This window comes from Barbatula barbatula (assembly GCF_947034865.1).
Source record: "Barbatula barbatula genome assembly, chromosome: 18".
NCBI lineage: Eukaryota > Metazoa > Chordata > Actinopteri > Cypriniformes > Nemacheilidae > Barbatula > Barbatula barbatula.
In genome coordinates this window covers 16594041-16666129 of record NC_136781.1, presented here as the reverse complement: position 1 = coordinate 16666129, position 72089 = coordinate 16594041, and the positions used below count along the sequence as shown (strand labels likewise).

Genomic DNA, 72089 nt, shown 5'->3' with positions numbered 1-72089 from the left:
ATGAAAGAAAAAGGAAATATGTGTGTGCAACTAAAGGGTACTAATAAAATGAAAATGGTGATTTTTGGAACTGCGTTAATGACAGTATTGCGCAGTCGAGCTGCCGCGCGCACCTAATTCCTTCACACGACGTGCTGGTTTGCTCAGCCGCTCTGCTCATTATGGAATACCTCCTGGTGCTTCAAACCCGCTCGACATACACATACAGCGAAACTACTCGGTTTTACACAATAGATTAGATCCTTTCAGCACTGTTTTCAGTTTCCTCTGTATAGTCAGGTCTTTTTGACAGTGAAAAATGAATGAGTCTTGTCTCTAAACGCCCATGTTTAGTTGGACTGAATGCAACATCCTTTTTGTATTTCGGTTGACTCAGAGACTTACTTTTCTGCCTATACTCATCACAAACTTTCCTTTCATAAGGACATTGTTCAGTGAAGGCCAGTGCACGGTTTGAATAACTAGAAAAAGAATTGTTTTCAAAGAGGATTCACTTTGCTGACAGTCTCTCATTGCCAGATCATTATTAGATTAACTAGTGGCAAAACTAACGGATCTGTCATGACCACTGTCGTCAAATATTTAAACAATAGCAATAGTTAAGGTTGGCGGAATGAACAGTTCTGGGCAAACTCTCCGCCTGTCCATGCAGCCTTGGAGCGCAGCAATGCATGCCCCCCACCGGGGGAGATAGCACAGTTCATGATGCGTAACAGGATTAAATAAAAATGATCCGACAGGTAATGTCAGATATGGTGGAGATGGGGATGGAGGTGGGTTTTTAGTGTGGCGCGATTAAGCAGCTGATGAGGAGCGGAGAAAGGCAACTTAAATAGGACGCAGTATAGTATGTGTTGTATGACTATTGGTTACGTTGAATAGCTCCATCTGATGTGATCTGCTGATGCAAGCTAGACTCACATGACCTGCCAGAACTGACGCTATATGCTTGATTCGGGTATACTATGCTACTTATTGTGGTCGAAAACTAGCTAAACAAGAAAGGTCAATAGGATTGAAGCGAGCGACCAAACAGCTGGTTTTTTGTGTAGGTGCTGTTTGGTAGCGAAATGTAAGTGGGACTTCAGATTTTACAGTTTTACCATTAAACGTCTTTGATCTGAAGACTGAATTTATGCCTCTTAAAAAAAAGTAATTTGCAGCTGTAACTCAAAACGAAGATTTATTGCAAATCAAAAGGCAATAGCTTACACAAGATTAAGTAAAACTACAGTAGTCGGCCTTAAGATGACTAAATCGACGATGTGAATTGAACTTCAAAACAAGAAAAAATATGAATTGCCACTATCTTCCTCAAATGTTTTCCATGTGATTACATTTTTTCACCATTAATCCTTATTTTTAGTCACCCTTTATGTTTGTCATATGTTTATGTGAGTTTGGCAAATATCGAACCAATTATACATGTTAAAAATGAGCTTGGACAACACACTGCTTAATCATTTAAAAAATACAGTGTTTTTCCATTTCTTGAAAAACTGAGGTTTTGGAATAAAATGGGACCAGAGAAATGGAAAATCTTTACACAGTGTCTACACTGGACGTGACCGGCGCGACGTGATACAACATTAGAAACGCATTAGAACCCTTTATCATTTTAAATGTTGTCCACATTGGATGCGGCGCGGTGCGACAAACCCATTAAGAACAAGTAGGTTATCATGTCGCGCGTATCGCATCCGGAGTAGACACAGTGTAAGTCTCAAGAAATGACCAATAAAGAACATCTAAACTTCACAGATGTTCAACTGTCCACTGAAACTTTGTGGCGTACAGTGATGACACTGACTGACTGTAAGATGTGCGCATTCAACACGTTCTCGCCATTTCTGCCACAATGCCATCGTACTTTGTCAGAGTCTTCGCTATTGTTCTGACATCCCTCTATATTTAGGGTAGACTGATCAGTTTAGACAACAACATGTTGAAATGAGTCACTGCAAAATGTATCTTCATTTTATATTTATTTTTTTGATCCACCCCCTGCTGTCCTCATTATTTCTGCAGACTTTGCACTATCAAAGTAGAACAAAAGAAGTGTACGCTTCAGTAATCACTTGTCATCCTTTCATTTCCTATCATTCTGTGTCAAGAGTGAGATTTGTAACAAATAAAGAACTTGGTTTAATCTTTGGGGAGTAAAGAAAACTTTCATTATAGATACGAGCGCATACGCTCCTTTTCATTTCTCTTTCTTTCCCAACATTAAAGCAGACAGACATTATAATCCAATTAACCAAAAGGGTGGAAGAAAAAAGACGATATTAGATTCATTAAAGAAAAGAAAATCAAGTATAATCACCACAGAGCCGAAGGAACGTGGTGCCGTAATTCTGGCACAGAACTTGCATTTGTCATAATTAATTTGGAGGCTTTCTGATAAGTGCCATTGACAAGGAGATTATTGGTTGAAATGAGAGCAATTTCTGCGTGTCGTCTCGACGCCGGTCCGAAGTTAATGAAGAGGCAGGGGAAATACACCCTTATGTTCAATCTCCCTTGGGAAATGAAATATTGTTTTTATCCAACAATGAAGATCATCATATGAGAGCATGAAGTAATTACTGCAGTTTTAATTCTCCTTTAAATTAAACGGCATATTCATAACAGACAGCCTCAAAGGAGATTATTTTATGTGCACCGCAGGAACAGGAAATGAATCATAATTACAGTTAAGGTGTTTATTTTGCATGAACAAAACTTTGCATTTCTAATTTACCTGCTATTTATTTAGTTAGAAAGGCGAGCTTTCATCCGTTTGAACTGTGTGAACCCATCTAAACGCGAATAAAATATTGACCTTCATATCAAAATTTGTCTTCGCTTAGCAGTGAAACTTTCCTGAATTTGATCTAATGTTACGAAATGAAAGCCATTTTGCGGCTGTTATGGTGAAGTGTGCACTGCTCAGGGTCTGTTTGAGCACTAAATGACTATGATTCTTTGCAACATTACTGCCATTATTTGTAATAGTCTTAAACAACTTTGGGCATTGGTGATTTTTTTCATAGTGCCGTAATTTGATTATTTTAATGATCTCACTCCACGCTGGGGACACTTGGTGCCCTGAGGGAAAGTCGTGCTCCACCGAGTCGCTCTGATCTGTAGATGAAGATGGTTGTCTGCTGTTACAGTGATGTGCGACTCTCTCTCTGGACATTGCTTTATCGTACCTCTTTCTAACGCGCCTTAAAAGTATGTTAATGCAATATACCGGCATGACAACACGGTGTACAGCTGTGTAATGTTGTTCTGTAAAGTACGGAATGGCAACTTGTTGTGTTGTAGTTTAAGTTGCAAGTAATTTGTCAATATTTTATGATGCTGGTGTGTAAAATAAATATCTACATAGTATTATAGATCATAGTTATGAGTTTAACAAAAGTGATGAAGTTGTGAGGGGAAGTATTATAAACAAATGACTATCCTTACTTTACACAAATGTACTCAATGAGGGGTATGTTTCTCTTGATATTACCGTTCGCCTCTCTCGCTCTCTTTTTTCTGTTTGTCTCGTCTACAGCTCTGAGACTAAGCAATGAGAATGTGCTTGTACTCACCTATTTCAACTCAACCGCTAGAGACAAAAATAAAGGTGCTTCATGATGCCGTAGAAGACGCGACGCTGCACGTTCGGCGTCCGACCACCTTTAGGACCTATTGTGTACCTTTAAAGGCACTATTAATTGGGTTGCACTATATTTTACATTACATTTATCTAAAGTGTACTTACAGTGACGAAAGAACTGGGTAGTATAAGGTACCTACATGGTATAAGTTTAGGTTCAGAGTTAGTACCTTGTTATTACCCAGTTATTATATTTGTAATAAGTACACAGTATGTACATGGTAAACATGACTGCAAAATAAAGTGCTACCATTAAATGTTTTGCCCCCCTAACATGTACTGTAACTTTACCTTTAAATTGACACAATTGTGTAGGTCATTAGGCTGTTTAATGTTTCCAAAAGATTGTTTTGTTCTTTTTCTGACTGCAGTGCACACAATAACAGTTCACCGTGACCACATCCTTCAAACTGTCAATAATCTAAACCCCTACTTGAGAAGGCAATACTGTAATGGGTAACAAGACAGGGATGCAACACTCCTAGATGTGTCCAAACACCACTTTTAATATTTCAGTGAATCGAGACCACCTCATGACTCACTGCTTTCAGACCTATTGTGTCTTTGAGTCATTTACGAAAACAACATTTTCAGTATTGCGAGACGAAAAGATCTCATACAACGCTGCAAGGTCAAACACCAAAAATCATTTTCATGCCCCTTTGGAGAGAGAGGTGATAACCAAATATTTCCCCTCCAGACCTTTACCATCCTAATCTCATCCATTTTCGATGTAATTTACGGCCGGATCTAGTCTATGAAACAGTAATTGTTTTGTATTGGATTTTAATGAGTGCGTTTGGAACTCAGTCACCTCTGCTCGCTGTTACTGTCTCTTATGACAGATGACTAAAAGTGAGTTGTCAGTGCACGTTTCCATTTAACCACCGATTCAAAGAGCACCACGAAGGCCACTATACCGTGTTCGTGTCGCTGTGTTATTAACTAGTTATTAAAGGCTTTTGGCTCACCTTTCCCGCGGATCAATGATGGTGCAATTAAAACCTACTTTTCACCAAACGCTCTTAATTATAAGTACTGCAGCTGAAGTCATAAACTCGCTCTTTTTTAACGTTACCTCCTTTTCTGCTGTCACTCCGGGGTGAGCTCTCCTTAAATTATTCGTGAGTGCTAGCATGTTAGGATTATACTCGTTAAAAAGTAATAAGGTACGGCGATAATAAAAGGTTGTCTTGTATTGTTTTACTAAGTGTCTCTCACCAACCGAGGTAGTTGCTCACCCCGTGGCTACTATGAAAGGGATTTTGACTCTTGGCAATGAAAGAAAGGAAACTAAACGTGCATCCCAACAGATGCAGCAGCAAGGCAGGCACACACAGCTGTTGAAGACGAGAGGCTAAAAGCTGTCTCGAGCGACCCCCCCCCCCCCCTTTTCCTCTTTGAACTGAGAGATGATCAGAGGAGCTTTAACAAAGGCATGAGAAACTGATGGAAGTCTTTGCTCGGCGATGAAGCGATTTGAGCTTTAGTCACAGTGTTGATGGTGTTTGTAACAGAGCGCACTTTGGACAGGACGGGGACAATGCAACAACAACAAGAAAAAGGTTGCCAGATCAAAAATGAAAAGTTGTATAATAAATAAGTCACGGTGCAGGCTTGTCACGGCATTCCAAGGTCTGTTGTTCTTTTAGCGCACTGCTTTCTGAAAATAAATGGAAATATTTACTTAAACACACACGCCTATAAATAGTAAATTCTGAAAAAATAAATTTCCTGTGAAATGTTGTTTTGTTTATTCCTACTTATGCAAGGATTCTACTTATTTCTACTTCTATGTCTATTTTAAACTTTCCAATCACCAGCAACAAGTGAAATTGTACATTTCTACTTGCAGAACAAAGCTTGTAAAGTCTAAATCAGAGACACTTTAATATGGGCTATTTTTAGATGGATGGCTGATTGGGTTACGTCTTGATATATCCCATAAAAATATCTTTTAATGTTGAATTATTGAACATTTTCCAAATATTGCATGACTCACCTATGATGACTCAGGTCTGTTTTGCGCATACCAACATTTCCTGTTTAATCAGGTGGTTAAATTATTTTTCCATTCCACTAAATTCTGAATTATTTCTGAAGAAAATGTGAATGATCAGAACCAAGCCCACTACCACGCAGATATTCTAGGTTGCCAAGGTGTTGCCAAGGTTGTTCTGCATGAGTTCAGTGGTTACAACGGCCCAAAGTTTCCATTATTGCACATTGTGAAAAGCGCTATATAAATAAAATTGAATTGAATTATTTCCTTGCACTGTGCAAAAAGTGTCAGACATTTGTGTCACAATTCTGCCTCTTTTGATCAGGTTTTCTTAGTCTTGCGGCAGGATCATGACAGACCCACGTGTTAAGTGTGAGAGAGACATGGCATCGTTTGTATTGGCATGCCATTAGCTTTCTCTTTGTCCCCGCCCTCTCGTTTCCTCATTATTGATTGTTAATTATTTCATGAACCGCACCTATTCCCATTCTTGATTTGGTTCCCTATTTAATGCCCTTTGTTGGCTGTCCTGTGTTGGCTGTCCTGTGCTGGTTGGTTTAGCCTTTATTGTCAAAGTTTGAGATTTCGCCTTGTACATTGGATTACCTTCTTCTTGTCAATGGTCTAGTCTAGTCTAGTCTAGTCTAGTCTAGTCTAGTCTAGTCTAGTCTAGTCTAGTCTAGTCTAGTCTAGTCTAGTCTAGTCTAGTCTAGTCTAGTCTAATCTAGTCATTATTAGTATTCCATGTTCCTCAGTGTTTAAACTTTATTGAACCACATCGCCGTCTGCATTTGGGTTCTTCATGACACATTTGACTTGGCACACTGAATTGAATCTAATTTCATTAATTTGTATAATTCATTTTGCAGACATTTTTCTACCAATAATTGTTGAAATGTGGTTTACTGAATTACAGACACGGACAGCAAATTGACATGAAAAACATGTAGATTTCATTATACATTCATTATGTTTTTAGCACCCCAACTGCTGGAATGTTTTTTCTGTGCATTTATCCGGTGTACTCTTTGTTTCCTGTGTTTAAATGTCAGCTATGGGCTTCTTGTATATAGTCAGGTTTTTGCTGTATGCAGAATATATTTAGGAGATGCTCCCAAATGTCCCCCTAACAACACCTCACACGCTAATGAAGTATTAATTACTCCCAGATGGTACACTTAACCTGACTCTATTTCTGGGTCTCCGTGGATGACTGGGGAATACTGTGACGTAGGGGAATTTTCTCGTAATGCTAAACCCTTACTGTGAAGGGATAACTATAGCAATCTAAAATAGATCGCTACATTATCTCGCCTGATTAAATCCTGTGGATGATCACACGTGTGCGTATAAATGTTTATTGTTGTGATATCAGAAGCCACATCATAAATGGGCATACGACTTTGATGATATTGAAAATATTGCTATGACAATATGATGCAATTTTTGTATAATTGCATACTCGTATTGCTATTATCGTTTTATGAAGCTGAAAATTACATTATAATAGTCGCGCTAGTTGTTTGATTCCTAACGTTTTAAAGAAAAGCACACAGAAAATCATTGCTTGTGTTGTGTAGTGTACATTGAAAGAGCTTACATTGAAGCTGACTGCCTGTTAATGAGAAAAAAGGAAAGCAAACAAAACAAAAGGCTCATAAAATCTGCATTAAGTATAAAACATCTTAAAGTCTCCAAAACAAGCCTCGAGTCTAGCTTGAAATGCTAATAATGTTAAGAGGCTAAATAAAAATGCAAAAAGAATTGTAAATATTGTGTAAAACCATTATGTAGTTACTATGGCATTGTAGTTGCTAGGGTGTTTTGGGGGGTTGCTAGGGGATTGCTTGCTACCCAAAGAGTGACTTTGATAAGACTCTGCTCATTAAGTCTAATTTTAATGTAAGTACACGTATGTGTAAAGTAAATTAGATCCATGATTATCCAAAAAACACATTTAATTCAGTGATCAGGTGCTATACAAACATGTATAAATTACAAAGTCCATAAAAATACAGAATAAAAACAAACTTTTAAAAACAAAGTATAACAATGCTGGCACTGTGCATATAGAATTAAGAGGACAACTTCGTAAACTACAAATTTACAAACTCCGGAGCCTAAAATAATAACATATAATCATCCTTTATGTCTGAACAACACGCTTGTCCTTTTGTTTCGAGTGTCTGATCAGTCTTTCAGCTGAAAATAGATTCATCAAACCCGCTCATAATGAAGATCTTGCAAGCGATGCTAGTTCTTACTCAGTGCCTCTCACTGTTTGTGCTTATTCAAATTTGTAATTAAAATTATATTGTGAGGCTAATTTCCAGGGGATGAATTTATAGCGCACACAGTTAAAGTGCTGAGGTTCACGCTTCTGAAGTATACGTGTCTCTCAACGTTCTTGAACTTGATGGAGGACAAGGCCATGTGGAGATTGAAGCTGAGATGAAAGTTTAATGCATATAAGCGTCCATTCGCTTTACTTTATCCATAAATTAAATAATTTCTACCCAAGTGATTCTTAAACTGAGGAAATAGGTAATCCAGCACCATATATTTTATCTCTGAATGTATGTCTGAATGTTTTCTGTCATCTGAGCAACAACGTCAAACTCTGGGAATCAATGGTGTAAATCGCGTCTCATATGTTCTATAAGAAGATATATGTAAACCGTTTGGCATTTTAGTGACAAATATATATTTAAGTACTGTATGTAATTCATGTATAATATATAATTAATTATATAATTCAATGACAAATCATGATTTCATAAAAGAAGAACAAGATAATAAGGATTCTAAGTGTGTATTTCGGTTTTCTGCAAGGAGACCCATAATGTGCTGAATATTTCCAAGTCACCGTAAACTGGAGAAAATGAAACGGATATTTACTTTAAAAAAATACTCTTTTAGTACTTTAAAGCGCTATCCCATGAATAAATCGAGTAAAATTACCTAAATTATTTAAGCAGTGAAAAGATACGCATCATGATCTCTCCCATAACCCAAGCACAAGCATCACTCTTCTGAACGGTGGTTACCACGAAACTAGAAAATACAAACAGAATCTCTTCTTTATCTTAAAGACAACTTTCATTTTATTGTGAAGCACATGAAATAGCACGCTGTCGCATGCAAGGCATGCTGGGGACTCTAAATTCCCTGCTCAGTGAAATTAACTAAATTAATGAATGCAGTCCCACCACAAAATAATGATGTTAGTAAAGATCCTTTACACAAGTTTTCCTGTAATTTAACTTACATTTACATTTAGTCATTTAGCAGACGCTTTTATCCAAAGCGACTTACAAAGAGTTCGGGGAGCAATAAGCGATATGTCATAAAAGAGCAATAGTACAATAGGTGCTAATACAAAGTTACTAGTTGTAAACTTACATTTTAGTTAAAAAACAAGAACACAATTGTATTAAGTAAAGTTTACTCAATTAATTTCATGATACTACGACACAGAATCCTATTTTACTGTTTTGGGATATTTGTAAGTAACATTCAGAATTCTCATTCTTAAGCACTTGATTTATCATTCTGCTGTCTGTTTTTCTCTACCAATTCTCCAAAGCAGCCCATCACATCACCCATCCACACAACCACATTTTTGGCCTGAAAACAACTTACACAAAGGCTAATAGAAGAACCAAACAGGTTGATATTGAAAGAGAGAGAGAGAGAGAGAGAGAGAGAGAGAGAGAGAGAGAGCTCCTGGAACAGCACAGGAGAGAGTGAGTGTCACTAATAGTTTGTATCAGGTTTAGCTCTAAGTGCAGGGGAAATGGCTGATGAAGACAAATAATGTTTGATAGTGTGAAGACGCCATAAAAATGGCTTGAATTAATATAGGGCTATTAATATTAACATAATGATTACACATTAACAATTAAACACAGCAATTACTTCTTAAAATAACAAAGATCTCTAACATTGTATTTTGAGTCATTGCTAATGTTAATGACTTTTTAGTCAGGCCTTCTGTAAAGTGTTTTGTTGTTTCTTCCTCTCATTGGTTTTCTCTCTCTCTCTCTCTTCCACACCTCTCTGCTCCAGGAATGAACTCTCCCAGTGAGCAGAAGCAGGAGGTTAAGCTGTAGGCTTGCCTTGGGAAAGGGAAAGTATCCTTTCTTTGATGTAAAATTTCCACCTTGTCTCAGTCCCTTTTTTCTCCTTTTGTCTGTTTCCTACATTCCGCTGTGATTTACCGTAATGTTATGTTTTCGAGAGATTGCTGGTCTGAAGTAATATGGTACATACTTTTACTCACCACTTCCTGTGTTGTAGTGAAGGCAAACGTAATTGTAGGATATTCCAATCTTGGCAGACACATCGTCCATTAGTAAGCATCTTGAGCACCAGAAGAAATCCCGAGTGGGTGACGCACCTGCAGCCTGTCATTCTGATAATAATAAAAATATATGTCATCGAAATATTTGCTTATTTATCTCAGCCCAGACAATTTGACTTGGTCAGGAAAATGGTTCAATTCATTATGGTGGGTATGAAGCGAAATGGGCATTTTCCTCTGTCCAATCCTGATGAACTTTAAAGGAATAGTTCACCTAAAAATGAATATTCTGTCTTCATTACTAATGTTGGACAAACTCGTGTCATTTTTTCTTTCTTAAACACCTAAACTCTTCTGACCTAAAACCGAAAAAAAGAATTGGACTGCCATGCGGTATTAGTATCATACAAGTAGTCCAATAAAACACAAAAAGTTTGCTGTTTTGGATAAAATAAATCTTAATAAATAAATGCCATTGACCCTTAACCATATCTGCTGTTTAATGTGTAGCACCTTTCCTTCATATTTGGAGCAGTAGCAGTAGCAGTAGCAGTAGCTTGAAAATAGATAGATTGCATGAACATGAGCTAACACCAATAAAAGCAAATATAAAATATGAGATCAAGATAATCTTTGCCCTTTTGTTTAAACATTATTTAACATTGGTTATAGAGTATGCCACACAACGCTTCCATTTATCATTATCATATCATGACTTGAAATGAACAGCTGGATTATTAGCTCTCTGTTAATGTTGGAAAATCTTGCATATCTTGTTCTGACTGTCTGTGGCCACTCAACACTTTCACAGACTGAAGACAGCCAGCTGCTCAGAAGCTTTGCCATGTCTGTTTTTTCAAGGCTTCTGATGATATGATTTGGATGAGGCTGTTGAATTGTGGCCACGAAGGGTTTTATGTCTTGATGAGTATTGAATAACTCCATCACTGTAGTTTAGAACGTTGTTGAAGATCTGGGTGTTCTGGCTACAACATTATTAAACATTATGCAGCTGTAGCTGTAGTTTGTGGAAATGTGGACATCTGTATTTTTAGAACAGCCTTGGGGCAGCGGGAGTAGGCAAATCGGGTCTTATCTTATGGTGAATGACATCTTGTGACATCATGGCTTCAATCTAGCTGTATTTGATTGCCCTGTTCTCTATTTCATCTTCATCATCTGACCACTGTGATCACCATCATTATCATCCCCATCACTGTAGTTATGTCATTTCCATTATCTTCATCACCACTACTTTATTTTTATTATTCTCAATATCAATACTGTTATCACTCTGTCTCTTTCATCATCATCACCACAATCACTGTTATAACGTCATCGACATCACAATGGTTACTTCAGTCATCATTACCACCTCCACTGGTATCATGTTATTTCCATTACCATCATCAAGCCCACCACTAATGTCATCACCACCACCAAAAATAAAGATAATTATGTCATATTCATCATCATCGCCACAACTCTTATTATGTTTTATTCATCACCATCGCTGTTATTGGGTTCTTACATCATCACCATCGTCATCGTCACTACAACTGTTATTGTTATCTTTACCAATGTAAAAACTTTTATTATTACTCTATATCATTAAAATCATCATTTCCATGGGCTCTCCAGTCTTAGCCCCGCCCCCTTGTTTCCATATCACACATCATTATCCTGTTATCAGTTGACGCCCTTCACCTGTTGCCCTCGATTTGCATCTTTTGTTCCTCTCCAATTGAATGCCTGTGTGTTTGTATGTGTTGGTATCGTTTGTCTTCATACCCGTCTTGTCCTGCTTAAGTTAAGTTTAAGTCAAGTTTTCTTTTGTTAAAGTATTTTTTTCATGTTTTCCCCCTCAAGGGATCTGAGTTAACTTCTGTCTTCATGTGTAATAAAGTGTTTTTGTTGCGAACCGTCTGCATTTAAGTTCTGTTTCATGTCAGTTTCATGATACACCATCACAAAGGTTATCACAATCATCATTACTGCCTCCACTACTTCACTATCATTATCACCACCATCACTATTTTAGATTTTTTTAAATCTTCATCATCATTACCAAATCTCCCCATCATAATGTTATCTTAAATTCCATCAAAACCGTTATGCTTTCGCCGTCATTCCTCACCACAACGCTTAGGCTTTTTTCATCATTGTTACCATGTTATATCTATCATCATCATCATCATCACCACTACAGTTATAACGCCATCAAAATGGTTATCACTATCATCACAATCTTCATTACAACCACTGTTATTATCATCATCACCACTATCATCCACCGTTATATCGCCACCTTCATCTTCATTATCATCCTCGCACCACTGTCATCACCATCATCATTGCCATGGCACACAGAAGCACAATTCACAAACTTATGCAAAAGCAATTGTCAAAAACAGAGAGACAAAAAACATTTCCCCCCAGCAGGCTTTAGCAATGCAATGGATGGTGAAGACATCTCGGCCTCGCTGCCTCTCTCTCCACTCTCATTTGGATAAACATCTCCGCAGGGTAGAGGACAGCAGCGTCCCCATCCCTCACGCTCCTCCTGCCGCAATCAGGTTGCATGAGTATCAAACCCCCTTCAGCTCACAGCCATGTTAATGTAATTCCTTCCACCAATCCTCTCCACGGACAGCTCTGTGTGTTTATATGTGTGAGTGATGGAGTGCGGGCAAGACTGTGTGTTTGCTATTGAATAATGTGTCTTGTGCTATTAGAACCTTCTCTCTCTTTTTCTCTCTATCGCAAATAATTAAATTATAAACCCCGGGGTCTCACCATCTCCCATGACTGCAGTGACTGGAGGCCCATGGGACACTGACTGGGCCGTGGCACAGAAATGTGTGTGCGGGAGAGGGATATATTTGCGCTCACTTGCCGCCGTGCTGGGCTGTCACCTCAGATCACTCACTGGCTTCTCCCGTGAGTCTATGTGCAACCAGTAACCTGACAACAAGCGCAAAATGTGCAGCTCAAGAGGTAAAGCTTGCTGAAACAGAAACAAGACCAAAGACTTTCTGCTGGGGAAAATGAGAGAAAAGAGATGGAACGCTGTCTCCGGAAATGTTTTTCTCAACACAGGGAGGAAGTGATGAGATACGGATTAAAAAGCATGATGTGCTCCTTGGTCCTGAAGAAACTCACTAGTGTTTAAAAAACCCAATACACATATGTGAAGAACATATTATATAATATCAAGGACTGTTTACACTGCACATATGAAGAACACATACAGTTAAAAGTGGTGATGCAAAGAGTCATTTATTGGGTTGGCCTATGAGTCAAGGATCTTTGTTAAAACTTGATTATTTCTACTAGACATCAATGGTATGCTAGGTCTCCTCTATCTCTGATATTTCCCCTGAGCAAAAGATCCAGAAATCAGATTTGCAAGGTCTGCCATCAAGAGCTTTCAATATGAACTCAAACATCAGATTTACCTAATTTTCTCATTTGTTTCTGCTTTCATCTGTTCTAAGCAATTTTAGGAGAAAGTAGTTCACTTTCAAAATACATTTTCATGATAATTTACTCACCCCCAAGTCATCGAAGATGTTGATGTATTTATTTCTTTAGTCGAAAATAAATGAGGGTTTTTGATCTCCATATAGTGGACTTCAATGGACTCCAAAATGTAGAAGGACAAAGTTATAGTTTCAGTGTCCCAGTCAAGGGGCTTTAAACAATACCAGATGATGAATAATGATCTTATCTACACAAACACACTGTCTTTTTTTAAATAAAATAAAAAAGATGCACGTTCATGAATTCAGAAAATACGTAATTACGTTGAAAAGGTCACGCTTGACATAAGCTGAAGTACAGAGTCAGTGTTTACAAGTTATCTTTAGAAAATTACAGATCGTTTCGCTAAATAAGACCCTTATTCATCGTCTGGTATCGTTAAAAGCCCTTTGAAGCTGCACTGAAACAGTAATTTGACCTTCAACCGCTTGGAGTCCATTGAAGTCCACTATATGGAGAAAAAACCTGTAATATTTTCATCAAAAACCTTAATTTCTTTTTGACTAAAGAAAAAAATACATAATCATCTTGGATGGCATGGGATAAATTATCATGAAAATGTATTTTGAAAGTGAAATTTCTCATGTGGTTAAACTTGCATGCCTTAAAAACTAAAAAAGAAAACTACCTGAGTAAAACTACCTGAGTAAATAAAAGACTAAATATGAAAAACTGTGGTTATGTTTGGATTGCCGAGAGCAACTTTAAAATCAACAAGATAGGAAATATCTTCCAAAATACTTCCAAATATTATAGTGTGTTTTCAGATTGTCGAATGAGGTCTATTTCCTTTTACCTTATTTCTAAAATTCAAAGCATGCAGACATAAACAAATCGCAAACAGATGCGAGACTAAAGGCATGATGCAAGATGCCATAATTAATACAAATCACCCATACATGCATATTTTATACCTTAAAGCAGACAAAATACTCTCCACAACAAATGAGCAACATGAAACATAATGAGAATCAAACCGGTCTGTATCACTAAACTCAACAGCTTCTCCAGCAGGTGAAAATAAATTATACTCTTGTCCATGCAAACCAGACACGAGCCGTAGAACAAAAGTATGGAAAATAAGAGCGCGCTCTGTAATTTCTCCTGACATTGTTCCCTCACAAACATGAATAAGGCAATTGAACTCGAGCCTCTAATCTCATACATATTGAGTAACAAGCTCTCTCCGCAGATGCATGTAATTGATGCAGCGATTACCGTAGTTCAGATGCCCTCGTCTGCACTGCTGAAGTGAAACCGACAGCGGGCCGGCACTGATGGTTACTGAGGGCTCCCAAACACAAGACTATTTGATGCCACGGTGAAGGACAAGATTTATGTGTTATGTGATTTAAAATCCAAACTTTGTGTTCAAGGTTGCATTAAGTTTGTTGCCTTTTATGATAAAAAAAAGAGTTTTTGAAGACACGTCTCCTTGTATTCAAATGAAACCAATGCCACTGTGTTTGCAAAGTGTTTCTTCCGTTCGAATCAACAAAAGGTGCTTTTCCCCTCAATCTCTGCACTCTTATACATAAAAAAACGTTGGGAAAAGATGATCGTTCAGGGTTTCCATTTCCTTCACTCGCTCTGTACATTGTGGTGTCAGAAGCTGTAGCCTTGTGTGAAAAATACCAGTGGGTGACTTATTTCAAGCAAGCTGCATGCTTTAAAAAGAGAAAGAAAAATGGAGCGCATTGAGTTTATGTTTGGTGGAATGTGATGTGACTGATGACCTTGTGTAGCGCATTCCGACACTAAGTCAATATCGCGCTGCTGTTTCCAGGCTGTGGAGTAGTTACCTCTGGGTTTCCACGGCAACTAAGCGCTAAGGACAGGGAGATGAGACAGGCTTTAGTCAGTCAGTCCCTCAGGACAAAATATTCGCACACAAGAAATATCTTCATTTCGTCTTTACAATCAGTCTTAAAGAAATACTTTGTATGTTATTTTTGAAATGATTTCAAACAGAGGTCAAAGTTACTTTGTACCACACTTTAAAGTTGAATCAAGTCACTAGCGATTGATGTTGACTTCAAACCTTCAAACAAATCTCCTCTGGCTAGAAAACACAAAGCTGTCACATAGAAAGTGCCGTACGGCAACTTTTTAACAAACAGCGTAATTAATTTGTACGACGGCACAATTTCTGTGTTCCTAGCAATCAAGCTATGGTGATTTTTCTGGAGAGGCCAGTGGCCCTGAGGTCCATGCCTAATTGGGTTATCCTTTGGGTCACATCAGTGCAGAGCATCATTACCGTGCCTGAGAAGAAGCTGTAAGATAAGATAAACATTAACCTTAGTCACTGGCCCAGCACTAAACAAGATACTACTCTCTTTACCAATTAAACCAATGTAGTATATGAGGACACGGCAAGCCAGTGGAGGTAGTGAAATCAAGAGAGTTTGTGGAACTTCCATACAGATACGCAAAGAATAGTGTCCCTGCAGATAATCTCTGATAATAAGCAAAAACATGTATTACATCAGCTAGCAGGATAAAAACAATTGCCTAGCCAGTATTATTTTGGGTTACGAGTAGAAGAGTGCAACAAACAGTTTTTTTAATCAATTTAATATACAATAAAATTCAACAAATATTTTTTAAATATTACATAATACAATGTAAATGTATTTTGTGCACAAAAAATATAATTAAACAACTAAAAGCTCCATCTAATCATCACGTTCAATCCTCCTGTGGGAACCTGCAGACTGACTGATCATCCCAGCTCCAGCTCGGTCAATCTCCATTACAATCCAAGAGAAAAGATGGACTACTTGTTACTTTAATAATAACCAGTATTTACAGCATCTTTTTTTCCACGACGCCAGTTTGAAGTTGTAGCTGCACTCAGTTACCTCTATTAATATCCCCGCCTAAAACATTTCTCTGTTGTTTGATAATTGTCTCAACAAAATCAGACTTAAACAGCTCCAAAGAAATATAATTAAAAAAATCGCTACTAATATGCTCTCCTCACTAATAAAAACATTTATATAAAAAATGTAAAACATTTACTCAGTAACTTTTATTCAGAGTTACCGTGTGCAGCCGTAACTCGTCAGAGGAGACCTGGTCCTCCCTGCTGAGACTAGTTTCTCCCAAGATTTTATTTTCTCCATTTCAATCCCTGGGTTCCTTGCTCAGCTGGATATTGCTTTATTAGATTATTTTAAGATTCTGCAAACTCCATTAACATTGCTTACTAGAATGGTCTTACTCCTTCTATAACATGTACTGTATTGTATTTTACCTTTCTCTATGCTTTTATTTTTGTTTTGTTTTTCTTGCAACATTGCAAAAACCACTATATAAATAAAATGTAATAGAATGGAATACTTAAAAAGATTGTGGATTACTTACCCCCCAATAAAGATAAAAACCAGGCAACAAGATTCTTCAAAAAATGTGAACTCAAGAAGATGAATGATGAAATGCAAAAAGAAGATGCTAAAATATTACATAGTTTTGATTTATTTTAGATTTTTCCATGGCTTTAATAAGTGTTCCCAAATCAGTGTTGTATAAATTATATATGTACATCAAAGAAATAATGTATGTATATTGTTATTCTGCAATATTGTACAGTATATAGTAACAACATTGTTACTCCAAAAGAAAATGCTGGGTTATTTTCAAAGGGAAAACCCAGTTGTTGGGTATATCTAGGGTTATATTTCACCCACCAATGAATTACAACAACCCAATATTTCTGGTTCAAACAACACAGCATAGATTAATTTACAACCCAAAGTTTAAGTTCATCCCTTTTTGACCCAAAGCTGTGTTAAATATGACCATTTCGGCAGAAGTATACGGAGAGTATATTTGCAACTGCATGCCTTGAGCACCTTATTTTATGACAACCTGTATGTCATTTTTGTTAAGTTTGAGCAAACCCTAGGACCACAAACTCATACTTGGTATGTAACCAGGTATACTTTGCAAAATAGTATATTGTATATTACTATATTGTGTATTTTAACTTTAATGGACTTGGTATTTACAAACCCTCATCTACATAATTTATCGTAAATGATTAAACTTTTTACAGTCCATAAATTTTTGAAGCTAAATATGTGTTTGTTTTCATATCGTGCGAAAGCAACCAAGCGGAATAACTTATTTAGCTAACAATTAACATCAGTAACATCTGCAGGAGTCAGTACACAGTGACAACCACACTATCTCATATTAATAAACATGCATCTGGTGTCTACCCTAAGGTTTGCCAGATGCCCACCCACACTGAAACCTAATCGGATATATTTCTACGAAGGTCCAAACTCCAGAAATGTGATATTCACTCGACACCTGCATTCTGCTCAGAAGAGCATATTTTTAATTAGAAACGATATATTCAAACACAGACATTACATCAGAACAGTGACTCAGAATGAAATTGAAGTAAACGAGTCACGGTCGAATTGGTCATTTCATCAGACTGATTTATGTTCACTTCACTTGTGGGAAAAGTTGCTACATTTTGGAACCAGACATCTGGAGCCATGTACACTTTGAGTAGAGAAAAACAATGTAGGACATCCTCATTATAATATGATATGTCTTTTCACCAATAGGGGGTGCTCTTTCCACTATCACTAACGGCAGGACAGATGTCTTGACAGGTACGTGATTGCCTAAATCAGAAAGTACCGATCAAGAACAATGTTAACCTTGCCAAACATCCAAACTATCACACAGGAAACTGAGATAATGACCTCGGAGGTCACACTACGACCAAGAACAGAAAGGCAAGTCTCGGCCAGCGTGAGACTTTGGCACTCGCACCGAGTCCCCCATCACGATCCCGACTCTTGCTTAAACTACAAGTCATGATTAATTTCACAGCTTGTTACCATGGCCCTGAGGCAGAGATGACATTGTAGAAACGTTATGTTGTGCTACAATTAAGAGGAGGACCGAAATAGGATGAAATCAGTAATTTAATAGATCATTGACAGCAGAAAATAACTATTAAAAGCATCCAATTTATAAAACCTCATAAGCATCCAATTTATAAAACCTCATAAAAAACACTCTCTGGCTGTTAACAGAGATGCTCTGCTTGAGAGCAACCAATCATCATCAGAGTATTCATCATGCTAATAGATACGTACAGCACGCAAACGTTTGAACAACGTTGCTGACATCAATAAACAAACCATATGATAGTGGAATCTATGTATATCGACCATTTATTTATGTATTGGTAACAGATGTTTTAATAAACCTGTAATAAAATCGGAGTCATAGTTGTTTGGTTTAATATGATTAAATCAACACAATCTCACGGCAGAAATGTAAATGTTTTTCGATGAGGCTAATTTGCTTATCCGGATGAATTCGAATGATCTCATTCATACATTTAAGTATGATTTGCCTTCGCGCCAATGATGTTAGGTTTAGGAGCGGGGTTAGGGATGTGTCTTCAGTATTGCTATTGAATAGTACTCCTACAATTTTGTACGGTTCACAACGTACAAATTCTACATAAAGGTCGACTCGTAAAATAGTTATGAATTTCCATGATATCAGGTTGGATTTAATATGATTAATATTGAAGACTTTGTTAGAATTTTCATTATAATTTTCAATAAAAACAATCCTATAGATCGATAGACAGACGGATAGGAAAGTTTGAGCATTCTGTATGAAGTACACTACATACATTTAACCCACACACTTTCACCAGTGCTCCAGATAATCAATACGTGAATTAAAACTTTCCCCAGGTAGGTGTGTTACCACTGTTTCCCACCACACCGCTGGACCGACAGCTACAAGTACCCAAGATTAGCAGTTCATTGTGGGCGTTGCGAATTGTTTGTATACATAAAGTCAAGAAAGACATCACATTGCTTTAGATGTGGGATTTTCGGTGGACAGTGACTCATGAGTTGACCTTTTCAGAATGATGTAGGATTTGGAAACTACAGTGTCAACACGGGGCAAGCTCAGCATGAACAATAAGGATAGTCAACTGCATATTAAAAATGCTTGTTGGACATTCCAATGACTTAAAAACATGTAGTATTGGTGTTAATAATAACATGACGAATGTCATCTGCAGCATGACATAGTCCAAGGCATTCCATCAAACATCTGAACTTTCATCAGTCATTGAACATAAATCTCTCCAACACAAAAGCCCCTTTGTATCAAGCAGATGAATTATTGACAACACTGCTTTTTTCCCTTCTTCAATATTTCACATGCTATATTCCCTTTTATTGTACTGTTCTAGTGCTCAGTGTTTTAATAGGAACGAAGAAGAGGAACTCAGACTGTCTGGGTTGCTATTCACATTCTCAGGAAATGTCAAAAAGCGAAAAGACAATTAGCTAAACCTATCAAGTCAATAAAGAAGAATCGTACAAGGCCGTGATCAGCTTGTGTGTGAGAGAGAGAGAGACAAAGCAATCCATTTTATCAGAATTTCATTCTAGAGGTTTAAGGTGTAGTTCTTGCTGATAGAGTCTAAAGGATCTAAAAAACATCAGTAGTCAAATATAAAAGATACGCCGTGACTTTTTACTTACAGAGATAGCGTGTGTTTCCAGGCAGAAGAAAATGTATTCAGACAGAAATAAGGCATATAGTCAACTTTCTTTGCAAAACTCAGGGCTGTCACATGTAGGTTCAAAACGCACTACTGCTTCTCCCAATTCTTCCCTTTAACTTTCAAGATCAGAGCTTGTTCGCTACATATAGGTTTGTTTTTAAACTTGAGTGTGAAACCAATGTGGAACAAGAAACACAGAGTCTATCTGGCCTTTGTATCACCAAGTTTCTCTGCGTATGTCAAATTGCCCCATTTAAAAAGGTAACGGTGACCCGTGACCTGCGCCGTATGCTTGCCCTTTCATTTTTGTTCTCGTCGATCTTTCATGCATGACTCACATTTCTGCAATATGCAGTTGCCTTTTATTTATTTATAATTAAACAATGTTTTTGCTGATTCCACCTCCTCCTCCTAACCTCTGCTTCGAAAGGTCAACACCTACCAGAAAATAACAGCATTACACTGCAACATATTGAATCATCATAGTTTGACATCTACATGTTGTAGTTTTAATTGATCTTAAAAATTTCCTAATGCTGCTGTCAGGTGATACATCGCATAAAAAGACAAGACAAACAATCATTCACACCCATTTCAGTCAGCCGGCCAAACAAGTCTCTATATAAACACATTGCGCTCTACAGGTTTTTTTACGTTAATCCGGGGTTAATACGCCCAGGGTCATACCACAATCTGTGTTCCTTTTCTGCAAGTTGCGTTCGGTTTTAATGTCACAGACCTGACAGAGTTTTTAAGTGAGTCAGGCAATGCTTGTCTGCATTAATCACGCACCCTTTTAGTAAGCATCAAAACTCGCTTCGGAGTCGCATCTAAGGTAAGTTAACGGCAAGTAATGGCATGCATTTATAAAAAAAAGAAATATTCTCAGGAGGAGATGAAATAAAGGATGTCATGTGAAGTGTGTTCTGTGTGAGGAAAAGGTCTCTTAGAAACACTGTCAACGGAATCATCGCACTGCATCTCTTCTGAGCTTCCTTGAGAGTTTGTAGTTTTTCAAATATTATTTATCTCTTTAAATAAGAGCAGGGTAAAGCAAAAGAAGAGTAAAATGTTGATACCAGCAAGTGCATTCATTCATGTGCTACACGTGAATGTTAGAAATCTTTTTTTTATTATGTAAAACTCCTTCTAAAACCGCCAGGAATCTCAGAGTCACATATGATGAACAGCTGCCCAAAGACCAACGCGATCATGCCGATATGCCTTATTCAACTTCGAAAGGTTAGACCCTATCTCACTGAGCATGCGGCACAACTCCTTGTCCAGGCCCTTGTAATCTCAAGGTTGGACTACTGCAATGCTCTCCTTGCTGGTCTTCCTGCAAAAGCTTTCCTCACTTCATCTGGTTCAGAATGCAGCAGCACCCCCCATCTTCCAATGTCCCTAAAGGGCTCATGTGACCGCCCTTTTCATCTCTCTCCACTGGCTACCGGTAGAAGCCCGTATCAGATTCAAGTCACTGATGCTTGCCGACAGGATTATTACTCGATCTGCACCGGCATACATTTACACCCTCCTACACCCCAAAACTCCTACACCCCTATAAAGAACACTGCGTTCAGCAAACGAGCAGCATCTTGCATTTTTGAAAGGGCAGTAAATCACTTTCCTGCTCATTCTCCTTCACAACTCCTTCCGGGTGGAACAGACTTCCTGACTCAGTCCGGTCAACCACATCTCTCACAACATTCAACTACTTAAAACCCATCTCAAATGAGATAAAAACTAACCCTCTCTCTTTATCGCAACAGCTATTGTTCTGGTTTTTGTTTAAACCAGTAACTTTTTATTATCACTTGTATTATTGCTCCTGTATGACATATCACTTTATTGCTCCCTGAACGTTCTGTAAGTCGCTTTTGTCTGCTAAATGACAATGTAAATGTAAAACAACTCAAGAGAACCATGTTTACGGTGCCTAACTGTGCTATTACTTTAACAATCAACCAGAGTTACGATTTAGCCTGGAGCGATGAAAAAAAACAACTCAAGAAAACATTTATTACGATTCCTTACTGTGCTATTAATTTTAAAATCAAAGAGAGTAACATTTTAGCCTGGAGCGATGAAAAATCTCATAGACTTGAAGGATGGACCCAAGCCATGTGTACTGTAGAAATTAAAGACCCGGTGTGGACCTATTTGACTCAAGGGGGAGAGCTAAAGCAATTGTCCAGAAGAAAAACCCCTAGCAACCACCCAGAAAACCCTAGAAACCAATCATCACACGTAAAAACTAGTGACGTTGTCAGGCCATCAGCGAGCAGCACATCTTCAGAAAATCTATATTTTTCTAGATTGATGTCTCTTCCTGATGTTCTCCAGAGAGCATTGAGCTGTAGTGAACTATGCTGCCAGCAATGTTTACGTGTGCGTGTTTGCATGAGGTTTGAGCTCGCCGGTCAGCTTGGTCCTGTCTTTCAGCTGTTTTTCTTCCCCTGGGCATCACTGTCTCCATCTGTACCATGGTCAGGTGTCATCAAGGATACGGCGACCATATTGAAACGCTCTTGCCAGGAGCAGCAGCAACACTTCACCTGAGCAGTGGTGGCCCTGCGGCCTCCAGGCATTCACAGCTGATGCGAGAAAGAGTGACTGGTAGCTTCAAGGGTGAACCGAGTCTGTCAGGCACATCTTTGGTAAAATAAAGGAAAAAGGATAAAACAACAATATTGATTAATACGAGTCGTCTATGAGGTGATTTTGACCTGAAGTTGAGTGAAGGAAAAATAAGTTTGATTCTTGTTAAACACTGCCAACACTATGGTAGCAGCTCGGCTTTGTTCCCCATAGCAACCCTTATGGATGCAGATTTTTTTAGTTCGAAAGACGTCTACTTTCACAACTAATAAATGCCGGACTAATGCACTAAAACATTAATTGGATCAAATAATCTTCTCTATCTCCTTCTTTTTTATTTATAAAGCACAATTTAATACAACTGTTGTTGTCCAATGTGCTGTACGAGGATAAAAAGATATCTGAAAATACACATCCGACATGTCTCTACTACACATCCACTATATATCTACTGAAATATACATCCAATGTCTATCTCAACCTCCAGAATTATTAAAAGTCTGAGTTAATAGATAAGTTTTTAACAAGAATTTAAAACTAGACATAGATGAAGGTGATCTAATGTTCCCCGGTAGCAGGTTCCAAGGTTTTGGAGCCGCAACCGAAAAAGGTGTGATCGTTTCATTACCGCATCAAGATATATTGTGCCCGACTGTTTAAGGATTTAAAAACAAATAGTAAAAGTTAGTATTCTATATGGAAACGAACTTGCAACCATTGAAGAGAGGACAGAATCGTTGTGATGTGCTCATGCTTGCGTTTGTCTGTAAGCAGCATAGCCGCTGCACACGCCAAGGCTGTCTGGCGAATTTATACTCATATAGATAGAGTGTTACAGTAATCGAGTCGCAAAAAAATAAAAGCATCTCAAGGTCCCTTACAGAAAGAAAAGTCTTTGCTTAGGCCAAGAGTCTCTGATTAAAAAAGAAAGATTTAACAACATTATTTATTTGTTTATCAAATGTAAGGTCTGTATCATACGCCAAAATTCTTCACAACCACTTAAAGTACACAGCCAGGTGGCCCAGATTTTGAAAGGCCAGATTATCGTTTGTCCTATAATTAATTTCTGTTAAATTATAGTTTAATTTCAGAAAATTTAGAGGCCTCCAGGTTTTTAAGTACTTAAGGCAGTCTAACAATGGAGTTTAAACGTTCTTGTCATTCTTTTGAAAAGGCAGATAAATCAGCGTGTCAACGGCATAGCAATGAAAAACAAACACCATGTTTCCTAAAGATCGATCCTAATGGAAGCATATATAATGAAAACAAAAGAGGAGCAAGAATGGACCCTTGAGGAACACCACAAGTGGAGCCAAACTTGAAAGGCAGTCCTCAAGTTTAACTGCAAAATTTCTGTTCGTTAAATAAGACCTTAATAACTGAAGGGCCAGCCCTCGCACTCCAACATGATGTTCCGATCGAGAGATCAGAAAGCCATGATCAAAGGTGTGAAATGCCGCACTAAGATCTAGTAACAATACGATTGCAGAGGCTCCAGAGTCGACAGTTAGTAAAATGTCATTGTAAACCTTAAAAAGTGCTGATTCTGTGCTACGTAGTGGAAATCTTAATCACAGAACTGTTTTCTAAAAACGTTTGTTATTAAAAAACTACCTTCTCAAACACTTTAGAAAGAAAAGGTAGTTTCGAAATGTATCTAAAATTAGATAAATCTGTAAAATCCAAATTTGATCTCTTAATTTGTCGCCGCACTATAGAGTGTTTTGAAGTAAACTGGCATTTAACCGTAGCTAAGCAGGAATTTATCTGGATCAAAATATTAGGACCCACAATATTAGGACCCTTCTGTTTTAAGAAGCGAGTCGGTAAAAAATCTTGAGGACTGGTTGAAGGCATCATATACTGTATTTAACAATCTCTGTCAATGTCATAAGAGAGACAGGCTCAAATTGGTGGAAAGTAGAAGAACAAGTCAATCGGGGTAGTAATGGATGATAATTAAAGGACAGAGTAGAGGATCTAATATCAGAGATCTTCTTCATAAACTGAGTACAAAAGTTATCGCAGGGTTGGTACCGAGGCATCAGCATCCTCAGAAATAAGTGTATTAATAACAGCATTTAATGTGCTAAATAAAAAAAACTTGAATTACAACGATTCTCTTCGATAAGATCAGAAAAATATTGCAGTTTTTACCATTTTCTGATAGTTTGACAGCATCTCCTTAAAAATATCATAAGAAATCGGAAGCACATCCTTCTTTCACTTGCGCTTAGTACGTCTACACAAGCGGCGAGCAGTGCGAGTGGAATCGTTTAACGAAGGTTCTGATTTTTGAGTTATGAATGGCCTCACCAAAAGGCATGCAGACACCATAACGTTACCAGCGTTCTTCAAAATATCTTCTTTTGTGCCATACAGGTTTGGAATGACTTGAGGGTAAGTAGATGAGGAAAGAATTTTCATTTTGGGTCACAATCCCTTTGTTTCCGAATACTGTACAAGAACAAAAATCAATGTGGGTCTAAGATATTAGCATAAAAGTTTTCGAAGAACTTCATTTTGTGTTACTATAGAGAAAGTCAGGTTCATCATGAGGATATCCTGAAGAGAGAGGTCAGTGGTTAATGAGTTGTGGAAAATCGTGGCTGGAACATGAGATGTTGGAAAGTCTTCTTCCTCTTCCTGATCTATGAGGATGTGCTCCAGTGTTACTTCCCGATTGTGTTAAGGCCAGATCCCCGTAGGCCATGTGAAACACATGCAAAGCTTTTTCTTTCAGTTTTCCCCGCGGCTCTGAGAAACTGTTCTTTCGCAGCATGGAGACACTCAAGTCAACTGATTTATTCCCCGATGTCTGAAGAGTACATTAGTAACAAAGATTTCATCATAGTGGTTTTGGAAGCAATTTTTTGACATGCCCCGTTACTGACTGAAAACTAGAATTTTCATTGTTTCGTTCATGTTTTTGTCCTTTTGACAAAGATATTATTTAGACTTTCTGTGCAATGACAGCCATCACAAAAGCGTCAAGATGCATTGTGATTTGGTTCTTCATATTTCCATTTGGCACAATATCATCACATACAGTAGAGCTCTTGAGATACAAATACACTTTTACAAAGTCACAAAGTCATATTTTTCAAGGCAAAACTTGATCATTGGTTTGCTTTTCTAGTCTTTTTGAATTTATTTCACTACAAGGTCAGTGAACTCATTTCACTTCTCATTCAAGTTTAGTTGAACTCAAATCTGCTTCACTGTAAAAATAGAAATAGAAAATAGAAGTAAAATAGAAGTGAAAAACCCTTTAGTAAATTACTAACCTTGAACTCAGAGTTGGTTAACTAAGAAACTTACTTGGAAACTTAGAAACTTTGAGTGTTTGTTTTTAGAACAGCTGACTTGACTTAATTTGACTCTGGGTAGGCTTACCTTGAGTTAAGCGCTTGCGCCACAACTACGACAAGCCATGATCAATGGAGCTCCGATATTACGATTCACCATACCAACGGCATAAAAAAACGCAACATGGTGGCAGAAAGCACTTGAGAGCGAGACACACTTTCCACTCTCTACAGTGGATTTACTAATGTGCTGAAAATGACGTAAGTATATAGATAAATGTACCAATAAACAAATACGTGAATCATTAAATGAATGAAATAAAAATAGTATTTTCTGTGAAGGCAAGGCAAGTTTATTTATATAGCACATTTCATACACAATGGTAATTCAAAGTGCTTTACATAGAAGAAATAAAAAATATCAACATTTGATAAAACAGTGAAGAAATAAGAAAAATACAATTTAACCAGTTAAGAATAAAAAAATAAAAATAAAATAGTTTAGAATAGAAAATAAATCAAATAAAGCACCGCACAAACAGTCGGACGGTCAGAGGACACATGTAGAGCGTTAGACTCTCATTCCAGTTTAGACTGACCGCCGGTTCGTATCCGAATCTGACCAGATTTGAGTTTTAATGAGTACACGTCAATTTAAATTGTTTATGACATTTATCGCTTAATTTGAACTATGTCAGTAATTATTCATTTCTTAATTCATTCAATTTATTTATACTTTAAAGTAATTTGTCATCGTCCATAGAAAAGGATGTTCTGATGTAATACACGTACGATGGCTGATGTTATTGATGTAATGATGGATCATATATTTACATTTACATTTACATTTAGTCATTTAGCAGACGCTTTTATCCAAAGCGACTTAAAGATGAGGAAACATTGGAAGCAATTATAACAACATAGGCAACAAAATACATAAGTGCATCAAACTAGTCTATTAAAGCCTAGCACAGTATAAAAAGCTAAGAATAGTGAGGTTAGTAAGTTTTTTTTTTTTTTTTAAAGAAGGAAAGGGAAGAGAATTAGGAAAAATCAATCAGCGACGTGTTGACGGAAGAGATTCGTTTCAACTACAACTAGATTGTAGTAAGCACGCTCATGCTATCTTGCTAGAAGGAGGTATTTTTTACAGATTTAATGACACACTCGCAAATATATCTCCCTGATGTCATGTCAAACCTTTATGACTTTCTGCGAAACACAAAACGTTGAAGAACGTTGGCAACCAAGAGATTTATATACAAGTTTGTGAAAAAATGAAATAATTTGTATTATTGGGTGAACTGAACTGGCCCCCATTCACTTGCATTGGTTTTGTGTCCATACAATAGAAGTGAATGGGGGCCGGTGCTGTTCAGTTACCAAGTGTTCTTTTCGAGGAAGAAGGTCATAAAGGTTAGAAATTACAAGAGGAGTAAATGATGAACTATCCCTTAACTCAGTGAAAATATTCAACATTATCTTGAGGGATTTAGTTTCTGACTTTACAAAGGCAGTGTCCCTTCAAAGTTTCATTTATAAAAAAACAAGAGCTAAGTGAAGTCTTGTCTTCAGTTTTTTTCAACTTCCTGCTATCTGGTTTTCCACGCCTCTGACTTGCCCTCTCTGTCTCTTCAGCTGCAGCGTCACTGAGCATGTGGTTTTCCTCTCCTCGCGACACAGGAAATGTTGCAGCAAAAACAAATTCAGTCACCTTTTCCATGCTGTTCTGAAGCCACAGTGTCTAAATATAGGGGCTTCAAACAACTAAAATAAACTGTTTAAACAATGGTGTTTGGGTGTTTTTAACCACCAAGAGTGATGTTAAAGATGTCGTACATTTGTTTGTTGAGGTTGGATCAGCAACTATGGTCATTCGTCTGAGTTTTCATGCATGAGTATTTTAGATTTACATTTACATTTACATTTAGTCATTTAGCAGACGCTTTTATCCAAAGCGACTTACAGATGAGGAAACATTGGAAGCAATTATAACAACATAGGCAACGAAAAATACATAAGTGCATCAAACTAGTCCATTAAAGCCTAGCACAGTATAAAAGCTAAGAATAGCGAGGTTAGTAATCTTTTTTTTTTTTTTTTTTTTTTTTTTAAAGAAGGAAAGGGAAGAGAATTAGGAAAAACTCAATCAGCAACGTGTTGACGGAAGAGATGCGTTTTTAGGTGTTTTTTAAAGATGGCAACCGAGTCTGCTGATCTTGTAGCAGCTGGTAGATCATTCCACCAATGTGGAACAGATCCAGTGAAGGTACGGGAGAGTGACTTTTTTCCTTTTTGGGATGGTACCACTAGTCGTTGTTCCTTTGCAGACCGCAGTGATCTGGCAGGAACATAGATCTGCATTAGCGAGTGGAGATACGATGGTGCAGATCCGGTGTTGGTCTTGTAGGCCAGGAGCAAAGCCTTGAACTTTATGCGGGCGGCAACAGGGAGCCAGTGTAACCTGATGAAGAGCGGAGTTACATGCGCTCTCTTCGGTGCGCTCTTTACATGCTCTCTCTCTAGATGTGCTTCACTTCAAGGATTTAGTTGCTCGAGTATTAATAGTCATGAGATGCATTCTGTAAATGGTGTAGTGGCTTTAACCCTTTCAAAAAACGTTTCATGCTCTTAATAATTTTTCTTTCATCTTATTGCTTTTAACCAACTGGTCCCAAGGTCAAATATATGAAGTCAGTTTTCCACAAGCACTACACAGGCGTCCTAGCAGAGTAAGCACATGTGTAGTTCAACGGAAGGTTTTTGCTAAAATATTAAAACAATTGTACAGATGTAACACCAAACACGAGGCTTTCACACTCAACAAAGCAGAAGCGAATCCAAACACACATTGAATAAACATAGTGACCATTAATATTGCATTGAGGTATATGTGTGTATCCCTTGTAATATTAAACAAAATATATACAAATATCCATCTTCCCCTTTAATTCTGTCTTTCCTTTTATCTGTTGTCTCTACACGGAAAGAAGCCATTGGGTCAGTGGAGCCTGGAAAACGGATTAGACTTCATTGTGTGCGAGTAAAGAAAGCAAAAGTCACTCTATAAATAGCCAGATTTGCACTCCTCCATTTGTGGTTACACCAGCGTTGAGCAGATAGCACTAATGAACCTGGCGGAGGTTACTGTGTTATTCTGGTGACACATTGAGAATATGAGGATAAAATGAGAACATAATGAAAGGTATTTTTAAAGACTTACATCTTATTATCCTTTAAAAGAAACAGTTCATACAATAAATAAAAATGCCATTATTATTCACTCGTGCTTCAAATCTGACTTTATGCAATTGTAAGTCTGTAAAATAACGTGACGTTTCGAACCCTCTCAAGTCAAACGACACCTTTGAGTAAGAACAGACTAAACATGAAGTTATTGATTCAGAAATTGCCTTCCAGTACAGTTCAGTACGGCTCATTTGCATATATTCAAGTTTGGCTCATTGCCATCAGTTGCATAAAATGCTAAACCAATGGCGTCACTGTCCAACCTGGTGTGATGCGTCAGCATTTTAATCCAAGCTATGAGAACACACCGAGATCTGGGTGCTACAGGAAAGATTTTCACCGAACAACAAGGCCTGCTCAAATTTCTGAATTTAGATTTTTGGGTACTGTTCCTTTAACAAGAGTGTTGTGCAATGCAATGCCATTATACTATCGCTCAGACATGCGAAATAATCTGAGGTACACTAAAATGCAGCTTAGATCCTTTATTACACTTGAGAGTCTCCTCATAAACAAATTGTGACAGTGTATCCATCATGTCAACACATTACGTATCAATGAAAAATAACCTTGGTTAAAGTAGTCTCTAAACAGCCGTTGCAATCTTGAGGCTATTGCCTCTCCGATATAACACACTAATTCTATTAAACGGCGTTACAGAATTCAGCCAGCAAACAGAGAACAGTAAAATCACTCCGAGAGTCTTTTCAGATTTATTATGGGCTTATATAGTTACACTAGTTCTTGTTTATAGAGGATTTTAATTTGTTATTGGTCTATGAGTCGGGGTGTTTTATGCTGATGATTACGCAGCATTCTGTGTAAAATGTCTTCTGTCTGGAGTCCAGGCTGAGCTCCGCCATGTGGAGCTGGATTTCCCCTGGATTCACTCCAGGCCTCTCCTCACCTCCCTCTGCCGTTCACTCTCATTCTTTCCTGTGCATCTGATTCCCAAGTCCTTATGTCATCTCCGTGCCATCTCCACAAATGGAGATCGCAGGTTTGACCTTAATTGAAAGGATAAAAAGCAACATTTTGCTTACTGTAAATCTACAACATCAACATTTACTACTATGTTACGTTAATATATTTATTTACTCATCTGTGCCTGTGATTCCTGTATATGAAGAAAAATGAAAAACATGATTGTTCCAAATTCGTATATTGTATGGTGTTATCATGTTTTAATTATGGCTGTATTTTTAGTTATTATAAATCAATCAAAACAACCCAACTGCAGTTCCATATCACAATAAAAACATGTTTTCTGAACATTTGTTTTTCTGTTTTTGCAAAAAGAAGCCACTTGGACAAAGCATCTCATATAATGACACTAGACTACTATATATGATATCGTGGGATATACAGTCATACAAACAATAGCTATAAAACTTATTTGTCACACTAGCAAAGCTTAGCAAATGTGGTCCTTGTAAAATCTGACATGAAATGTTCTGATTTAAATATCTAGGTAAATTGAAGGGCATGTGTGAGACATTGTCGTCTGAGGCACTAGAGACACATGAGATGCCAAAGGGTTCTTTCTCATGAAAAATAGAGGTTTTGTTTCAAATGTAATTAAACTACTAACTCAGCTTAATTTGACTAAGTTTTCAATTTAATTGCTGTCTAGAAGAAACTACAGAGACACTGAAGAAAATCGTATTTGAGATACTGTTTTTAAAGAACCTTGGAATAAGTGTACATTGGTAAGAGAAAATAAAATAGCAAATTATGTCAAGCATTAGCATTACCAGAGAATACCATCACTATCCTATTGCACACCCACTCCCCATCATCCAAAGAACACAAGTCACACCACACCTAAAATGCTTTCCTAAATCTTTCATATGTTTCCAAGCGGTTAGCAGTACTAAATTCAAGCAAATCTATCACCGGCACATCCAAGTGTTTTTTTAATAAACAATACTCAACAAGAATGCTTTCAGGGAATACTAAATCGCAGGGTTTCAGACAAAACTTTGTAGTTTCCATCTCAACGGAGCGCCAATTCCCAGCCATCATAAATCTTCTATCTCCGATTATTACGTAATCAGAGGGGGAAATATGATGCCAATAAAGCGCGTGAGCCGGCGGGATATTATTGGTGGGCGTTTATTCTGCAAGAAGTATACAAGGATTTGCCGTATAATTCAGATGGGTCTATAGCTAGGTCTGGTGGGGACGTTTATATTCGTACCACGGAGACTGATGGATATTACCCTCCGCTGCACATAAAAGCTTTAGGGCGACTAGTCAAAAGCGAGACATGTGTTTGGTGTTTATGTGAATCTCTCTAAAAACCAAATATGTTCTTATATGTTGCCTTTAAATGCTCATGCCAGGTCATCGCACGGCACAGTATTCGCATACTAGTGTGAAATATATGTTTATGCTACTGTCGCCTGACAGGTTTTGAGATTTCAAAACATTTCTTTGTAATAACAAGACTGTCAGGTGTGTAGAGTATCAAAGTTACTGACATGTTCAACCAGGGTGCATGCAGACACTTGTCCTGCACTTCTCCACTACAATCTAATCGCAACCAGTCAGACGACTATTACACCCCTGTCATTTCATATTTGCCGTAGTCAAAAGCTATTAGTCACCTTGGCCTTTTTGTCAACGAGCTAATGGTACAGCATTAGACACATTCTTTGGGCTTCAGGCTTTTCATTGGGACACAAGCTATATAATGTTTCGGTATTAATGGATAACTGCGTAAACAGAAACCGTTTATGAGAAGTGAAAGCGCAAACTGAATAAGCGTAGAGAATGCAGTAAATGCACCATTTTAACATGCATGCTTAGTCTTTTAGATGATTAAAAAGGCATTATTTATTGAAAGTGGTGTTTAGAAATTAAATTCTTGGGTTGAGTCTGACAAGCACGGGCACATTTATGGATAAAAAAAGAGAAACAGCCAGCAGTTATGCTAAGCAATCAAAGCAATCATCCGTAAGTTAATACATTTAGTTTTGTGTTTGTCTGCTTGTAAGCAAAGTCACATGGCAGGTTTTTTTAAGATCTGACTTGTTTCGGCATTGTCTGTGAGACTGTTTCCGCTTTCCACGCGTCAGCATTACACTCTCCATTTCTGGGTTTGTGACATCACGGAGCAGGAAGTGACATCACATCCTCGTTTGTGAGGCCTGGTGCTTGTGGGCTAGAGGACAAATGACAGCTGTGCTGTGCTGGAAAATGGATATGACTGTGGTTAGAGGTTAGCCTCATAATCTCTTTGCCTTTTTTTAACTAAACGCTTCCCATTGCTGCATCATATCTAGACAAATATATTACTAACTCGACACCTGAATGCTTTCATTTTGACAAGATCGGCCTTTAAGAAATCGGCAAACCTGCATCTTTTTTTCTCTAGGTATTTTTAAACGATTTGTACTTTTATAAGGTTACAGCTAGCGTGAATCAAACAATATGATTTATGATTTAATTGACAAGCAAGTGATCTCAATTCAGGTCATGTGATCGGTTCATGCAAAACAGGCGTGGAACATATTGCAGCACGTATACTGTACTTTCCACCCCACTAAAACCACAGGCAGACTTCAGTGAAAAGTTTGCATAGAAAACTGGCCACACAGCTGGAGGGTTTGCATTCAGATGCACCATTTACAATGGAAACCGTCACCTGTTCGTGACATCTCAGACACCCATTGTAGTATTTTACTTGATGTGTTGACCACCGTTGCTTGAAAAAAACTACAGCAAAGATACACTCGGTAAATGTATCAAAATGTTCTTAATCCTCAACAAAACTCGCAATCTGTTAAAATAGACACGTGCGTGTACATCTGCCCCTTTCGTGGCAAAGCAAACCTGTATCCTCTACCATAAATCATGTTTTCATCTAAATAAAGAAAGGAAAGACAATAGGCTTGGGTACCTTGGAGACCAGTAGGACTTCTTTGCCATGGCAACTGTGTGCTGAGATACCGTGCAGTGATGTGGCTTCAACAACACGTTCTGTGGAGGAATGCAGAAAGTGCTCGATATTGCCTTTGGACGGCTTTATATGTCGTACATCCCTGCCAAATGAGACGAAATGTCACGTTTTGTTGAACAAAACCGCTACGGTACACAGAAAGTTAACTTTGTTTGACGTGCCATGTTAAAAATTCCAGTTCTTCTCTTTCAGTGTGTTTCTAAACATAGAACCCATGTGTTATTATGAAAATATTATTATGTGTATTGTTGGGCTCCTACACTAAGCTCTTTCTAAATATATATACAGTATATATATATATATATATATATATATATATATATATATATATATATAAACAAAGAGCATTTTTATTAATAGATTAGCATTCGATTATCTTTCCAAGTCCACATATATGAGTAAATGCGCATTTGGGTGTATGTTTATGCATTTTCTCTTTCTATCTCTCCCTCTCATATTCCTCAAACGATGGAGTGCAAAGCAAACACAAACGGCAGCAGACAAGAGGGTTCAGAGTGTGTGCTGCCTTCTGTGTGTAGAGAAAGCTTGTGTTAATTTCCTGTGGCAACAGAATAAGAGCACCACTGCATTCATTGCATTTAATATTCAGTTATCAGTAAGGGTAACTCGAATCATGTGACTGGAATGAAGACCAAAATGCCCTCAGTCGCTTTGTTGTCGTCCCCGTATTTACTATGTTCATTTAGGCATCGTTGACATGCTTCGATCAAGGAAATTGTTGATTTATTTGTTCGGGGTTCAACAAAGCACAACTTACTTGGGGGCGTAGCAGACGTGGCAGCAGCTACTAGTGAATTTGACCTCAAGCTGTGAAGGATACAATATTATCAAAAGCTCTTATTATGTGTAGACAACTAAAAGGGTGTTTATCTCTTTGAAAATGTCATCTGTATGTTCTCATATTTTACATTTATCAAACAGAGCTGCGCACAAGCTAGTTTGGGCTAGCAGGTTTAAGTGTGCTAGCAAAACACAATTCACGTTTTTTTTCATAAACAAACATTATTCGAAAATCCAAAATGTGATGACATGATGATCTACTGTGAGGTGTTGCTGTTTGTCTCCACCAGCATATAGGATGCGTGTACATAGAGATTATCTGAGGGATAGGTTGGAGTCGGATGAAAACAGATGAGGTGCTAACTTTCATTTGGTAAATTGCGCTTGTTAATGCAAAAATATGAATGTACAATTTAATATCGAAATCAGAGTGTGTCTCAGCTGCGGAATTGGCCCTGATCAGTTTTCGGAGAGGTGGTTAATGTGGGGGCTGGCACAAGAGCGAGATATTAGTGACATAACCCAAACAGCTGTCACATATCTGCGTTATGATATATGCCTGCTATAGCATTCCATAAAAACTCTGCCATCTGTACACAGGATGAATTTCTAAACAATACATACTCTCAGTCGAGGCTTCACCATTTGATCAATGCTAACTGCATTTTACAATAACATCTCTGCACCAACAGCTTGTGAGACTGCACTTTCAGGCATATGGCTGGTTCAACAAATGCCAACATTTCAAATATTTTGATGGTTAGTTTCAGAGTGTTGAGAGACATAAAGTAGTTGTCATTTTCAGCCCGCCCTAAATAAACATGAACAGGGTTAACACCCTGATTCAACAGAACCCAAAAATCGTTAAGATTTTATTTATTTATTTATATTGTATTGAAACAGCAATGAATGTATCAGATTAAATCTGGAGATCCGGAGAATGTTGATTTGAACGGACGAAACTCCAGATTTTATATAAAAATGATTGTTAAAAAGTAATTTTTTTCTACATTCTTTAAAATATATTCTTTTGTGTTCAACAGTACAAGGAAATAAAAAAGAAATTCCTACTAAGGTAGTCAATGGTGGACAAGAACTGTTTGGTTACAAGCATTCTACCAAATATATCTCTCTGTGTTCATCAGAACAAAGCAATGAATACAGGTTTGGAACAGCTTGAGGGCCCCAAGTCCACATATTAGTTACTGTTCTTAAGTATCTTTTTGGCTACTTTAGTTGTACTTATAGTTGTACTGAGTATTAGAAACTTTTACTCTCTACATGACAAATGTTTTTAATAAGTATATGTACTCTTTACTGTAATGACTTATGCAATTACACATTACATTTTGCATGACACCTTTTCTGCAGAGGTTTATTTCTACTACAGAAGAAGAAATATTGTCATTTTTAGGGCATTGAAAGTACTATATCTTGTGCATGTTTGCCCTTACTTACTGAAACTTTTCAACATGCTTTACGCGAATGGGGGTGCATTATCAGTTGACATCGCTAGTATTTTTTGTGGGAAGACTGCAGCCGGCGATTAGGCCAAAACCAGCATGTCCAGTGACAAAAAGGCTTTTTGTAATTGTCCGTTTTACTGAAGAGAGCTTTTTGAAGGATATTTGTTTTCTTATGAGCACTTGAGATTAACTGAGATTTGGGTGTTTAACATAGACATAGGCCTTGATTTGTTGCAATTCTGAGGTGTTCAGTTTGATGCGGTGGCTCTCCTCACGAATCAATACATTTGCCTGTGATATGTTTTGTTTTTGTTAAGCCGAGCTAACATCACAATCCATTGTAGTCAAGTGACATCCCTCATGTGCTCAGTGTGGGAAGCTGTTCGAGTGACTCTGAATAAAGAGAGCTGCTGAAGGTGTTCATCGCTCACTTATGAGGTTACATTTGGATTAAGATGCTTTATTAGACGGTATTAGGAAGTATTATCTGTTTGTAGAGAGTAAGCATTGAAGCAGTGCAAGTAAAATGGACAGCGGTGACACCATAGGTTAAATGGAGAGGGACAGAGGGAAGTCATACCCAATATTTAATGTTTTATAAATGAAATTAATATTGTACTGTTATGTACCTTGGTGTCAATCATTCAGTTGATGAACTGAACAACCAGCGAAGCTTTTCAACGTTCCAAGCAGTGAATGTTGTATAACCAAACCATAGATAACCACCTCACCAACCACCAGTGAGATCTGGACTAGAACTGTTCTGACAGGGGCTCCTGATTTATTCACTCTTTTGCCCAAGTTCAGCCACCGCTGTTTGTCTGAATGATTTCGGGTTCGCTTATCTCTTCTGCCCGTCATCCTTCGTGACATTCTGTGTACCGGTGGAAATGATTATTGTATGATTCTGAAGCGTCGCCTGTTTCTAACTGCAGGTGCTGTTGAGCTACCTGCAGGCAATCCTGAATCGACAACATTTTGTGGTCGCTTTCCAGCCCAGGCTCACCTTATGTGGTGTCCACAAGTACACAACAAAAGCTTGCAAGGTGTATGCCCTGCATTTTAGAAAAACTTCTAATAGAGCGGCACTCACTCTCTTTAGAGTGGATCAGAATAAAATATATTTTGAGAAATGTTCAGTGATTTTGTGCCCATACAATGGAAGTCAACGGGGTCCAATGTTGTTTGGTTTAACATTCTTCAAAATATCTAAGTCAAACAGCTTTGGAATCTCATGATGGGGGTAAATCATGACAGTTTTCATTTTTGGGTAAACTATCCCTTTAACACCTTTTAACTTTACACAGTGTGAAATGAAGTCTAAAAGAAATGATTTAAACATGAAAATCACACCCAAGTAAAACTTTCAACAGAAAATCAACTATTTGGCCGGACGGAAAGTGTTGCATAACAGACCATGGTCCATTAAAAACTGAACCAAACCAATGGAACAGTCGAGGTTCAGATCTCAATCTTGTTGTCAAAGCATGTGCAAGTCATTCGGTTTCACTTCTCTGTTGTTTTGCATCAGTTACTACTAAAAATAGCTTGACTTCTTTTTAACTGTAAATATTTTACTCACACATGACACACATATCCGTTTTAGGTGAAAAAATGTATGCTTGAAAGTGACATCAATCCTCCTCATTTCAGACTTTGAAACCTTTGGGCAATTTAGGTCCAGTCAAATATCTTTTGTGCATTAGTAAACTAAATCTGCAGCAGTTATTTACCTGAATCCCCTTAAATGTAACAGATATGCCTCGGGTACAGGTCCTCTGACACATAGCTGAACCTCCTTTTGTTGTTCACATCAAACAGAGCACAAAGGCAGGCAGTGACTCAGTTGGGGGCAGGTCTCAGAAGCTGCCGGTCTCTCGCTGCCTCGTGGGTACGGGGTAATTGTTTTGCTGTCACCGGCAACCTTCAGCCAGCTAAAAATCTCAAGAGGGCAATGGCTCTGTGGCATTTGTCATATTAATGACATGGACGTGCGCATCAGATGTCAGAACATACTGTAAGTCGCGCTTCGGGCCCGACATCACAGTCATGACAAATACGTTGCGGTTAGTGGTTAATGTACTTTAGAGCGGGATGAATGTCCTCGGGTTAGGTGGGGTACAATAACTGAATGGAACATATCTAGAACACATGTATATTAATGGACAAAAAGCTAAAACTTTTTTTGGTAGAGAAGTAAACTTAGTTTATATTGTTTTGTCGAATTTTTATACAGTATATACTCTACATATATTTTTATTTTGATAAGTTTATGATCAGTTTTCTGTTTAAAACCATGTTTCATTATTTGCTACTTACCTAAGTCATGTACATTGATTTAAAGCAATAAACATTTAATGCTGCAGTGTTGAAAGGCCTAGCCAGGCAGAAACTAGATTTAGTAAAACCCTTGTAAAAGGCTATTGAGTCTTTAGTCAGGCATATCAATACTTTATCTCCTTCCTGCATATGCGTTTATTGCTTCAAAGTGCAAAAAGCAAGATGTCGTTGTTGAAAGATAAAAAAAATGTCAAGAGTAATAAAGATACATGTTCTGCCAGTTTGTAAAATCTTCCCTGTCTTTGTTCGTCATATTAGCGCACTCATTGATCAACATATAAATTCATGCATTTTATTTGTATCTACTTTTACGTTGCTGATGCAATGCTCTAAAACAAGAACATTACTTGTTGTATCAGGTCATCTAGAAATTAAAATCAAAACATTCAAAATCATATTTTGGAAATCCCTGTGACATCCACACTGTAAACCCAGATTTTGATTCAACTCAAACAGATTGAGTTCATATTACTTAAATGTGTCTAATTTGTTGACATTACTAGTTAATTCTGATTAAGCTTAACTTTTTCATGTCCTTTCTTATTGTAATTGTGTTTTTAAGTTAAGTTAAGTTAAGTTTTTGAGTTTGTACTACTTAAACATGTTATTTCTGAGTAAACTGTACTTTTTAATGGCCTATCTTATTGTAATTATGTGTTTGAGCTCAAACAACTCAATATCATCAAGTTTTGCCTTTAACAAATAGCAACGCATTGACGTCACAACCGCCAAAATTTGAGACGGAATACACCTGTATCTAAATTGCTGTTACAGCAAGCACGTTGTTCATTCACCGAAGTCAGAAGCCTTCGGTGAATAAACCGAGTTCAGCCACAAAACGGTAAGTGGGAACCTGGCACTGGCATGCCGTTGCAGTCCCGACTACTTGCTGATGTAACTTAGCTAGCAGTATATCACGAAAGTGAGTTCACCCCTCACATTTGTACAAATATTTTATCATATATGGACAACACTATAGAAATTATACTTTGATATAACTCAAAGTATCTATCAGATATATATCTGTATATCAACGTTTCATTTCAATAGTACTGTAGTTATTTTAAAAAAACTGAAAAATGAACTTCGCTAGTTATTAGCAGGGTAGCTATCCAGCTAACTCTGCCCCACACTCTCCTAGCTAATGAATATCTTCACTGGTAACGTTAGCTAGCGCCCGTAACGGAAATTGTATGTCGCTTCCAGACAGCTAGTGCAAGTTGAGCTGAGCCAGACACCTGAAGCAGCGATCGTTATCTCAGCACGGAACATCAAACGTCCCGGTAAGTTGGCGCTAATACCCGCTGGCTTGTTAGCGGATTCTATTGTGTGACTACGACTGACTGAAATAAATTTAGCTTTGCTCCGACGTGTCCGGCGACCGTCTTATTTGGGTACACTTCGAGTCCGCCCGGTGTCCGGGTAACGTACTCGTTCACACAATAGACTGCTAGCCAGGCAATCTCTACATGCTTTTAAATTGATACCGAGCTAATATGTCCGCTCTGAACCATTTTACTCTGTTGCTTCCAGACAGCTAAAGTTGAGACGGTGCAGCAGCTAGCCAGAGAACTGCAAACATCCTTGTAAGTTGTTGCACACTAGCTAACATAGTTAGCTTTAATTTCTTGATTTTTTATTTATTTATTCGTTGTTAGTTAACTACTGTCATGCCTCTAAGTTTTTGTTATTTAGCTAATGTTAGCTTATTTAGTTAATGTTATTCTCACACACTTTTTTGTTTTTCCATGTACAGATTTGTTATTTGTATATGTTAAATGTAAGATGCCAGTGTTCAGCAGGGCTGAGTTTTATCTTGCCAGCTTGTCCACCTAATTTAGAGAGGTGTAATTCAATATGATTGGAGGTAAAGAGGAAGATATTTTTTTCTTTTCATGCCATCAGTGAGGAAATAGAATTAGGTCATGGCTTTGTTTCTTTTGTTGCTAATAAAAAATACATGTTCAATAAAAAAATTGGATCAGTTTATTGTGTCAGTTGTATCTATGTATTTTACACGGTTCTATTGATTGAAAGACATATTTTGAGTTAGAAATAAGTTGGGGAAGTTAGAATATACAATTTAGTTGAATTGGTAATGGAGTAAGGCTTACTTAACAAGCCGAGTTAAATAAATGGGTGGGGAATGATTGTTTAAACTAAGCATCTTCAGTCACTGTAACGCGGTTATTAGTACATTCAACTTAAATATTCTATTCCATTCCATTATGGGCTCAAGTACATTGAACGTAGTCCAGTTCACTTATTCAACTAATGCTTCATTACTTAAAAATTTTAAGGCAACGAGTTACCTGGATTTTTTTAAGTAGATTCTACTTATCCGGGTTTACAGTGCATGGTGTGCACCGTGTGGAAAGTGTCAGATTGGACAATCTTTCTCCTGAATCTATAATAACACGCACCCTCTTGCTCCACCCCTCCCTAAATCATGTAATAGACTGTCAAAAGCTCATATATCAGCCAGTTATTCTGTCTGCTCTTCGGCCACCCCCGGCAGGCTCACCTTTACACTGATGATGGAGATGGCACAGGTGGAGGGGTTGGCAGAGGTGGGCGAAGGAGAGAGAGAGACAGAGTGAGATAGAGCATCTCCATCAGGCTGCCAGCTAGAGCCAATGATTAATTCCAGCAGATGCCTGGTATTTGCCTCAGAACGTGGGGGTGTGAAGCACCCTTTCTTCTCTCTCTCTCTCTCTCTGTCTCTCTCTCGCTGTACCCAGGCAGGCTGGCAGACCTTAATGAAATATTAACCAGCGGGCGATAGACCGAGCGAGCGAGGACAGACACAGACGTGGGTTTCAGCGTAGGTGCGGGGAGAACCGGCCCTTCGTAACAAGGAAAAGGAGAAAACCCCTCCATTTGAACATTTATATAAACACATAAGGCAGAAGCACATCAGGTTAGACGAGCTACCCGGGCTGTCCTGGATGTCCCATCTTCCACCCCCATTCCCTGGCAAAGGGAACACCCTCCCACTGCTCTCTTTAAACGTATGTGTGAGTCACTTACTGCAACCTCATCTGTTTTTGGAAGGTTTAGTTTTAGAAAGTTGTCGAACACTCCTGAAGGAGTTCATTTGCGTATATTTCTCTCTTTCGAGCCTATTATCTCAAATCTACAAGCATGACCCTGTTAATCTTTAATGGTCAGTCCGGTTTTCTATGCTAGGCCATTTTAAGAAGACAGATGCTTTATTTTATTTTCCTTACATTTACATTACAAATATGCATTTGCAGGGATTATATCTCACATTAAATGTATATATTTATCAAGTTTGTGCCCTGTTATACAAAAAATTTGAAAACATGTATTTCCTGCGTCTTTCTTTTTGACCTTACTTCGATTTTTACCTCACTTATCAAATCAGCCTTACTATAAACAACAGATGAAGGCTCACCCTTTTCTTTTTCTTATTTAATAGCATACTTCGGCCTTCGTAGTTCAACCGTGATGGCAAAAGCACTTGCGTCTTTGTTCTGATTGTTTAGCAATTTTTCACTTGTTTGTGGACATCTCGGAAATTCTTGACCTTATAGGAAAACTACACAGCTGCACAGCCAAGTTCGCGTAACCAAATAAACAACAGCACCAAAATATCACTGCATTTTTCCAGCAAATATATATTTTCCTTTAGTTAATCCACAGCTTTTTCCATTAACCTGCAAGAAAGCAAGAAGGTGTCCGGTTTGTCTGCACATTTAATTCCACACAAAAGAAACAACGTTGCTGGGCAATAAGTCACAGTTGTCACAAGTGTTTTTTGTCACTATCAAATGTACACAAAGACATATTTTTAATTCTCATGAACGCCCGGGTATATTTCCTTCCCATCCAGCACCGTTTTCTTTCGCGTTAAATTAAACATGGCTTCTGCTCAGACTAAAGTCCATTGAGTCAGCAAAGTAACATCGATCTCCCTGCCAAAGGCACGGCGCGCTCCCTGCGACTCTCCTCAATTTACACAGCAAGCATCAGTACACCGCCGGCGTCCGGACAGCGTGCTGCAGCGCTTATTTGCATGGGTGTCGGGGGTTGAGTGACAGAGAGGATCCCTGTGTATCGAGTCCGGGACATCCCCCAATTAAACAGACCTCTTCTCTCCTCTGTCAGCAGCGAGCATCCATCAGTGCCACGGGCTCGGCCGTGCTCTGAATCCCCAAATGCCATTTCTCCATCAAAACAAGCAACCGAGCTCAATGCCGGACGACGATCAAATTCGGAAGAGCATGTGTTTGTAAAAAGTTTGAATTCAATATAAAGCAAGATCATCGGGGCAGCATGTGTTTGATGCATTTGCACATGTGTATAACTCGTGTCATGTATAGCCTGCAATATTTATGCAGCCGCAGCTAATATAATCGAATTAAAAAGCGGCTTGCATGGAAGTAATATCTCCGGAAGAGCGTTTATGTAAAACGTGAAAAGCTTTTTCTCTGACTGCGTTTTAGTTGCACGTGGAGTTATACCTGCTTTATTCTCGCAGTGTGTCACTCGCATAGCTAGTATACATCTATTCGAATGTTAATAGATTAAACAAAGCGGCTTTATTAAAGTTTTCTGTTTTCCATTGAATCGTACAAGCATGCAGGAAAAAGTTGTCTCTCGTAAATCTCGGAGCGGGCGAGGCAACATAGTGCTGACATTAGTTATTGTGCGGAGCGCTGGACTTCAATTGCACCCAAGCCGTCCTTTCACCGCCAAGCGCCGATCAGCGCTACATCAGGAAGATCCAAATAAGGGCATGGAAGTGGAAACCCACCGGAATCATGCCTTATGTAGTCACGACCTTATATGGCGTGGCGGAGCGGAATCTTCCGGCCAGTGCTCTGCTACAGCGCAGACGGGGAACCCGAATATTTCCTGGGATTTTAAGGAGAAAAGGTAGACTCGCTCCTCGGCTTCTCTAACAGACACTCTGCGCTTACCACGCATCGGTTTGCTGTGGAGGAGGAACGGGCATCTCCCCTCCATTTAATGCACAGACTTAATGTTTAAGCTCCCCGATCTGCTTTTTACCTCCAGGCAAACGTCATGTGTCCTCCACTGCAGTGCCTAAATATGGGCTTCCTCCAGTCCAAATATGGACATCTACGTCACGGCAAGAGGATATATAAAGGAGTGGGGATTCTCTGAGCTGAGAAAGAGCCTAGAGAGCCCATGCGATTCAGCGCTAGCGCAGATAGCTGATAGGCAACACGTTGCTATATATATATATATAAATATATATATATATCCATCCACATACATTTTGACACGTTAAATAAATGTAATAAGTGAATTCAAAACAACAACAACAACAACAACAACTAAACAGCAAATTGGAACAGGATCTGATCCGATGAAAAAAGTGAAACTGAATTTTCTGCGATAGAGAACGAGCTAAAAGGGACATTCTGAATCTCAGTCTTTTTAATCATAGTGGATTTTTTCTGCCTCTTTGGACAAACAACAAGGAGAAAAGGGGGAACAAGAAGAGCAAGTTCAGTGATCAGGAGATCAACCAGAGAGGAGAGTCAGACACCGCAGCATCTTCACGCTTGTCGTCCCAGAGGGGTTCGCTGCTGATCTCTCCTGCATACTTCTCTCCTCTTCGAGCACACTCCAGAGAGATGGCTGCAGCCAAGACAGAGATGCTTCTGCCTGCTCTGCAGATCTCAGACCCCCTGAGCTTCCCCCACTCCCCCATGGATAACTACCCCAAGCTGGAAGAGATGATCATGCTCAGCTCTGCAGGGACTCCCTTCCTCAATGCCAGTGCACCTGAAGGAACGGGCTACGGCTCTGGGGATCCGGGAGAGCAGTTTGATCACCTTGCTGGAGGTAAGCACTAAAGCCTTTTTCATTAAATTGCATGGGGAGAAAGCTGCATGCTGGTTTTGTGCTGAGGAGTCATGTGTAGAAAAACAGTTGTCATGAAAAAAGTAAATTCAATAGCCTATAAATTTATCTTTCGATATAAAAAATGCTCAATATCGGAAGCATTGTCTATAAAACTGAAACTATTATATACAAACTATTATTAAAGATAAGTTATTTACAAAAGGTTAAATGACATTTACTTATTGATAAAAACAATTCTGAATTATTTAGCAGTGTGAAATGCTTTAAATGAATAGAAAATTTTATATTAGCAGAATTGCTTCTTCTCAAATGTAAAATAAAAAGAAAAACTGAATAAATCTAAGCTGCAAATGAGGGGAAGAAAGAAAGAGAAAGGGGTTGACAGGAATGTGAAAGAGAGCGAGCTGAGAGAAACGCACATGCAGATGGTTTATGCTTGTCCTGTCTCTCATCTCAGAGGGAGATCGGTGAAATTGTGTGTGTGCGTTTGGGGGGAGCACCCCTGTGCTCCATCATCACCTGCTGCTCTGTCTGAGATTGTCTCAACAGCCAGCAGGACCCCCCAACTAAAACACCTCAGGGATAATTTATGAGCACTGAAATAGTTTCAGGATAATTTTGAATGAACCAGCTGATGTTAACTCTCTTTTGCTCTGTTTTGTTATTGCCTCTGCAGACACACTCACAGAAATGTCCATGGAGAAACCTATGGCTGATCAAAGCTATAGCCAACGGCTGCCCCCCATCTCTTACACCGGTCGTTTCACCCTCGAACCCGCCGGCAACTGCAGCAACAGTCTGTGGGCTGAGCCCCTGTTCAGCCTGGTGAATGGGCTGGTGGGCATCAACCCACCCCCTACCTCCATCCAATCTTCTTTGACCTCTCAGGCAACTTCCTCATCTTCCTCGTCTTCCATCGCCACCTCCTCTTCCACATCCAGTGCCAGCCTGAGCTGCTCCGTCCACCATAGCGAGCCCAACCCCATCTATTCGGCAGCACCCACCTACTCCAGCGCCAGTCCAGACATCTTCCCTGAGCCTGGTGCAAACTATCCCACCACGGTTTGCACCACACTGCAGTACCCTCCTTCGACTTACTCCAACACCAAGGCCTCCAGCTTCCCGGTGCCAATAATCCCAGACTATCTGTTCCCCCAACAGCAAAGCGAGATCAACTTGGTGGCCCCTGATCAGAAGCCCTTCCAGACGCAGGCAGGTCAGCAGCCATCCCTGACGCCGTTGTCCACCATCAAGGCCTTTGCCACTCAGACGGGTTCTCAGGACCTGAAAAGCATTTACCAGTCTCAGCTCATCAAGCCCAGCCGCATGCGCAAGTACCCCAACCGCCCCAGCAAGACACCACCACACGAGCGCCCGTATGCATGCCCTGTGGAGACCTGCGACCGTCGCTTTTCACGTTCAGATGAGCTGACGCGTCACATCCGCATCCACACAGGCCAGAAGCCCTTCCAGTGCCGCATCTGCATGCGCAACTTTAGCCGTAGCGACCACCTGACGACCCACATCCGCACGCACACCGGCGAGAAGCCTTTTGCCTGCGAGATCTGCGGCCGCAAGTTCGCCCGCAGCGACGAGCGCAAACGCCACACTAAGATCCATTTGCGGCAAAAGGACAAGAAGGCAGAGAAAAGCACTGTGGGTGTACAAAACTCGGTTTCCAACATCTCCATCTCAGCCTCCTCTCCGATGTCCAGTTATCCCTCTCCCATCACGTCCTACCCCTCCCCGGTGTCCTCCTTCCCTTCCCCTGTGAATTCCTGCTACTCCTCACCCGTCCACACCTCCTACCCCTCCCCTTCCATCGCAACCACCTACCCCTGCGCAACCAGCACCTTCCAGACACAGGTGTCCACATCCTTCTCTTCCTCGGTGGCCAGCAACATCTACAGTTCTCCCGTCACCACCCCGTTGCCCGACATGCAGGCTGCTCTGTCCCCGCGGACAGTAGACATCTGCTGAGACTTGCGCCGCCCTCCGGCTCAAAACAGAAAGCATCAATGACTTTGAACTCCCCTCTGCAAGAAGCACTTTTCTGTCCATGCTCCCAACATGGTCCAGTTGCAAACCAGTCAAAGACTCGGCAAGGACATTTGAAAACAAAAGGGATTTTTGTGTCGTTCTCCCCCTGGAAATCCTGTCCTTTCAAACGAGACTCGAACGACAGACAAAAGCAACAGGCTTCGGCACGTTTCTCTTAAGACTGTGCATGCACAGACAAACTTGCAACGCAGAATGAGGACATTAATGGTGTAATGGAAGCCTGTGGGCTACAGGCTGAGAAGCTTGACTCGACAGGTGTACAGTTACAAAAGACATTTGATGAATAATATACATAAGCTACAGTATATTGTACATGTGCCATGTTTCTTTTTCGTTTTGACTTTTTTGTACCATTGTTGTGAAAATTGATTTGAATATTTGCATTGTATTATTCTCAATTGAGCAGGGCCATATTTTATAAGATACATTCTGTATTACGTAGTAAAAATGCTGTGATAAGTTCTTGACCTTGTTTGACTAGAAGCACTTAAGTACTCTGACGCATGTGGAAGCGTGATGTTCGTTTCTCTTATTTTGTAAATATCATCCACTGGTACTTTCTTTCTCTTTATCAAATGTGACCACAAAAATCTGCTAAATGGAGGGGGAAAACATCGGAAAAGAATCAACCACAAATCTTCAATTGTTTTTGTGCCTTTTGTGAAGCCTTGCAGATGTTTTGACAGGTATCAGCGTGTGGATGCTTTGCATCTAGCCTTAAGGTGGAAGGGATCTCATTTTTGTTCTCTTTTCTTTTTTCTTTTCTATATTCAAAAAGTCATTTCAAGGATGGAAGGGAATGAATATGAGGGCACTGCATTTCTTGGGATGTAAGCGAAAAAGAAAACTATAAACTATATTTTTGTAACAAAATGTACATATCTACATCTTGAGGAGTTGGAATGCTGTAGTTACCTACTGAGTAGGCATGGGATTTTTGTATGTTATTTACATGCGGTCCATTATTTTGTTGTAATTTTTATTTTGTATTTGTGTTTGTTCAACAAAGTGACTGTTTATGGCTTCTAAACACATTGAATGCGCTTACTGCCAATGGGATATTTGGTGTACAAGATATCCTTCAAGAACAGAAATATAAATAAAACATAAATATATAAATATATATGTTGAAGCTCTGTCGTGCTTTTCATCGCTTAGCAACAGGTTTGTGAAATTTCACACATCTCGATGAATGCTGCTTTATAGAGTGTACGCACAGATTTAGCCTTGCATATTAAAACAATTTACTATAATACTGTCTGAAACCATTACTTTATGGTTTCAAGTGAACAACATTTTAATTTCCTCACATATTGAAAATAATAATGATTACAATACATAATACAAATTCACATTCAAATGTAGTATTAAAATAACAAAGTTGTATGCAATGAATCATATTGCTCGGACCAATAATGAAAAAGTTTCAACCTAAAACAGCGTAGAGAGTTCAAATATGAGACATTATAAAGTTTTACAATTAGGAACTTGCTTAGCCTAGAAAGCATCCAACCTCTCCATCAAACAAATCAATCATGTCTCACATAAAAAATACGTCAAATAAAGTTGCAATATAACCCAGAGCAAAAAAGAAAAGAAAAAAATAAACAAACAAACTTGACATAAAAAGTATATGTACTGATGCATTCTTTTGTTCAAAAGTTCGGAAAGCCAAGAAGCCAATCATGGAGTCGATTCCCCAGATCAGATTGTCTCTCTTTATTACTTATCAAAAGAGCTCCTGGGTGTCATGAGAATATGTTATCAAAAGATAGTATGTACGAATGTGACTGGATGCGCTTGGGGCTTGATTATACATAGATAGCAATCTTGTAAAAATCAGTCGACACTAATAAGACGCCTTTGTAATGGGCTTCCATGTCGATTGAGTTTGTCAGGGGAAAAAAGTCTCAATATCGAAGTTGCTTTAAAGAAAGGCAGCTTTTACGCTATTGTATGCTTTACCTTCCTACAAGAGCGCCTTTGTAAAAGAAAAATAATAATCTACTCATAACTAATTTCTCTGCCACCAAAAAGATCAAATAAATGAACGCTTTCCTTCTCTCTCTCGCTCTCTCTCACTGTCTTGGCATCCTAACACGCTTTGTGTGCTTGTTATAGCTCGCTTAAACTCTCTTGTCAGAGACGATACAAGTTGAACAGATTTAATGTGACAGAAATTGTGGGTGTGTAGGCAAATGTGTAGCATGTCTATAGATTTATTTCCTTGTTCATCACAGCAAAAGGGCGAAAACCAGGCTGATTGTGTTTCAGCGTCAGAGCAACATAACCAAATAAAGCCAAATAGCTGAGAAATAAATCATTTTTGTTAAGCAAATGTTTATAGTCCAATTTGAGCTCTGCTCGAGACATTAAATGTCAGACCTAAAGGGTGTGTCAGCCGTCTTGGGATAGAAGTGTTGGCTTGTGTTTGTGCAAGGGGGGCTTTCCGAAACTATGAGGCAATATCAGCACAAAAGATGAAGCCACAAAACAGCTCCAATATCCAAACGCAGCTAAAGGAGGAACAGGCAGTTGAAGAAAAAGAACAACACAAAGGAAAGTAATTAGGGTAATTATTCTCATAATCCCAAATTGACTTATAGCCTGAATCAGACTGAAGGAATCACAATGAAGGAACCCTGTGCACGGGATCACCGTGACGGACTTTTGTTCTCGCTCGCTTACATTCCACCAGCAAAACCCCTCACCCTACACTGCTGAAAAGATCAGCAGGAATGAAGGTTTAGACTGGTTCATGGTGGTTCAAATCTATCTTGGTACTGGTTTAAAGAATGGACCACCTGCCAAAAACATGACCTTTCTGATTGAAGGAAATATTGGTGGTTAAAATGATTTGCATTTAGGATATTCGCTAAATAATGATATGCATTTAATATGTATGCCGTTATTTTTGCCCACAATAGGACAAATGAAAAAATCTTTCCACGGGGCCGTCAAACTCATTGATAAACAATTTGGTCCCTACATTTTTGTCTCTATTTTTGTCACCTGTTGACGTTTGCGTTCCCTGCCACTTTTGCCTTTGAATTGCTTGGCTGAGGTTTAAAGTTCACTTAATATCCACTAATAATAACTATTTGACTCTGTTTGAAAATGTTGGATGAGAACAAAACTGAACACGTCGGGACACACCCCCTTGAGTGGTAAAACACAGTAGAAGAAATAAAGAAACTTGGACTAAAACACACATTTATTTGCTGAATAAAAAAGCAGTTGAAATCAACGGTGATCCTTATGACTTATCAAGGACCCAGGTGTCCTTAGACACTGAAATTATACGCTGAATAGCATTTTCTGATATTGTAAGCAGCCATTTTGCTGAGTGTTTTGCCACTCAAGGGGGCAAGTTCTGGCATGTACACATGGGAAGGCGAGCTCACATGCATACTATATGATGTGATTCCTTTTCAAGGCAGTTTTAATAATAATTAACGTTACTGTAAAGCTTCTTTGAAGCAACCTCTATTGTACAATATAAGGTGCTATATAAAAGGATAAAGTTGACTTGACTGACTTCTGGAGCTTTGTGATGGCTTCGTGTGAGAAACAGAGCTCAATGTTTTTGTTTTTCAGTAGTAATATTCACCTTTGCTGAAGTTTGTACACAGCCACATATTAAAAATAATATTACAAAAACCTATGTAACAAAATGTAACATTCAATTCTGATTTCAGGATGCAAACCGGATGCGACAATTCAATAAAGTCTAATTTTGTGTTCCACAAAAGAAAAGTCATTAGGGTTTAAAGCAACATGTAGATGAGTCAATTATGACAAAATTTAAGTGGAGTACTTTAACCCAACTCAAAGCCCCTCTTTTGATGGAGACCAGCTTCTATATGCTGGTGACCAGCATTGTGACTTTTCTTATCTACTGTGCGACCCAACAGGTATATGAATAAGAAAACATTTACACATACAAAAATAGAGCAAACAAAATCCACACAAATAAAGACCCACTCATAAAAATGTATTATTTTGCTAGGCTCTTCTCTCTTTATTTCGACACTACAGGCTAATTCACGCTCAAAAATAGTTCTTTTCCCAACCATCTGTGACAACAAACCACAATCCCCAGAACTGTGGTCATTTCACAACAGAGTTTCATATTCAACAGGCATCACACGGCGCTACGCAAGACGAGCACCAGCATCATCTGAAGACTCCGCAGGAAAAGGGAATTGAAAACGAAGTCGCACAGCAAGTTTAAAGCCGGCTTTGTGACAACATGCCCCTCACGCCCAACTTGGGAGCCCTTTTAAGTGCACTGGATGTGTTGATAATGTTTTCCCTTTGCTGTCTTTTGTAGCGACTGAGTTGCTTTTGCTTGTATCAAAGTTGACTGCCTGACACTAAGGGCTTGTTCAGTTTTGGAGAAAGCGAGAGATGGAGTCGAGAAAGGCAGGAGGATGCACGGCTTATTTCCCCACTCGTCTGCTCAACAATAAAGCCACCTCACCAATTCTCCCATGAGCCTCCACTTCAAGGCGGCTGCCTGTTAGAATAAGTGTTTGTTCTCTTATTCTTTTTGGACCTTTTTAGGGAGGAGCGTGAAAAGGCAAGAATGAAAGAGAAAAGACGTGCGCTCGTCCTCCGTGGTTCTCGTTGTCTGGCTCTCCGTCCCTGTGCCCAGTTAAACGGCATATGCTAATAAGCTCTGTCAATTTCTGATGCAAGGTCCGTACATATCTCTCTCGCTCTTTCTCTCTGTCTTTTTCTCCCTTTCATCCAGCTACAAATGCTTTCTTATTGCATCTTTGCCCTCAGGCCTTTTAAGATTTCTTTTTGAAATATGCCGTTTGATAAGCACATCATTGGCTAAGTCCCCACCATGATTAGGGCATGACTTTAATGTGCAGGCGACAGAAAGAAAGAAGGAATGATAAAGGGAAAAAGACAGAGAGACAGAGAATTGATGATGTTGAGGCATGAAGCGTTTCACTTCAAGTCTCAAATCTGCTCAGCTTGTCCCTGATGAAATAAATGAGGATACACTTTAGATCCGACCTTCTCACCTGTACTTGTAAAATTGTTGAGGGAAATTAGTACCAGATACTATATTGGTTGAAAAAAAGGTGGTTAAAATAAATTAGCTTGACTGTGAAAAATGTTCCAGTACTAGGATGTTCTGGGTGGATGTTTTGGTCTTTCTTTGTGGTTACTTGGGAGTTGCACCTTATTGCGTTTTGCCAGTTCATTGTTTCTTTGTGAGCCTGAAGAAAAATACCTTTGGAAATGCATGTACGTTTTTTGAAAGCTTACAACTCTATATAGCTCATTTGTTTGTGAAACCGGTGACGCAATGAGCATTCTTTTTTTTTTAGATTATATTTTGGGGCGTCTTTTTGCCTTTATTTGGACAGCTGTTGTGTTGAGAGGACAGGAAGTGAAGTGGGCGAGAGAAAGGGGATGGGATAGGGAAAGGACCTCAAACTCAGGTCGCCCGGAGCGCAACAGCGCTATATGTCGGAGCACGTTACTGCAAGGCTATCGGCTCTGAATGCAATGAGCATTCTTGTTATGTGTTTATTCTATTGGTATGTACAAGTACTTAAAAAATGTGCGCAGGTTAGTGATGCGCGGGTCAGACTTTTTCCAACCCGCGGGCCCTGCTTTTATGAAATAATTTGGCCCGCCCCAGTCCGCTCCGCACCACTGTATCTATTTTTACAGCCTGCCCCGCCCCAAAACCATTAAATAGACATACTAGGCATTGTAAACATACTTTATTACATGGCCCTGTAAACTGGCAACACATGCTTTTGAACCATTGAAACTTGCACTTCACGTAGGCGATATATTGCTGTTGTCTCCTGCTGCAACTATCTATGAGAATCGGTCCCAACTTTTGATTTTGCAGCTTGACCTTCTAATCTTTTAATGATGTAAATTCCGATCATATTATGTCCCGCACCTCGTCTTCCATATTCACTTTTATTTCTCCATTTGTTTTGTTGTGGCGATTTTTGGGTGAACTATCCCATTAAGACTGTTTAAGTAAATTTGTTTAGCTCTCTAACCCTAAGCAAAGGCAATTGCATTTATGTTGTTTCTTTGTAAAGCACTTATTTCTTTCCTTGCATCATTGGCATTTCCTTGCTCATAAATTCCTCCCACAAAATTGCCCTTGAATCCTTGCAAACGATGATAATCATCAAATGCATGACTGTTTGCATTAAAACCACAGAAACATTTCAATGTTGACTCTACACTACACTTGCTCAATGTCTCATCAATAATGCATTTCCTATCTGCCAATGGACCATGTGCCGTTATGTGAACGTTCACAGCTGTTTCGCTACGAGCTGTCCACACCGGTCGTGACTAATATAAGGCATAAAGTAGTTTTACTCCCCTAGGGTTTGTATTTCACAGTAAAGCTATCCATCTGTTATATGAAGGTGTTCCACACAGGGCATCTTTTGGGGCACTAATGTATTTTGGAAACAGACATCAATATCAGCAGGCACATAATTACTCAAGTTTAAAACTTTGCCCCATTTCAGATTTTCAGGTAATAAAGTTGCTTGTTTGTGTTGTATATGATCTCTTTTACAATTCAGTTAAAAAAATGAAGATTAAGGTTGATGAACTATGTAGATCAAGTATGCAGTAGAAGAGAGAATGTCCAGAAACTTCTCTTGTCTGTTTCTCATTTGGTGGGACAAGGTTTATCAGATAATCTTTTAATTCCAATTCAAGATCTCACATCACCAACACATTTGCACAATAACTGTGCTCAAGTTTTGCATTTGGCAGTGTGTTTGGAAGCAACAAAAGATAGTAGTTCAATGATACACAAGTTGCTTTGCTTAAGTATTTTATATTGGATACTTATATTTTATACTGAGCAACCAAGGTACCAAAACAAAATGTATTAAAAAATATATAAAGTAAGCAGTGCAACAGGAATGACTTATTTTTGAAGGCCAACTTGGAAGTAGTGCTGCACTGGTTCCTTCAACCAAAACCCTATAGATTTTATCCACAGAACATTGGAATATCTATCAAGATAAATGTCTATCAAACATTTATTATTTTTGAAGCCTAAATATAATCGCCAGAAGTAAAAAGCTAACACGAGGCTGACTACACTACAGTCTCTCAATATCAATGTCGCCACCACAACTTATTAAAACATTATTAAAAACGTGTTCCCTGCTGAAGAATTACTCTGTCAATTAATTTCCCTTCAAGTTTTTTTATATTTGTCTCTTTTGATATGTGTGATGACTTCCCCGACTATAACTGTGTCCCAATTTGAAGTGACTGCACACAACCTATTAGGACACAGCTGTCTGTTGTCACATGGTAAAGCTTTAAAATCATGAGCGGGTGAATCCTGTGTTTTATATCATAGAATAAAACATGTTTAGTAACACTCCAGTATTGGGGGCAATTGACACTATTAACTAGTTGTTATAAGCAAGCCTATAATGGGCATATTGGCTGTTTATTACTACTTATTAAGCACATATTCTGCATGACCATACTCTACCTGAACCTACCCAATACTGTACCTAAATCGAACAACTACCTAACTAACTTTTAATAAGCAACAAATTAAGAGTTTATTGGGGGAAAAGTTGTAGTAAATGGTTTGTTAATAGCGCCCCCTATACTGAAGTGTTAGCCTTTTGTTTTAGCGTTTTTAACCAATCGTTTAACCAAATAAATGCTAAAATGCTACAAAATGCTAGTTTCGCACACAAACATAAGTCATCACCGCAGCACTCCATTAATGTTTAATTTTGTACGTTTATTTGTCAATAAGGCTATTTACCTTGCTATCATACCTATGCACAATTATTTTTTACATTTAGCATACACCCATCTCTCGCCATGAAACCATTGTTACAGTATAGTGTATTTATAGTTCTCTGCCCTGGAGCATGATTTCAGTTCATTTCAGTGTAAATAGCTTTGATAGTAAAGCTTCTGCTAAGAACATATGTGAATGTTTTACATTCTATCTCATAGTTAAACTGAAGGGAACGTGATCCATAAGGTCAGTAACTGTCAAATTACCGACCGAGTTGAGCGCTACAGATGTGAAATCACATCTGCGATCATTCATGCTCTGGGAAACTGCAGTAGCCAGCGGTGACATCATGCAATCTGCTGCACAGGAGGGGCGTCAGTCTGGACGCATCACACATCTGCTTGATACACAGAGAATGATCGGGGGGTGAAAGGTGTGTTTGTAATGTCATATCTCCCCATTAGAATTCTAAAGAAAATATGGACAAATAAAAAGGTTGCATAATGTGGCATAAAGCGGATCTGAACACGTGTAAGTAAATTCCTCCACTGCGTTTTGTCCTGCTGGTCTAGAAGACAGAGCTCTGGGCAGAATTGTTCCGCGTGTCCTGTGTCATTTTACACCTTCTGCGCGTTCATGCCAGTGATGTCACTTCACTTCAGCCGTAACACACACCACCTGTCAATTACAGAGGGAGCAGCTTCTCACCATTGTGCTGACACCTGCCCTGACGCACACAAACACGCACACACAGCACAACCAACTGTCCATCTGCGTTCACTGTAAAATCACTCCACTTTCTAGACAAAGCATATTTATTTCAAAGTAATTATAGAGATTTCTCTAAAATGGAAATGTGTCAACGCGCAACCGCGATCATGTTCAACAAAAGATACAGATCGCCCAGTCCAGCCATTTCTAACCACCACAGCAGAGCAAGCTACACGTCCATCATGTCATTTGTTAGGTAATGCCATCATGTGTGTGAACTTCAGCTGTGATAAATAGTGCAATAAGTGATATAAATGAAACATTACAGTCAAACAATGGCTTTCTGCATGCTAAAGCCACTGACTAATGGCAAACACCATTAACAATGATGACCACTTCATCAATGGATTTCAGAAGAGGAAAGCTGATGTCAAAATGAAGAATACGTAATGAGACACATCAGATGTGCTGTACATCTTCTCAAAGGCTACACTATACATTGTACGAAGTCTTTATTTTCTATGTCATGCATGAATGTGACATACACTGTAGAGCTATATGATGTGAGATTAAAATAACATATATAAACACAAGACGTTTCTTGCTTGTTATGCTATTCTACAAAAGGTGCTTCAAACGGTTATTCGATGCCATGGAATAACCTTTTGGTTCCATAAAGAATCTGTAACATCTGAAGAACGTTTCTGTTTGAATTCTGTCTGAATGGTTCTTTGTGAAACCAATATGGTTCTTCTATGGCATCGCTGTGAAGAACCTTTTAAGCACCCTTATTTTTAAGAATGTATACAGTCGTTTTCTTGCATCGCTACTTATATGTAAAAGGCTTTCTACAAAGCTGCTTTGCAAAAATGCAAACTTGTGTAAAGCGCTAAAGAAATACATTTGAATTTAGTATGTTGCTTGAAAACATCTATGAAATTTGTGATATAAAAATACAATTGGATTCAGCACAAACAAAACTCAGAAATGTACAATTGGGAGGTATGAAAGATTGCTGACAAAAAATGTCAAATGTGTTTCAGGAAAAAATAATAATAAAAGAAACATCAGATCTCAGATAGCATAAAGATTCCAGAAGGGTTCAAGCCGCTGTTCTGAATGTATTAGTATCATGCTGTATCTGCATACATATCCAGGGATTATCGTTTTGGCTGTTGTTGTCGTGTGGTTGAGAATAGTTGTTTTCTTTGCCTCTGTTGCCACAGGCATCCTCGCAGGGACGCGGGATTGGGAATTCAAATACTGCTTAGTGACAGTCTTTGTAATATACACGGCTACAACACAAGCAGAATTAGACGTGAATACCGCTGTGGTTACATAGCTACAAGGTCATGGATCCGCACAACGTGGCAAACCAAAGGCACTAAATAGTATTCAATCCATTAAAAAGACGCAAATAATGAGGTCCATCGTGTTTGTGTGTCTGCACAAGTCAAAATGCCTGGCACCCTTAACTTTCCTGTGCTCCCTGCATGCTTGTCTTTGAAACAGTGAAAGAAACTGTGGTATTTTTAGGATCCTTGTGATGAGGTGGAACCAATCTCTCTTCTCTATGGAGGCTGATGTCACAAGGGTGCGTGGGCATGTGGCAGGGATGCTGGGCTACCTGCTGTGAAAATGTGTAGTCTCTTACCACCCAGAAATTAGAGCAATACAAATTACATACTAATACAAGCTGTGCAGAAGCCGCATCTAATAGATTGCAGAAATGCACATTGACCGGTGAAGATATGTTCGGTGAACTGATTTCTGGCTGCATGGTCTCACATCTACTGATTTTTTATAGAAACACTGCATAAATACTTTTAACTGTTTCTGTTAACATTAAAGACGGCTGAGTCTTTGTAAAACTCATAAGGGAATTCTAGTTGTTGGACTTGACAACATACGGCCTTCATTTTACACACATGCAAGATTTTTAACCATTAAATGGATACCATTACACACCATTGATTCTGTTATTTATCTCTCGGATGTAATGTCTAATAGTTAAAGGTCGAGTGTATGAAATGTAGCCGCATCTAGCGGTGATGTTAGGACGAACGGCTCACTCCAACCCTCCCTTTCAAAGCATTACGGTAGCTGACACAGAACTATGATGTTGGCATGTTATTGCTTCTTTGCAAATTTAGATAACGTGTTATGAAATGCAGTTTGTCCGTTGAGGACTACTGTACAAACAAAATGACAAATTCAATGTAAGGGGACCCGCGGTGTATGAAGATAGAAATAGCTCAGTCATCATGTGAGGTCTTCATACACATCTGAAGACATAGTTATATTTGAAGACATTACTGTATATTATATTGCATTTCTGTCAATAGATCCTCCAAAACTACACACTGCACCTTTAATTTACCGTATTTGTTTTATTTGGGAGTTTAAATATGTCTCTAAATCAAGAGCGCTGCAGAAAAAGTTATTTCATAGACAGAAGTTAACTGTCACTCACACAAATAATACTCATCTCATTACAAGACAAAAAATTGTCATCATTTGTTCATCCTCGTGTCATTCAAAACCTGTGGACCCCAAAAGAAAAGAGAAATTTCCCAGTGGTTTTGTATCTATACAATGGAAGTCAATGGGGCCCTGATGAAAGAGTAAAGGGTACATAATGAAAGAATAAAATGTTTGGCCTTTTTGTCAACATTGCACAAAAGAATACAACACATAAATATAAGAAATATACATTTATTTCAAGTAACTTATTTCTATGCATTTTTAGTACTGTTGAAATGCATTGTGGGATTGCCCATTCTTAGAAAAATTCTGCCTTCAATTTTGGTAACCCATAAGAAAGCATCATTTTGCTTTTGTCTTCTCAGCAAGCTTTAACCGCTGTGGAATGTTGAATATGCTTTATAATAGAGCTGTTGTCTCACAGTTCCAATCACTAACCGACAGATCAGTCACACCAATTAACTCTCCATAGCTACTGTTATTTGTTCGGCCATTATAGACTACATGTAGATATTTTGAACATATATGTGGGCACGCTCCGTCGTTCAAACCGAGGGCAGTCCACATACCAGCCGAAGCATGCAAAGTGCTAATGCAATACATCTCATGTGCTTTTAACATGTTACCGTCCATTACCGCCACACTCATGTGTATTCACATCCCTAACCTGCAGCTGTTAAAGGTTAAACATGAAATCACTAGAGGAAAAAAGAAAAACACACTCACTTTCCCTAAAAACCTTGCCGCTCGGTCACCTGTCCTCATTACACCGTTAAGCCGTGATTGGATTGCGGACCCGGTCTGTCAAGCGGCAGCGGCGCTATAAATACACAATAACCCCCTCTAACCTCCCCCACTTCTAACCCGCACTATTCTCTGCTTCTAATGCACGTGAAGCCTCGGATAATTGCGTCGGATTACAAAGGAGTACCTCGCAGGTATTTTTCCCCTCTCTCCCCGCTGGAAATACGGGTTCTGTTAAGTGTTATTCACACCAGCCGGCTACGGCTCAGCCGCGGACCCCGATGCGGCCTAATAGAACTCCATTGTGAGTAATGACCCTCCGATTCGCGCTGTTATTCCATCTGGTTCAACAGGGTAAAAGCTCGCATGAGAATGGAAATGAGCTCGAGGCTTTTACCCGTCGGCTCTGGTTTGCCAGGCATTCTCCTCCGGTGCATATTGGCCTTTGAAGTGGATGTAACTTATTGGCTGTAATATTCTCGGGAATCTCACATGTTAAAAGAAATGATTTGAAAAGAGACTCTGTGAATAAGTCAGTGTGCATCGCAATGCCGCTCTTTGACCACTTTCACCACTTTGACGAGGCTCACAGAAGGTCAGCGTCTATAGAGATGTTTACATGGCCCACAAATAAGAAGCTACACAGTGTGTGAGATGCTGACTTTTGGAAACGTTCGATTTGAAAAGCGTAAAATGTCATTTTCGTGGTCATGAGGTAGCTTTCTTTGATCAGGCGATGCGGCTCTGCTCATGAAAATAGAAAATCAGACTGTTTACTTTAATGGAGAAGAACTTTCCTTTCAAGCTCTCATCAAAAGCTTAGTGACATTAATGGATGTCAGAAAGCAATTATCAGCATATGTTAAGGTTGAAGAGGTAAGTGATAAATGCATTCTTAGACACACTCGTAGACACACACACAACATTTAAGCTGCAGTGAGTAATTTCTGTGCCATTAGTGGGAAACTGAATTGAAAAAAGAGACAGTTTTCAATCAATTTTCCTAATCACTCACTTATCCTCCATTTGATGGGCAAACAAACAGCCCCGTCTCTAACTCACACCACATGTTAAGTGGACATTGTTCTAATATTGCTCCAGAAAATCAACAGAATGGCTTACAGTTGTCCCTGCATGTTCATTTGCACAAGACAAAGTGTTTAAACATGCACACAATCAAACCCTAAGGTTTTAATTTCATTCAATTTTTCAGATTACTTTAATAATTGACAAATATAAGTATACCTCAGTTAAATTTATTTAGCATTCTTAAGCAAAAACAAGTACATTTTTAAGTAAACTGTATGTAGTAAGTACCAGAACTAGTACATGTGTAAGAGCACTTATTTCAATACTTGGGACTTAATTTCCAACGACTAATTCAAAGTTTGTTGGATCAATGTCAATAAAAAATGTATAATGATGGTGTTTGTAGGTGTTTGTTGGATCACTTTCAATGACTACGTTTACATGGACATCAGTAATACTGCACTTCGATAATGCGACTAAACAGGAGTACTCCACCCGTCTTAATTCGATTTGTGTTTACAACGATTATGAGTTTAGATGGATTAAGCTTATCAAAAACTTCTGTTTACATGGTTAATTCTTAATCAGAGTATTGTCTTAATCGTGTTAATATCGGATTTTTGTTGTCCATGCAATGAGAATTTAGAGTTTGGTGGTGTTTATTGGATCATTGTCAATTTATATTGTTGGAGTTTGTCGGCATTTGTGGCCGTTTTGTAGCCATTTGTGGGATCAGTGTGAAATAGCCTTTAAAGTGCACTTTTAAGTATTATTTTTGTATAACAGTCGTAAATCTTGAGTACACAACTCGTTTACCTGTTCAACATGTATCTGAGAAGGTTATAATGAAAGAAATGACTTTCTTATTTTATGCGACGTATACTAATAGCACACTTGAATGCGCTAGTTTTTTTGTAAGGGAGGCTGTAAACCACTGTCCTACAGCTGAACTGTCTCGGCACTTTCTCTGGGAACTTTCTCTAAACGAATGAATGCAGGGAATACACATTCCTCCACCCAGAGGAATGCTGGCAATACCCCACATGTGTCCCATGATCACACTGTAAAGCCCTGAACCCTGACAATTTTACTGAGTGAAGTAACTTCCTATGAGAAGCACATTATTTACTGTTTGACGCTGAGCCAACTCATGGATGTGTGTGTGTTGGTATATTGAGCCGGTGTTCACGCATGTATAATGGGTCACTGAAATAAAGGATCCATCACAAAAAAAGACAAATAAAAACGGGTCTGCAAGATAACCCGGCCAGTATTAGCTAGTATTATATGTCAGTTTGTTTTAGATTCAAGAGCAACGCACACATAAAGAAACATATTGAGTGAGGTTATCATAAAGCTTGGTAGGTAGCACACTGCATTAGTTGCACAAATGTAATAGGTTTGATTCCCAGGCAGAAATGAGAAAAAGAATGATGAAACAACTAAATACTTTGAATCCACTGTAAGTCGCGTTGGATAAAAGTCAAGTCTGCCAAATGTGTAAAAATAAATGCAAAACGACAGGCAATTAAAGGTTTCTCTTCTGTGAATATCCGTCCTAACCAGCCATAACTGCAACAGAGGAGCAACAAGACAATTTGTTCCATGTAGCACGATATTAAACATCCAATATAATTTGAATGGCTCTGAATGTTGCATCACACTGCGTTTTCACTTTCAGCATGGAGAGGAAAATTTCATGTTGCTGAAAAGTTACAGTTGGACATTGTGTAATGAGTCAGGATGAACAGTCTCAAGATAATGACAGCATGTGCCAAAGCTCCGTGACAGATGGACACTTCACAAGATACGTTGCTGCTTAAGTACAGATTCAAGCATTGCAACTGAATTGAATCAGCACGCCTGAGACCCAGTCTCACCCAAACCGTACATCATGAGCGTTAAAAAGCTCAGGTTTTTGGGAAGGATGCAACAGTTTGGGTTCAGTGTCAGTGTACAGAGGTGCACAAACAATTGTGCAGAACAGGTCTCTTGAGCAATGGGAAAGCAATATGGTCTCATGAGATATATTTCACCCTATTTCACATGGTGTCCAAGTAAGACTCAAATCAAGAAATAAAGAAATACACTTTACAATGAAGTTGTTTTTGTTAAAGGTCCAGTGTAATTTAGCGGCACCTAGCGTGAGTGACGACTAAAACGGCGTCAAGTTTTTGCGTCTTTGCCGAAGGAGATAACGTATTTACGAAACGCACTCTGTAGAGCAGTTTGTCCGTTTAGGGCAACTATAGAAACAACATGACGAATTTAATGTAAGGGCAGAAATGAAAAATTATCCCCCAAAAATTACACATTGGACCTTTAACAATTAGTAGCTAACATGTACTATGAACGATACTTCTACCACATTTACTCTTCGTAGTTCATGTCATTTTCAGCATTTACTAATACATGATCCACTCTTAAGATTCATTAATGCATCAATAACTAACTTATAATTGTATTGACAATAACTAACACTAACGGGAAATATTACATGCCGAAAAACTACAGTGCTCATTGTTGACCCATTAACTTCTTATTTCTAAGCTCATTAACAAATACAACCTTATTGTAAACTGTTACCTAAATATTTGACGAGAAATCATATTTTACTTCACCAAATTAAATAAACTACATTGACAGACGATGTAAAAATAAAACAATAATGTTGAAATTTAAATCCAATGCTTGTGAATTTAGAAATCTGGTTTTGAATTCAGGGCACTTGCAATCATATTTCTTTTTAAGACACCCTCTTCGGGTACAGCAACATTCTTGGAGGGGCTGTATATGTGAAAGGTGGCCCTGATGGGTTTTAGGTCAGTGACATCTGTATAATTTCAAGTGTTTACACTATATCCTTCATCACCTCTGTGTGTGTGTGTGTGTTCAGGTTTATCTAGCAGTGTGGGAACCAGCCTGCAGATACCACAAAGAAAATGAGGCTTTAATAAAAATGCAACAAAATTACAGTCCCCACAATGTATAGAAACCAACAGTAATGGTTGAGAACTTACGCTGTTGATTGACATAACGTGCATGTGTTGTTGGTGTATAGGTTTGAACGTATGTTATGTACTTACAACATATGTCTGCTTCACCACCCCAATGTCTGTGACAACCCTCATGTCTGCAGCCCATCCTTGCTTTGTGTGCAAACACACACACCCGTCCATCAATTTCCCCTTTTCTATAAACAAAAAGAGCAGGTGTATGGACTTACACGTGTCACATGCAGAGTACATTTATTATCACACACACAACTGCTGTCATTCTTTTGCGGTTTGATAAAAAAAAGTTTACATCTGTGCCTCTGTAGATATTAAAAAAGCTCATATTTTTATATTATTAAACAAATATGCACCTGCTATATTTATCTATGTACTTTTTATGTAAATCTCGCCAGGAATGATAGATTTGTTTTATTATCTGCGTGCCTTAGATTCACGGGCTGTCACAAGCACTATCATGAAAGTCCCATGAACACCTGCTAATATACCTTGTTATCTTTACATTTAGTCCCTTTAGTCAGCAGCGATCGAAGATAATTGAATGCACTTTTATTGATCTGTACTCATGGAGGTACAGTCAATCATCTCATACAGTACTCACCGTTAATATAGATATGCTTTAAATATTACAGCATGTCTGTGGTTCACGATCTTCCTTTATCAAGTGGAAACAATACCAAGACTAAAAAATGATCAGTGTAAAATGTCAGATGTTGTGGGATATAGAAATCTTCTATAAGGACCAAGTGTCTGACTCAATCTTTCAATGGCTCGGTTGGCTTTAAGTAGCTGTAGGAATTTCATTCTAAAACCATTTTCGGTAACTTAATGAGGCAACAAGCCAAGGCCGTGCATTGCATCGGTTCAGCCGCGGATTCCCCTATCAGAAATTGGCGTGTAAAAAATGTAACCCTGCATGCATGTGAAAATTCAGCAAAAGCGATTTTGCGATTTAGTGTTTTCTTCACCAAACCATTAAACACATTTACAGAACATTCCGTAATAATATTTTTATAATGGCTAAGGTCATGTCAAAGATTAAAATCATAGTGATCTGCTTTTGATGCACATCTTACTTAGATAGTCGACATGATAACACATACAGTATTTGATAAATAAGTTAGCTAAGCCTACAGTATCTCACACTCTTCTAAGCTACAGCATCATCATCATTTCCAACCCTATTGTCCAGGGGCAAATGTTTTTTGTTACCTATTGTGGTCAAATGACAAAAACTCACGAAACAACAACACAAATTATTGTTTTGTCCACAATAATAACATCATTGTATAAATGTATAACATACAAAAGTAAAAAACGTTCCTTATATTGTAATATTCTCTATTTAAAGATATTCTTTGCATTTGTGCAGTTGTTCTTTTGACTCAAAACCTCTTAAAAACAGAAAATACTTTGCAGCTCACTAAACTTAAAATGTTTCATCTTAAGGTTTTGTGAGTCTTCAACCTTCGTCATTTAATAAAACAAGTTTGAACAGTTTTGCTTTGTCTGTTGTGACACGTGGAGGACGATGTACAGTAAGGAATGTGTGGCTTTGTGACTCTGTGTGCCCGAGTGTTTGTTCAAGGGTTTGCTTGTTTTTGTTATTTTTTTAAATGCGTACGTAACCACAGTCTGAGCTGGAGGGATAAGCTTAGTTTAGCACAGTCACCACGAGCAGCGTAACAGAGCAGTACGGCTGGAGTGCAGGGAGTGGCTTCAGCCACCAACACACACACACACACACACACACATACGAACACACGCTGTGGCCCAGGCCCTGAAATCTCTCCCTCTCCCGCTGCGTGTCATGTGATCCGAGCACAGGGAACCAACCAGCTAAAGAAATGTGCTGTCTTTCGGTCAGCCAGGAAACCTTTGTGACCATACAAGGCCCTTCCTTCCCCAACTCTCGTCTTCCTGTTGGCTATGTATGGAGTTTCCTGTCCTTTCAATCCCTCCCTTTCACTCTTTTTTCTCTTTTTCAGTGTTGGCTGCCTGCCCTGGTAAACTGGCTGGGTGAAAACCTCTTTTCTTTCTCTGGCAGTTGCCGTTTTCTGTGTATGTGAAAAGCAGGCCAGAGGTTTCTGATTACTGATAGCTGCTGTGTGAAGGAATGGCAGCCGTGTGTGTGTGTGTGTGTGTGTGTGTGTAGCGTAGCCACTGTTATCCTAACACCGTGTGAGATGGGGGTATGGAGGCCTGTGTGTGAGGTGGACATGGTAGCAATATACATCAAATGCTGAGACCCACAGCTATCTTAAGTGTTTATATAGGGGTAGATGCATGATGTGTATGTGAACATTTAAATTTTAAACGTAAAATATGCGGATGATTATAAGCGAATGTGTATAACCGGTCACCAATCAGATTAGTTTTTTTTTATTCTGACTTGTTTATTGTGGGGTGTGTATGAGAACAACTATTTAAGAGTTCATAAAGGCTGCATGCATGAAGATTATAAAAGAAATGCCAAAGCATCTCGCGATAACATTTGGAAAAGGTATTTTAGGTTTCACTTTACATTTACCTAGCAGAGAACCTTATACAAAGCTTTATTGTGTATTTGAAAGGTATGTTTTATGTGTTCTGTGTATTTGAATGACCCTGACATTTCTAGGAACTGGCTAAAAACAAGATTGCGACGAGAAAACATATAACAGTTGGGTTGTAAAAGCTATATTTACCTAAAGATTAGGACAAAAAACATTTAAGAACTATTTATAGGTATTGTACAGTATATTATATTTTATACATTAAATATACCCTCTAAAAAGCCATATTATATTAGCCTATTGTTTTTTTGTATTTTATTATTAGGATTTCTTTGCTTTTTGTGGTGCAGTCAACATGTGTACACTGTTACAAACACACAAAATTTTCCCATTTAAATATATAAACAAGAAGTATTCATCTTAATTTTTAGTAACGAATGATTTCTAGTTATAATCGTCTGTAAATCTCCCAAGGAGCATCTTTCTTTCAGGCAGTGAAGCCAACAGGACTATTCTCGCATAGACAACAGTAGATGTGTTGCATCATATATCTGAACATCCTTTTTTCTGCAACAATGTCTACGCTAATCCCTTACTACGACTACAACCCGTATCTGAGCTAGTGACATCATTGCTTGCTAATCTCTTGACCAATGACAGTCTGAGAATTGTTGCCGGCATCACAAACAGGATTGAACAGATTCCTCCGGCTTTGTGACTTCAGTGTATAGGTTCCACGATATACAATTATTCAGTTATTTGTCAGTTAAAAACATTATTTCATTGGATGTAGAGTAGATCTCAGAAGATAGTGTACATTGCTCCTTCAGCATGAGAAATCCTGGGAAACTGTAACGCTTATTTCTCATTCACACCAAATAATGCTTTAAGTATCAGTTTGGTCTCAGACTCTCTCCTAAATTTATTTTGGATATATAAAAATAATCGTTGACATTACTTTAAGAGAATAGATCTGTGTGTTATAATCGATAACTCAGCCCTGATCATTTGATAAACTTCTTTGGAAATATGTATGCTTATTAAAATCTGTTGTAGGCCTATCTTGGCAAAAATGTCATATTCATAATAATTGTAATGAAATATCTGGAAGTCAAGATATTACATTATAATGTATCTTTAAAGGAAACGCATGTAAAATTGTTGGACTGTTTTGTCAGTAGCGTCAAGTGAGATATTAAAGAGATAATGCATTCATTCCACTACTGAGGAGTGTATGCAACTAAATGTAAATACAGAAAATAAAACAATGTTCTTTATTATAAAATACATTAAAACGTGTACTATGAACATGTTCCAAATCATGTCCTGATAATGATACATGTACAAACAGAAAGTATAAAACTGTATTTATGCTTCAATAACACACTTCAAAGACAGTAAATGTGCGTCATTCGAATATCTTTTTAAGGTAACATGCCTCGTGTCTTCCATTGAAGTACTCATCCGTCCTGAACATGTGACAGGCGCAGCACGGTTGCATACCTGGTATAACTGCACACGTAGAATTAGCCTCAAGGTTGTTTTCTGTTTATTCAAGTCATTTCAAAACGTTATGTGCACAGTAGCATAAACAAGCCCATCAAGGATTCCCTGAATACTTTCGATATAATAAATCCTAAAAAAACATTTCGCATTAAAAACACACAGACATTAAACTTCAAAATATTTAATTAAAAATAAGTTCACCCAAAAAAATCTGTCCAACGCTAAATATTGACACTCCTTTTTGCTATACACTAAAAGTCAAGGGTGAATATCATTCTATTTTAGTGTTACAATTATACTTTAAACCCTCAATGCCTTCATATATTGGAGATCTGATGCCACAAATAGTAGTCTTCAGTACTTGGTCCAACCTGGCAAAAGGAAACTTTGAGGGTGCCCCTCCAAAGACTGTATGTGCACTTCGAGCCTTAAAAAGGGTGACCCTCAAATTTGGTGCACCCTCAAGTCATTAGAAACCTGTACCAGATCGTTCTGCTGTTGGGCACAAAAGCAGAGTTTTAAAGAAATGTCTTGTGAAAGGATTTTTGTTTTTGTGTACACACAATGGAAGTCAGTGGGGGCTTGCAATGTTTGTTAACCAACATTCTTAAAAAAATACCTTGTGTTTGAAATGACATGAGAGTGAGTTCATAATTAAAACATTTTCATTTTTGGTGAACTATCCCTTTAAATGACTGTGAACAAGCTCCCCCTAGAGTTGAGGAAGTACAACATCAAATGGAGAGGAAAGGTGGATTTCTATCCACATTTTTTATTCTGTAGTCACTTACTTAGCTAAATAGATAATGTTCATACAAGATGACCAACTCAATTTCTATGATACCTTTTGGGGACAAACGTTAAATAACAGATTCTTAAAAGATTTGTTGATTATTTAGAAAAATAAATAAAGTGACGGATAAAATAATAATGGCTGAGTGTTCATTTGGAGGGCAACTACTGGATAGTATGAACCTACTTGATCTTGTTCAAAATACATTACATCAGGGATACCGTATGGTGGTTAGATATTTTCCTGAGACTGCATGTGTTTTGAAATCTGTTAGTGGTGGGGTGTGTTTGGGATTACTGCTGATGTGCGTTGTGACCTTCAGGTAAACACAATGACTGTCTATGCCAACACTTCTATAGGAGTCTGGCATTCATCGATACTGCTCTCTCTCTCTCTCGCTCTCACTTTTCTCCACTTCCCTCTCAAACACTGTACGCATATCCACATACAGTATAAGCAAAGAGCAGATGTGGCCGGTAAAAATGATATACCCTCCGCGTTCTCTGTAGTGTGAATCACAGTGTACATCAGTTTAAATCGATCAATATTGTCAAGTTAAAACAGTCTTTGGATGTAAACAGAATGAATTACAGCCTAATGAAGCTTTAGTCAAGTCATTTTCAACTATCACACTGATGTACTCCCTCACATGTCTTTGATTCTATGTTTCCCCACATAGATTGTGTGAAGTATTACTCCATTAATTCAAGAAAGTATAGACACACACTCATTCTCTCTGGGAGACAACAGCGAGATCTCTCAAACGGCTGCCTGTCTCACAGCAATTACATGATGTGTGGTAATTGCCGGTCTTTCATGCATCCTCTTCAGATACACTTCAAAGAGATCCGAACACATCCACAGCCGCAATTAGCGAGCAGAGCGCAAGCCCCAGAGAAGATGCCATTGTTCAGCATCTTCCGTCTCGATGTGCAGGGGGACATATGCGCTCCTGCCCGTGGACACACACTGTTGAAATGATCTGAACTTTCACTCGTGTTTCCCAGGTTCGAGCATTACAGCTGAGTTTGCAGAAGGTGAAAATACTTCTAAAGCAGAGGCTCTCAAATGATTTCGAGAGGATCCAGGTTTTATATTAGACAAATAGTGACCTAAGACAGTTCCAAACGGTCCAACTAAGAGTAAACAAACCTCTTTCATTAACAAAACAAATTATTTCACCCTCATGCCATTCCGAACCTGTACTGGCTTTCTTCTGCAGAACACAAAAGGAGATTTTGAAGAACGTTGGTGACCGAACAACACTAAACCCCTTTGACTTTCATTGTATAGAGACAAAACCACTGAGACATCTTTGCTTTTCTTCTTTTGTGTTACAAAGAAGAAAGTGTCGTTGTTTTCAATGACATGAGGGTGAACAAATTATGACAGAATTTCGAACTGACCCCCAAAAATAAATGACTTGAAAATGTTGGATTTGTTCAGAATTGGAAGCCTTCCCGTATAAGTTTTTTGATGCATTGAAAAAAGCTGGGTTGTCTCAACTCAGGGTTGGGTTGAACTGGAAAATGTTATTTTTTTTAGAATTTTGCTGTTATATTTTACAGATTTTTCACATATAATGTCCAAAAGAACTGAAATTGTACAAGTTTGATTGTTTTATTACCAGATTTTTCACGTATTTTTGAAACCATAAAATTACGGCTATAATTCTGGAGTATAAAGTCTGTTTTTTTAAAGGATTTTCTTACAGCCTATTTAAAAAATACGGTCAAAAGACATTCAATTACAGATAAAGATCATACATTTCCAAGACACAAGAGAAACCGCGTAATCATACAGGGAAAAAACAGAACATTAACCCAACCGCTGGGTCAAATGAACCTATAGAAAATTCTGATGGTGTGTCTGAAGAAAGAGAACTGGTATTCATTTGAAAAGAAGGCCACAAAACTCACGAGAAACGGATGAAAAGATCATACATCATATGGTTAACATTAACGCTTGTATAATTAAACAAGCGTTTTGTGTTCCGCTTTATTATTTGCATTCAGCAGTTTATCACATCTGCCGTCAGATCAGTGTCTTCTTATGCACCACAGCAGTCAATACTATGAACAGAACATTCAGAAAGTACTCCAAGATTCTTCATAAAAGCCGAAACGTTGAATAAAACCTGCCTGCCTTCATCCCACTCGTACAGGTTCAAAATGTCAGCGCTGAAGGTTAAACAAAGATCATGCTCTGTGTGTATTTGTTGACATGTGTTTGTGTATTGCTACAAACCCAATGAATCATCACAGAGAGGCACAAAAGTCTCCACAGAAACACGCATGAAGCTTTCAGCGAGAGGAAGATGTTGAACGGAGTACGGTCATTATGTTCAACGTGATATATAGCACAACATCTCATCGTGTCTGCCCTGATATTCTACACCGAACAAACACGTACAGTACATCTACACAGATCCCCAAATGACTGACAGCTGATGGTGACGGCCTCCGAAAATGACCCTGCCATCATGAGCGTCACGGCACGGCACGCACACACATGGTAACACACATGTCGTGTAAACATGAATGAATTGTCATATAACTGAGAAGGCTGAATAACATCTAAGCAACAATATGGTAATTTATTAACAACTTACAGGACACCCTAGCAACAGCATAGCAACATGTTAACAACTGCATAGCAAAGCCCAGCAAAATCAAAAAATGCACAAAAGTATTCCATATTGAATGTATTTGCTGAAAAAAGTTCAATTAAACCTGAAATGATGTTTGCGTTACACAGACAGACAAACATACAGCGTAAGCAATGTTCACTGCACTCTACTATTGACTACACCCATCTGCCGTTCTCAAACGTGATGGTGAATTTTAAAAGACAAACTTCATAACATAACTTATCTAACAGCAAACTCGACTTGAACTGTGATGAGAGCGAATCATTTGTCGAAAACCACTAGATGCTGTGTGATGAATGACAGTACTGTACTGATGTTCAGTGCTGAAGTGCAGATGTTGAGGGGAATGACAGTGACACAAAGGAAATACGACAGAGCGGTGAGTGTCTCTGCACTTTGATCTCACAATCACTTTAGTTAACAGAAATGGACTTTGGGAAATGTTGCTGTAATCACTCTTAATGCAGCCTTGTGAAGGTAAATGCGTAAACACCCGGCACAAAGTACACGCTGTACACACTCATAGAAGCATTTTATTACTCATAGCTTGCTCTTTCAAAGCTCTGAGGTTTCGCTTTCATAGCTCAGGAGACTTAATAGAGTTGGTTACGCTTTACAATAAGGTTCCATTTGTAAACATGAACTGAAACTGTTAATGAACAATGCAGTATTTATGAAGTTATTATGTCGTGAATAAAAATGTACAACTATATTTGTGTGAATTCATAATATAATACCTGTTTCAAAATAATTTCTATAATAATATAAAATAATATAATTTATTATAAATTGACAGTTTGTAGTTTATAAATGAGACCTTATTGTAAGGTGTTATCAAAATGTTTTAATTTTCATAAAAAATTATTTTGATATTGGTCCATCTCTAAAGTTAATTCAAAAATTCCTTAATATTAATAGAAATAGTCACAAATTACACAATTGAATAAGTTAATACTGTAAAAACTGTTTTATTTCACACATACCTTTTGAAAAAAAAGGTTTAAAAGGTTTTCGGTAAAAGAATTTGAAACGGTTCCCTAGCTGTTGGAAATTTTGTTTTTATGACATTTTTTACTAGGAGAATTGATGAAACATGTTTGAGGTCATAACGAAATCTCAGATCTGAGCACAATTCACAAAACATGCTAATAAAATGTGGACATTTATGTATACAATTCTGTGAAAACATAATAATATATTAACACAATCTAAATTATACAGATGTTGAAAATAAGTGATATTTCACCCACTGATAAAAATGCTGTCATTATTTACTCACCCTCTTGTACTTTCCAAACCTGTGTGACTTTCTTTCGTCCGCAGAACACAACAGAAAATATTTTGATAAATGTTGTTAACCAACAGCATTGGTTTTGTGTCCACACAATAGAAGTAAATGGGTTCTGGCGCTGTTGTATATATCTTCTTTAATTTTCTGCAGAAGAAAGAAAGTCACAAAGGTTTGAAATGACAAGTAAATGATGACAGTTTTCATTTTGGGTGAACATCACGAAGTTGTTTACAGGAAAACATGTTTCAAATCTTTACAAATAGCCCCCTTGGAATTATAAAGTTCTTTTTGCATTTTTAAGATATTGAGCTTCAAAGTGTTTGTGTTCCATTTGACTTTGTAGTTCAAATATTTTTGTAACAAAAGATCAAAACTCACAAAACGTAAATAAGTTAATCAGAGAATAAGTTGATTTAGATTTTTCTGTTGGACGTGACCTAATGATTCCAAGGCAACACAATATAACTACAGGCAATATGAATATGACATCTTTTATGTGTAAAATCTACGCATGAACACACAGGTTATACAGTATGTGTGCTGTATTTCCCTATATTACATTTCTGCATGTGACCTCAGAAACAGGAGACTTCAGCAAAAGTCTCCATCTACTGTAATCCCATTACTGTCTAGAAGAAACAATTAAAATATTGACTCGATCAAAATGTTTTCGTTGGGCAGAGACTCACACATGGTGCCTCACGAATCAATAAAGGCCACGTTCTTGATGACAAATGCTTTGAATGCTCCATCACTAGAAACAGCCATCTTAAAAATGATATTAAAGCCAGTAATGGTGGCCAAAAGCAGCACAGGACGAGTGTGTTTTGTGCTATTATAAACCTGTCAATGAGAGCATGTTATATAAGCGGTGAAGCAGCCCGTCACAGCAGTGGCAGCCATCTGAGAACATCAGAAATGGAGTGTGTAGAGAAACAGACGGAGACGTCTGGCCCCAGTCTATCCGACCACAGACTAAGCCCAGCCTAAACCAGAGGACTCCAGAGAGAACAGAGACGGCATGTGTAAAATAACAAGAGGCTCTTTTAAAGACCCCTGACCAAGGTCTGCATCACAGCTTGGGAATATATATAGATTTATTATTTAAATAGAGTTAGAGATGTTAAAGCGGCGTTATTTTGTTGTAGAGATGGTAGCTGCAGTGAAAAACTGCTTTAAACCTCCCAGAGCAGGTTTTTTGCCATTCAGTGGCATTTGATGACATTTCGAGATGTTTATTCTGTATTAAGCAAAGAAAACACATGTGGAGGTCAACTCGCTTTACAATAATATCTTTCAATACATACCGGAGGACATAACTGTGAGATCTCAAATAATCGCACATGTGTCTCCTCTTGAGATTTAAAAAACATCTTGAATTCTGCAATTAAAATGTTATCAAATGTCCTTTTTTAATTCAGAATGCACTAAGAATGTTAGGAGAACCATTATTGTGCTCGAGTCTATAAAAAGCAGTAGTGAATAATAAAACATTCATCTATATTTCTCTGCGACGTAAAGATGAATGGCAGATATTGGGACGGTGAGTAATGAAATATACAGTTTGTTTATGAGAGAATCAAGCAGAAATTCCATGGAAACGGTTCCACAAAAAGAGTCAAATATAAGCAGATGTATTGTTTGTGTTCAGAAACAACGTTCAAGTATTCCACGAAAGTCCTTCAGACATAAAGCCTGTTGTATGCAGACAGACGAGACCTGCATCGCCTGTATTATGACTACATGATATTCCAATGAGTCGAACTGGTCGTATGTTTATTTGTATTGATTTCTCTTTCTACACACACACAGAGAGTTCATAACCTAACTAGGGCAAAGGTTAAAAGAAAATGGAGTGTTATG

At 38.4% G+C, this 72089-nt stretch overlaps 1 protein-coding gene across 1 annotated transcript; it reads left to right on the top strand.

Annotated features, from left to right (window-relative positions):
* The first annotated feature begins 43076 nt into the window (after positions 1 to 43076).
* On the top strand, positions 43077 to 46846 carry egr1 (early growth response 1). The gene is made up of 2 exons (XM_079480013.1): positions 43077 to 43641; positions 44339 to 46846. Exons 1-2 carry the CDS (start codon positions 43431 to 43433, stop codon positions 45640 to 45642), a joined length of 1515 nt encoding a protein of 504 aa, XP_079336139.1. The 5' UTR covers positions 43077 to 43430; the 3' UTR covers positions 45643 to 46846.
* The last annotated feature ends 25243 nt before the right edge of the window (positions 46847 to 72089 follow it).

Excerpts from the sequence above, each read along its gene's own strand:
- egr1 (XM_079480013.1), top strand. The coding sequence starts at position 43,431 with ATGGCTGCAGCCAAGACAGAGATGCTTCTGCCTGCTCTGCAGATCTCA. Across the intron at positions 43,642-44,338 it reads GTTTGATCACCTTGCTGGAG|ACACACTCACAGAAATGTCC; the intron begins GTAAGCACTAAA and ends TTGCCTCTGCAG.